Below are 72,089 nucleotides of genomic sequence, written 5' to 3'. Positions count from 1 at the left end.
AAGCCTTCCCAGAACAGTGGAGGCTGTTATAGCTGCACAGGGGGGACCAACTCCATATGATGCCTATTCATTTAGAATGGGATGTCATGAAAGTTGTAATGTGTAGGTGGCCCAATACTGTTGTCCTTATAGTGTACTTTGCTAACAGATTCACAGTATTTAGTGATCTTACAAATGCTGTTTGTTATATTGTGTGCCTTCTTCAAAACCTCTACTGTTGTAATGTGGCAAGAAATGACAAATATACAGGATAAAGGGAACTTGTTTAATATTGGTTGGGAAAAAACATGGGCAGGTTTGTTCTTCAGACTTTTGTCCTGTAACAGGCTGTCTTTTTCCGGGGTGGGGTTGTTAGACCCATGCCCAACCCCCAACCTGGAGGGCCAGTTGTTGCTTTTCGTCTGGCCTCTACCCTGAACCTGCCCGGCATGGTTGAACCTGCTGGGGGGTGACCCCCCACCAATATAGCCTTCATGGTCATGGAGGCACACAAGCCTTCCCACCACGACAAGGTAGCAACACGTAGGAAGGATGAGTGGTGTGGTGAGTGTATGTAGTGTGTGTGCGCAGTGTACTGTAGTGGGTGGGCAGTGTGTGGTAAGTGTATGTAGTGTGTGTGGTGAGTGTGTGCAGTGTGTGTGGTAAGTGTATGTAGTGTGTGTGGTGAGTTTGTGCAGTGTCTCAGGCATCTGCATCATCTGCAAGGGAGGAAAATTCAATTAGCGACATTGAATGGAATGCATGCAGTGTGGGAATAGACAGAGTATATAAAATACACACTTAGCCTACCTGGAGTTGGCAGAATGATGGGCACTGATATGGAGGGCCACACAAACTGTGCCTCCGCTAGGGCCTGCTGCCTGTTCTGCAGGTCCAGCCTCTCACGCTGCACACCCAGCCACTGCCTTCCCACCTCCAGGAGCTCCTCGCTGCAGTCGCACCTCGCATCCGTGGTGTTCAGCTGCCTCTGTGTGGGGGGTGGGGGGAGAGCGTGTCGACAGGGTGGAGCAGTCTGACTGCGCTGGGGTCTCCTCTCCAGAGGACTGGGAGGCTTGGGGTGACTCAGCTGAGGGCTGGGAGGCTTGGGGTGATTCAGCTGAGGGCTGGGAGGCTTGGGGTGATTCAGCTGAGGACTGGGAGGCTTGGGGTGATTCAGCTGAGGGCTGGGAGGCTTGGGGTGATTCAGCTGAGGGCTGGGAGGCTTGGGGTGATTCAGCTGAGGGCTGGATGTTGGAGGGGCCCTCTCCAGACTCCAAATCAAGGCCACCAGTGATGCCTTGGGAGGCTGTGAGGCCGATGATCGATAGGGCCTTCTCCTCCTCTGGGGTGAGGGAAGGCACGGTGCTCTGCCTCTCGGCGCACTGCCGCCCCCCGGCTTTTGGCCTGACTGGCGAAGTCCTGCCATTTCTTGCGGACGACTGTCCACTCCCTGGGTGGCCCAGGAGTGGAAGCAGCCATCCGCACTGCAATGCTCGCCCATGCAGCCTTCTTCAATGGGCTATATGCACAACTCCAGTAGGCTACTTCCTGACATTAGACATGCTTCTTTATTTCCTGTCTTACACTATTGGATGAAATGATTATTCAGGTGTGCCTGATCATTGTGCTGCAGTCAGGCACACCTGAATAATCATTTCATCCAAAGTGTAGGACAGGAAATAGAGAAGCATGTCTAATTTCAGGAAGTAGCGTACTGGAGTTGTGCATACAGATGTGGGAAGTTAGAAATGTCACATGCTGCAGCATTTCACGTCGCGGTATTTGGCAGGGAAATCCCGTTGGAAATCTCGTGGGATTTCAGACGGTGTTATTTCGTTTTAGTGATGCACCACCGCCAGGTGGCGTCTTTGAGTAGATTTAGCAGGCTGGGCTCTGTTTTTCTCCTATAGTCTACGAATGAAGCATCATTAAGTTTCACATTCTTTAATTTAAATGCTCTGTTGTAAAGCACTTTGAGCTAAATTTATCTTTATGAAAGGTGCTATACAAATAATGTTTAATTGTTATTATTACCTTGTTCTCAAACATGTTTTCTCCATCTGGATGTAATTTAATTATTCCGAACACCTATATCTAGGCCTACAGTAGCCTATCTATCTCGGTAACTGACGTCGGGTCAAGACGTGGTGGCTGTTAGGTCAAATGCGCAAAATAACAGTATTGTAAATATATTTGTAAGTAAAGATATGGTGAACGTGGGGGTTTTGCGTTTTGTTTCTGGAACGCATTCAACTGGTAGGCTACTCGTAAACCCCGGAAGTAAATTTGAAGACGGGGCACCAGCTAATGTAGCCAAGTCTGAGCGCAGTAGGCTATATGGCTTCAGCACGATACAAAGAAAAAATAAGATTGATCGACTTGTGGATCCATACAAAATTGACATAGTCGCCATGAGTAAAGATCACTCATTGCCAATCATATCTGGACATTAACTATCTTGTGCATAGATAGCGGCAGGTTTGACAGTGAGTGCCTTCACATACACAATATACACAATATTTTGTTATTTGAATGATCTTGAATATATATATATTCAAGATCATTCAAATAAGAAAATATCGTGTATGTTTTTATTTATTTATACCGGCCGCCAGTCGTTCCATGAACGGCTATAGGGAATGCGCAGTTTCGGGCTGGCTTCAGCCTATTATATGCACAGTTTCGCGCTACGTAGGCTATTATAAATAAGTATTATTCATTGGGGGAGCTTGGACTCGCTGGGGACTGGTGGAGAGACGCAGAGCCTCCCCAGACGCGACATCCTCCATTTGGCTGAAGAGCTGCGCGCTCTGGCGTCCAAACAGCAACCGGCTGTTTGTCTTCACCTGCATGGTGAAGACAAGCTGCAGCAAGAACAGAACTGTCTACCAATGCATGAAGTGCACCTAGCTGTCTGTGAGAGGCTATAGCAGAGGATATGTGCGAAGTGTATTTGAGCTGCCGCCTCAACCGTGCGTAAGAGCAGAGCGCATCAACTCGTGTATAGCTACAACTAGTAGCCCATAGCCATTAAAATGGCTTATTGTTTTATTCATATGTCAACTAGATAATTTGATAATAATGGTTGAGACATGAATGTAAAAATGATGTTTTATTGATGATAAGGGTAAAACTGAAAAACATGGAGAGTCATTGCATTGATCGATGCAGTCTGTTCAAATAGGCATCAAAAGATAAAGTAGGCCCATTTAAAATGACCAATTACATCTTCAAATCCCTTCTAATCTTGGCCTTTGATAGGGTTTTTTCCCGCCCTACTGCCAATTATATCCGAACATTAACTATCTTGTGCATACAGAGCACAATGAAACAATGAAACGAAAAGATTTCCTGTCTGTCTGTGGCATTCGCTACCAGCAAACACTGAAAATACAGGTCCTCAATTTATTTAGATTAGACTAGCCTATCCAACTGGACCACTCCAATGAATGTTGAACGTGGCCTACTTTTATTCTTTAGGTTTTACAGAATCGGCCTACAATGTCCACACATGCATGCGCCATCTGACTAGCTCGTCACTCGCCAGCGAACCTGGACTAGACTATTGTAACACCCCCCCCCAAATTATTTTATATTCAAATAAACTGGATGAACCGGTTTCCTAGCCCTGGATCGTGGGGAGTGGGGTAGCCTGCGTTAGCGGGTGCTTTGCCATGACCGGCCATTGAATTCGCTAGTTTGATTGATAGATGGATGGATTTAACGTCCAAAGTAGATTGTGCAAGTATTGTATAGGCCCATGTGTAAGAGATGAATGGTTGTAACCGTGAACTCAGCCAGAGGTAGGCCCTACTGTAGATTATCTGCATTATCACCAGTCTTAATTTATGTTTTCCTCTAGGCTACGTGTTGCCATTCATTTAAACCACCATCTCATCTAGACTACTTCTGTTGCTGCATTTTTACATTTATGCTTTCATGATTTTAGAGCGCAATCAACATTTTCCAGGATTCCAATAAGTCCATCCATTCATCCAACTTTGTGCTGAGCGCAGCGCAGGCTGGTAGCCTACTGTCAAGGCTCACGACTGATGCACTCCCTTAACACGTCTCGCAACTCCCCAGACCATCAAGAGAATTTCAATATGAAAGACCTTGGGATTCCAGGAGTCAAGGCCGTTTCAGACGGGGAGCGACATTCCGCCTGCGTTCTCGCTCGGATCAGCGGGGGACGCACGCGTCCTGCGCGCAGCGGGGAAAGCTGACTACAATTCAGCTCTTGTCGCGGGCGGGCGTGTGCAGCCTAGTTCCATATGAGAACACTCCTCGGTCCAATTCCGTATAGTAGATCCGCCTGTGTACTTTCAACGAATGTATTATTAGACATAATATCATAATAATATATAAAGCCTTCAACGACCTCCTGAGCTGCCTGCCTGATGGTCTCAGGGCTAAAGAGACCGCGCGTCGTTTTCCTCACCCTAACTATTGGCATGCTTTCAATGAAAGAAAATACATTGTAAATAAACATGGTTTTAGGCTATAGTTTTTATGTAGGCCTATAGGTTAAGCTATTTGTGTTCATAAGGTAACGTCATTGTAAACGAAAGTAGCCTATAGCCTATAATCCAATTGACTGGAACCAGGGGGTTTGACAAAAGTTAAGAGGCAAAATAATTTGTCTTGACTGCATTCAAGATGTATCTTTCACATTAAAACTACAAACAAAGCTGACCAATAGCATTAGAAAGAACTCTTCGAGAGCTTTCATTTCACCTGTTCATTCTGCCCAAATGTCACTCTTGCACCCCTGCAGCTATGTTATCATGTAGCCAGTAGATATGCTAAGAAAATTGCATATGTTTGCAAACTAAAACAAGTGAACACAATTTTACAATCGAAAAATGCTTATGAGACCATTATTTTACTTATATGGGGCAAAAGTGGTTTCTATTCCTGCTTCTGCCTAAGCCCTCCACAATACCACAACACAACGGTGTCATGTTTTACCGAAGGAGAAGTGAAGAAGACGGTAGCTAGCAGTATCTAAAGCAGTTAGCTAATGTTAAGATCATTCCTCTAGCTGCTTTGCTGCTAATGCGAGTTCGTCTCCATTCCTGCCCGAGAAACAGAAGTTGAACTAATAGCATCAAAATCAAAATAGCTACAGGAATCAACGTTGTAAAGTTAGCTATCTGTTTTTTAGCCACCGACAGCTACCGTTAATATTATGGAAGCTGCTGTCGTGAGCTAACTTGCTATCACGGTCTTATCGTGCATCTTCACAGCCTGCTATTAGCAGACAGCACTAAAGTTGACAAAATCACACTTGCACATCATTAGAATTCCAACCATTTATATGGGATTTATCATTCAACTAAACATGGAACCTGAATACTACCTGATATTTCAACCTGCTGCCATCAGTGATCGGCGCGTCTGCTTGTTTGAGTCATGAATATCTTACGCAGTTACATTCCATGTGTCCCAAAACTGTTAAATCATTCCCCATGTAGTTCACTATGAGTCACACTCAATACATCCATGGTAATAGGGAATAGGGAGTGAGTGAACCATTTCAAACACATCTCTGGTCATCTCCGTTAGCCATCTTACTCGTCCTGATGCCATGTTCCATATGAGAACACTCAGTCAGCCTAATGTATTAAACTTCTACTTGTCCCGACAGTTAACAGATGACCCGGCGACATTTACAGAGATAGAAACTATAAATAGATAGGCTTTGTTCGTAATAATTAAATTACAACCAGACAGAGAACAAGGAGTTTGAGAACGGAAGGCTCATCTAATGTGCGAGATGAGCTACAGCAATGGGTCAATGAGTGGTATTACTGCGCCCCTATGGGCAGTTGAGCGGTGGTGCGGAATGCCGTAAAGCGCCTGTTAGAATACCGCAGGTCAAGTTACATTCTTATGTTCCCACATCTGTAGCCTCTCTCACTCTGAAATGTAATTTAATGCAATGTTTTGCTTTATAAATGTTCTTAGCCGGTAGACAAACATACTCCTGGAGCTTGCTCGATCGCCTTGTTGAGGGGTCAGGGAAGAATTTTTACAGCTCACTTATCTGGCCCCCGGGTGATTACTGTTTTTTTGCTTCCCTCTGGAATATGTAGAGAGTGGGTCGTATGCCCACCTCCCTTGTTCTCTGTAAAGCGCATTGTGTTGCCTCTGGGTATGAAATGCGCTATACAAATAAAGCTTTGATTGATTGATTGATTGAGATCCACGTGCTTGATATTCCACACGAATGAAGAAGTCTATCACTTCACCGATGGGCTGTGCAGGTGACATGAGCAAATCTCTCATCAGCGCATCAACTCTCTTCTCAAACATGCGCATGCAGGTGACGGGGTTACTTCGCAGTATTTCACATTTTGTGGCCCAGTCTAACTCTGAAAAGTCTACCTGTTGACCCTGTTGTGCCTTTATTGCTGTTATCACTTCAGGCCATCTCATTTCTGCTGCGCTGAACGTAAGGAAAAAAGTTGGTGTTCCCAGTTGTCTGAGCATGGAAAACAAATCCCTTAGTGTTTTCTCCCAGTAGGCTGGAGTCCCTCTAAGTGGTGCCATAATTCTGGTTACATCTTTGTTCTCCACCAGCCTCTGAACCTCACGTTTGTCCTGCAGCAATCTAGTGCTTATTCTGCGTCCATCTCTGGTCGTGGGCTTGCCTTTTCTGAGCTGTATGGACATACTGGAGGTGGCAATATGCATTTCTGTGACAAACTGTGCAAAAAATATATAATTTGTGTCCATAGCAAAACGATTGTCGACACAGAACAGCCTCGCCTTGAAATATCCGCTTGCCGATAACTTCCTCATTCTGTTGACCTCATCTAAGGTGTTCTTTCCAGTGGAGAACTGAACGGGGAAAGCCATAGATTCCAATTTAGGAACTTTAAAAAAGCTGACTGGTCTGTTTCCCTCAGCAGGAGCGATACAATAAACACTGTCACTGTAGGTTAACATCTCATGTGCTATGTCAGCTGGCTGAAGGCACGTATCCAGGGCAACACCGGGTCTCTGCTCATCTACATCCTGTTCTGAGTCAGGTGTCTGATTATCTGCGGTCACATTTTCATCAGAGGGCAACATTTCAGTGCTGGGTTGATCTGACAGATTTGCCTCCACAATTACATGTTCCTCCCAGCTGTCCATTTCCATTAGATCACTTTGGTCAAAGTTGTCAACTGCATCACTAACGTCAGGCTGTGGCATATCACTGTTTTGCTGCTGCTCTACAACACTATCTTGCTCCTCTGTCACTTCACTGTCATCACAGTTATCAAAATCCATCAGTTCCTGTGCTATACTGTCAACAGTTTGGTCACTAGAGGAGGCTTCATCTCTGATAGATATGTCCTTATACTCAGAATGGATCTCTTTCAACTTTGATAAGGCTGTTAGCACTTTCCTCATATTTAGTGTCTGGAACTGGTAATGGCCTTTGTAGTTCATGCGTCTTTTCAACTTAACTTTCATGAGCTGAGATTCGCTATCGGGTCTCGGTAATGTATTCACAGTCGCTTCCACCTCTGAAGGTACACACACCACAGCTCCATGTATCGCTCTCTGTTGTCCTTTGGGAAGGGTGATGATTTTAGGAAACGGAATGTGTCTGGCTATGACGTGTCTCTCAAGTATGTTCAGGTCACAGAGTTCATCAGGAATCGGTGATAACTCCAGTTTATTTGCCACAGCTAAGGAGGGCATGCTTCCTGCTATGACAAATCCACTCTTTCTTTCTCTCACTGGGTACTTGACACTCTTGTGCACCTCTGCATTCATCATTACAAACATGAACATAACTTCCTGTCAGGCAAGCTGCAACCACATTAGGATTTTTTGTGTAATTTGACCTGATGCAGGATCGTACTTGATTTGGAAATTATGCTTTATGACAGACTGTGCAGACATATGTGGGTCCATATTTGATTTGTGTCTGAAAAACGGCTATAGCTTTTTCAATCAAAGAGTTGTCAATCTGAGGGGTTAATGTACAGGTCTGTTGCATATTCATCCTTTGATATTTTCTTTTTATTTTCATTGCAGATCGCATGTTATGAAGGATCCTAAATGCTGCTTCACTGTGATATCTTTTGTGAAGGTTAGAAGCACAGTGCTGCCTGTGATGCATTCTGAAATCTGTGTCATTTGTGTACCTGTATTTCATGCGTTGTTTCTGTTTACGACTGTGACGCATTCTGAAATATGTGTCATTTATGTACTTGTTTTGCATTTGCTGCTTCATAATTTGTTTCTGTTTCAGTCTGAATGCAGCCTCGTTTGCATAACGGTCTGTGATGTAAGACTTTTGTCTGAACTGGAAGTCAGAATCATCATCTTGACTGTAACGACTGGTTATATATGACTTTTTCTTCTGTCTATAGTCATCATCTTGACTGTAACGACTGGTTATATATGACTTTTGCTTCCGTCTATAGTCATCATCTTGACTGTAACGACTGGTTATGTATGACTTTTTTCTGTTCTCAGAGAGCTGTATTGTTTGCATACTTCTCTTTTTTTCATCTTTTTAACTTCACTTCGTCTGACTTTGTCTACCTTTCTGACATAGTGATCCTTTGCAGTTTCTTTTATTTTTTCCAAGCGCAATACCCTCTTCTTTAACTTTTTCTGTTGCTGAATAGTCAATTTTGACACATCTGGAATATGTTGCTTGCTTAGGTTTGGCATTTCTGGTATAGGACGTTCCGCCATAATGTTACAGGAGATTACCTGCATCATATTTTCATTTACAGAAGAGTCAGTGAGAGCAGAGAGCATGTGTGGGGTACTCAAGTTTGAGGTTGGTTTATTGTGAGTAGCATCATGTGTGAGGGAAGTTAATTTTGATGGACCTGACATGTCATGCTCAGCTTGTGTGACATTGGAGTTTATCTGAACCTCCTGCTCGCCTATAGGTGATATACCAGTAGCATCTGTGTGAATACTGTGATCCATGTTGGGCACGTCATCACTGTGAAATAGCATGGGAGTCAGTTCATATTGACATGTAGGGGGTGTTTCTAACATGTTACGGCATTGGACAAGCCTCCTAATCATATCACTCAAATGGGTGAAAGTTAGCATTAAGGCAGTGCCGGCACTTTGCATGCGGTGGGATAGTATGGGTAAACCACCAGGACTTCTTGAGTGTGGATCAAAGAAACCATACCTTCCTGCCTTGTCCCTAAATACAGCGATGCATGATCCACCCATTATCAGCAATGCGTTGTTCACATCTGATGTCAAACACTGAAGTCTTTCTTCCAGGTTCAGGTAGTCGTCTGCGCCTTCAGGTACAGGTGCTCTAAATTCGCCATACTTGGAAAGTAATTTCTCCACACTGTACTCTTGCCTACGTGCAGCAACTCTCTCTGGGAGCTCATCACTAGCCAAATGTATGTGAACATTGTTTGTCTCATTCCTAACACGTCTATACATAACATCACCCTTATCTAATACAAGGTCAAGGTCTGCACTTGTTAGTTCTAGATTCTCTTCAAGGAATGCAAGAAACATGAGTGAGTTGCAAGTACACTGCTTGTTCCGAGAGAACTCACCATACCTCAAGGACGCCTGGCTACGGGACGCTTGCACACATGTAACATCAGACTGACCTCCCTGTTGTACACAGCCAGCATAAGACAGCTCTGACAGATTTACCTCTCTGCTTCTCACTGGACCATGAGACTCAACCTTTTCTGCTGATGTTCCACAGTCGGATTGATACAGCTTCCTCCAGCGCTCTTTTGCAGCCTGAAATTTCTTACCCTTCTTCACCATGGTCACGAGGAAATCAGAAAATGAACACAACCTTGATGTAGACTATCTTTTAATTGTCAAAACAGCTTGAACAGATTAAATATGATGTTTTGATGATAATATACTGTATTATAGACAACTGATCGTTTGGAAGTGAAAAAGGGTGTACAGGTAGGTATAGCACAATCAAGGCTTTCTCAACAAGGCAGGTATACCACAATCAAGGCTTTCTCAACAAGGTAGGTATACACTATAGCACAATCAAGGCTTTCTCAACAAGGTGTATGGCACAATCAAGGCTTTCTCAACAAGGTGTATGGCACATTCAAGGCCTTTTCTCAACAAGGTAGTAGGTGGCACAACCAAGGCTTCTCAACAAGGGTCCGCACAATCAAGGCGTTATCAACAAGGGGATCGCACAATCAAGGCGGGGGATGGGACGTTCTTTAAAAGGGGGGTAGGGGAAGATGGGACATACTTTTCAATAGGGTGAAAAACAGGCAGAGTATTCAGAGAGAAAAGATAGAGGCCAAAATGTGGACAGCAGGGTTGAGGGGGTGGGATTTGAGAGAGTCTGGCTTTCCCAGCAGCAGTTTTACCTGAAAGAAGAAAAATAATAAGTCTCCTTGTGATAGCTCACATTCACTTAACATTTTATCATGTATTTGTCAAAATAAGGCTATGAACAATCGAGCGGGGGACAAAGGTGTAGATATATTTTTTATTTATTTTTATTTTTTATTTTTAGAAAATGTGTTAATTGGTCAAAACACTTCAGCACTTTGTGCACACAAATTACCGTTGAGGGTAGCTCGGATGGCCAGCAGTATGTCAGAGAGAGTGTCTGATAAGCCAGCAGGATGAATCAACAGGAATCACGGCAGTAGTATGCCAGGGAGGGAGGGGAGAGAGTTTGTATTAATATAGGGTTGGAGACAATAGGCTGATCAGAACACATTTGCTACATAGGTATAACTTTCATGGAAGGTGCAGTGTGTAGAATTTTGAAAGTATTTGGTGTAGCCTTGGCAGAAATTGAATATAACATTCCTAAGTATGTTTTAATTAGTGTATAATCCCCAATCTGCAACATAACTACTAGATGCAGTCAAAACACCAATTTAACATGATTGTGGCAAACTGGGACACAGCCATACAGCATGTCCTGTTGTGAGATAACCTTTACCATGAATAAGTGGATGATTTAAGTGTATTGAACTTACCGGAATCACTGTCAAATCTGTGAATAAAAGAGAAAGAGAGCAGGTAAGGACACATTCATTGAAATGCATCCATTATTGGGTATACATGTCAAGTTAGTTAATAAACTTTACTAGAATAACTTAGTTAATAAAACTATCATATGAAAGTATTCTGGTCACCGAGTCTCTATCTGCGTATTTGCGGGCGTACTGGCGCCTGACAGCCTCTTATCAAAGATCAGTTTATTCTTCGCTATGTACAGACACTAGACATTTGACTAGGGTAATGGCATACGCTGATAAAGACGACGGGACAGTGCAGACTGACAGTGCAAATGCAATACAAAGAATCCAGGGGTTGATTCCCTTATCACAAAATACCACAAAGCAGCGGTCCATAACACCGAGACAGCCATTGTTTCCCAAGCCAGCCAGCTAACTAACCTTACTAACAAACAGATGTACCATGCTTTACTGTCAGACATAGCATACTGGTAGCTAACGTTGGCTAACTAATAAAACGACCATACACTAGCTGTCAACATCACATAGAAAGTTAACCAGACAGATGCCGTTGCATATAGCCGTTTATGCCACCGGCTAAAGCAATTAACACTTGTTGCAAGCGATTTGACTTGTTGAATCCGATTGGCTGTGGGAAGTTCTGACCTCATCATGAGGGTCTTGTAGACGGACTCACTGAGCTGGAAGGCGTGGTTACTGACAGCCAGGTTGTGTTCCAGTTGGGTGGTAGGTGGGGCTTGCTGTCCTGCCCAGGGGACAGGTAGAGGGGCATGGAGCTGCCGGCATCATCCAGAGGAGAGCTGAGATACAATTAAATTCATGCCATCATACTGTATAAATAGGATATGAGATGAGGAGGGAGGAATTGTTCCAAATTGTATGAAATTACAAATAATTCTGAATAAAACAAATGTTCAGTTTGGTGCCATCAATTATCTTAATTTCTCAGATCTCAAATTGTTTTTTAAATGTTGCAAGAATTATTGTTACATCTGTGTCTAACTGCAATTTCAGAACAATCTGGGATGGTGGGTCTCAACTTCTAAGTGATCAAGCTTTATTAACACATATGTACTGTACGTTCAATATTGGTGTGTGTCTTAAAATATGAGTTGGGCCGTTCGTTTGAGGGCATGATATGGGCGTGTTGTATCAACGACCTTTTGTTGCAGCTTGTAGGCTACTCACCTATGATATGATCAACATCGTTACTGGACTGCTCTTTTGTTCATATGACACCCATGCGGAGAAAAAAGCTAATGTAACGTTATGTAGCTTGCTTTGTACGCTACATTAGTTATTACAGCTAGATTATCACCGCTTTGTACTCATACTGTAAACTAGCTACGTGCAGTAGGCCAACATCGTGGTTGGATAGTCAGCTCCACAGTTGGCTAGCTAGGCTATGCATGGTTTTAGTTAACTTAGATTAGCTTGGCTAACGATAGCTAGCGAACGATACTAAGCCTCATCCGTTCGGCTGTCAAGCTTTTGAAGACAACTTATAAAGTATAGCCCGCATAACGCATGACAATAAAACATCTCACCTTCAGTCACGAACGATCCATTATTTGTCCATGAATGTCGGCTAAAGCAATTAACACTTGTTGCAAGCGCTAGCTAACCTAAGCTAGCTAGCGGCTAACGTTGGCAAAACTTTACTTTGGCAGATTCAGTTTATAGTTAACTTTGTTTACGTTGGTTTAGCAACATTTACAATATGTAATTATAATATATGGAGATATATATTGGCATTTACTTGATACAATCGTTCTTTTAGCTACTGTACCACCTCACCTCGTCCGTTGCCAGGCAAGACTGATTACAGCTTGACAACAGGACGCACGCGCGACTCCCTGTAGGCCGTGAAGCTGGTCACATTACGTGTGCCACAGTAATCGCGTGTCAAAACAAGTCCTGTTCATCGATCAGACATATAGAACTGTGTTGCAGTACTTACTTGGATATTTTGTCTATATATGTCCTCCGTCTCCGTGGTGCACATTACATATTAATCACAGATCCTTGCCTTGTGATTCCATCAAAAAGTCACATGGCTTTATTCTATCCCTAAACGTTGTTGCTATTAACAAATCAGATACAACAAGTGCAGTCAAGTCTAAAACAAGAGTGTCAAAATCAACAACTGTACTACAGAGGACATAGTCAGTTATTACAAGTTACACTATCACAGCTGTGTACAGCAACATTTCACTGTAACTGTACAGTACATTACATAAGACAAAGAAATCTTGAATCTGAATAATGCCAAAGACACTTCAACTCAAACAGTCTCATAGGTTTGTAACTTTAATGTGCACACACACACACACCCCAGGGCCGCAATCATCTCCATGACGTTGGGCAGGAGCGATGACTGGGGCTGACAATACGGCAGCGCTTCAGGACCGACCTGTCTGCTTCCTCTTTATGTGCAGGCCCAGTTTGACCGGTACCGGCCTCCAGTCACACACTGGGTCTATGGAGATCTCCTCATAGTCCAGACTGGAGGGAGGGAGAGAGGTGTGAGATAAAAGCTTTTTTTAAATACACCACACAAACGCACACAGACAGACACACACTAACACAGACACTTCTGGATGTAGATGAGAATCCCCAGCATGTAGCATGTATTGGTCCACTTCCAGACCCTCTAATAACATTGTCTTACTGTGATGAAGAGAGAGGCACGGAGTCAGACATGCAGATCAGGGCCCTGTACTACGAAGCTAGATTATAGGGTTAGCGCGATAACTTCAGGTTCAAGCCTGGTTTATCCGTATCATGAAAGTTGATCACTTTCACCGTGCTATATCGCCATGGTCACTCATGCTGCCAAGCTAACCTGTTTCGGGGCAGGTTAGCTTCCAGATTATAGAATTAAGTACTGCCTGCTGACTGATAAATTCACTTGGAAAATGGCATTGGATGATAAGATCGCATATGGAACTTCAGCGTCAGAATTAAAAAAATAATCTCAGTGGACGAATAGTGATCACTCTTGAGAGGTTCTTATAATATAGATAAATAGATAGATAGCCTATATAAAAATATAGCCTAAATGTATACAGATCGCGGAATGGCTTTGTCAGCTGCTTGATTTTGCGTTTACAGTCCCGCTGACGGTAGGCTATGCACTTGCACTATGCATTTTATTGTTTCATGTAGGCTGTGGGGGACGCGTAGAACCAAGTAGACTATGCCTACATTTTTTATTCAATTTTCAAGTAGGCCTACGCTATTGTTGAATTATTAGACTAGCTTCCCGTTCTTAGGAACACTGAAATAATACTGAAATAAATAACTTATTTTCGTAGGCTAGCCTACTTCTCCACCTCGAGATTCACTCTTTCCGTCTTAATATTTCTTAATTCTTAATCTCATATATATATATATATATATATATAAACTATAGTGTGGCGGTGTTGGCCGTGACAGTCATCTGGATGGTGTTTCTCCCTGGTTGGCACACCTCAGGTACATGGGCTTATGGGACATCTTGCTGTCACCTCTTTCAATGGAGAGAGGCGTGGTGTTCACCCTCACCTGAGAAGGGGGAGAGAAAACAGAGGAACTGGTCAGACAAGGAAGGAGAGGTGCATCATAGCTAACAGTAATCTTCATCTGTCTGTCCTCATCATGCTGATACTCATGGGTTCAGTTATGAGAACAGATTGGAAAAGACAGACGACATTGTAAGACCAGTGTCTCCGATTGGCTGTGGGAAGTTCTGACCTCATCATGAGGGTCTTGTAGACGGACTCACTGAGCTGGAAGGCGTGGTTACTGACAGCCAGGTTGTGTTCCAGTTGGGTGGTAGGTGGGGCTTGCTGTCCTGCCCAGGGGACAGGTAGAGGGGCATGGAGCTGCCGGCATCATCCAGAGGAGAGTTGAGATACAATTAAATTCATGCCATCATACTGTATAAATAGGATATGAGATGAGGAGGGAGGAATTGTTCCAAATTGTATGAAATTACAAATATTTCTGAATAAAACAAATGTTCAGTTTGGTGCCATCAATTATCTTAATTTCTCAGATCTCAAATTGTTTTTTAAATGTTGCAAGAATTATTGTTACATCTGTGTCTAACTGCAATTTCAGAACAATCTGGGATGGTGGGTCTCAACTTCTAAGTGATCAAGCTTTATTAACACATATGTACTGTACGTTCAATATTGGTGTGTGTCTTAAAATATGAGTTGGGCCGTTCGTTTGAGGGCATGATATGGGCGTGTTGTATCAACGACCTTTTGTTGCAGCTTGTAGGCTACTCACCTATGATACGATCAACATCGTTACTGGACTGCTCTTTTGTTCATATGACACCCATGCGGAGAAAAAAGCTAATGTAACGTTATGTAGCTTGCTTTGTACGCTACATTAGTTATTACAGCTAGATTATCACCGCTTTGTACTCATACTGTAAACTAGCTACGTGCAGTAGGCCAACATCGTGGTTGGATAGTCAGCTCCACAGTTGGCTAGCTAGGCTATGCATGGTTTTAGTTAACTTAGATTAGCTTGGCTAACGATAGCTAGCGAACGATACTAAGCCTCATCCGTTCGGCTGTCAAGCTTTTGAAGACAACTTATAAAGTAAAGCCCGCATAACGCATGACAATAAAACATCTCACCTTCAGTCACGAACGATCCATTATTTGTCCATGAATGTCTCGAAAGTAAATGGCCAGGCTCAATTGATGTTTCAGCTACCTCATATGCTTCAGAGATCGTGTCTAGATGAGATACAGCTAGCTACCAGCTACAGTCGGTGTAGAATATGGATGTATGGTGTAGAAGGACGTTGAAGGCTAGTTCCCATAAACTCAGAGGCTGGGTCTCTGCATTTATGGGAACTAGCTTTCTACACAATGCATAGAAGTGACAAGATTTCCGCTGGACTTTTTCCCCCATTAGACTCCATCTGGTTTATTAATCAAAACAAACCAATGTAAACTACATATACATGTTGATAATAATAATTTCATAAATATTTCACAAATTCCTTTACCTTAGTGCCCGTTAACTATACTGTAGCATTACTGTAGACTACATGGTATAGCGCATATTAATGCGCGCGACACCAGGCTATATATATGACTTCTCAGCAAGACATCTGGCATCACTCCAACTGATCTTCGAGAAGAGGTGGGTAACTCACTAATTAAGTTTTGAATTATTATTTGATTATTTTTAACAAACCACTGTTAGACTACTTATTGTATAGAATTAACAAGTTACTTTACCTATGGAAAGTGGTATTAGTGGTATTGGCAAGTTAAAAGACTGTTAATAAATGTCAGTTTGACTAACTACACTGACATGAGGTAAAGTTTAATTTTGGCTTGTTAAATTAGCAAAACTAGAATTAATATGTTATGTTTAGTGTAGTGGGTTTTCCTCTGCGGCACAGGCCGTGACTCCAAAGGTCAGGACCTATTTTGGTGTTAGCATCCGCGTTAGGCTAGGATGTGGCAAGGGGGGGTTGAGTAATATTCATTGCACCAGAGCATTGCACCATTATAATTAATGTTCCTAGACCTGTCTCTCCCAAGATGGGAACAACCTAGAATGGCCAATTAGAAGTTGTACTGATAAGGCTGACCAATGAGAACTGCAGGCCTGTTGGCCAAACCTAGTTTGGACAGGAAGAATGTGTATCCCATGCTTATAAGACATAACACAAATGTGATAAGCTTTAGCTTTGTGTGGACTGTAACCTCGCAGTATCACCTTGCATGAAAGCAATAAACCTGTGTGGTTTCTTTTCTTCTTGACTTTTGGGCAAAAAATGAAAGGACTTCAGGAGCAAAATGCAGTTAAAACAAATTTATTGAGCACGCCACACAGGTCAAAATTTCGGCGATACTAAAGTTCTTTTCACGAGGTGGCGAGTTTATATATTGGCTGCAGGCCAAGTATCACATGACAAACAAATTTGCATACAAGAGATGTATATTTAACACAGATCTGGTCAACTAGTCTTGTAATTGGTCAACAGGTCACTAAGCTCTGCCCCCCCTCCGGACATGGGGGCAATCTTGGGTTCTTCCTGTCCTGCTTAGATCACGTTTCAACTGTAGACGAGGTGTTATCTTTATTGACCCAGAGGACAAAGGAATGTTCACTCAGGACAGGGCATCTGTTGTCACTATCCTGTTATATTAACACAGTTCTACCTATAGTGAAGTTTATTCATTATTCTTAGTAAATGGATTACTACATGAGAGTAATACAAATGTATTGATGTAATACAGTATAAAAATATACTACATATCCCCCCTTCGAGGCGTCCTAACGCCTCGACACAAAACAACATTAAACATAACAAACAATCCCCAAAACACATACAAATAACCAAAACCTCACACAGCAGCAAAGCAAATCGGGGGCCAGAGGTTACTAGCACATAGCCCCATCGAAAGAGAACAGCCCTCAGCGCTGTCTCATCTCCTCGTCCCATGCTGGAGCAATCTTCAGACATCAAACCCCCAGGTGTCGCAATCCTCTCTGACACCCAGAGAACAATGTCCGTAGCAAGATGATAAGCTCACCCCGTCTGAAACAGGGAGAACACTCCAGGAATGTCCAAGAATGACCCTCAAGTCATTCGTGACTCCACACAGTTCATAGCGTCATGCTGGCGAGGGGCAACCACTCCTTGGTAGCCCACTAAATGCACTCCAGGAAAATCTGAAAACATCAACACAGAACTACACAAAACACAGAACATCCTATAGAAATAGACTAAACCTAAATTACTACAAAACAGAACAATCTAACCAAGGAGACGTGTACACACACCTGAATCAAAAACACAGGTGAAATGTAGGCGACATCCTCAAGCTTGATTGAACAGAAACCCTAAACAGTAATGACATATAATGCTAAACATCAAGTAACCTCATGTTCCAACACATATCAGAAAGAGATAGACAAGACAAACAATAGTCAACAGACAAACAACAGGTTTCAGGCAGTCCCCAGGAAGGCACGATCCAGGCTCCTCAAAGACCTGCCGCCCAGGGTCCATAGCACCTGAAAGATAACACTCAACACAGACTGGGGTCAATAGCAGAGGGCAAGGCCTAAAGCCAACTCCTCACAAACACATCATCATTATGTGAATGAAATTCATACAGTAGAATGCATAAACGAACAGCTTATGTCCATTCATTGACTATTGAAACACAAACTCCTAAATCAAAGTGAAAAACATAACTCATTTGAATTGACTAAACAACCTTGTAAACCAATTATCTAAACTGATGTTATATGAAACCATAACTGAATACTCCTACTATCATAAAATTCCTGTAATAAACTGAACTTAGCATCAAATCATCAATAACCATTCAACACACATGACTTTTGTTTTTGTTTTTCTGAACAAAAAGATGGTTCATACTCCAGAGTCTATATTCAACTAGTTTGCTTCTATAATAATCTTCTGGAGACAAGTGTTTCTCCAAAATGTCACAGATGTAATAAAAATATTCCTCATCACTTCAACTTCAATAATGAACTCAGGCTCAGAGGTGACAACGTAGGTTATCACCGCTATCATTCTTCAAAAAAATTGATTCTAAAAACGTAAGAAATACTTGTTGTATTGTAAATCGCTGATGACATCTATCCAATGACATGTTCAACTTCCTCTTCACCCCCCCCCTTTTTTTTTTTTTTTTGAATTCTTCAGAATTAATAATCTCCCCCTGTCTGAGGCTGTTGGAAAACAGGGAACGGGAGTGAAGATCGCATCATTGGTTGTTGTTGCGGTTGCAGTTGAACCTGTGACTGTTCAGTCTGCAAAACAACAGCTTGTTTCTCCTCCTCTTCTATCCATTTTCCATTCAATAACTGACTTTGAGTGAGTTTCCTCTTCAGCTCAGAATCTTGTTCCATCAACTACTTTCCAATTTCCTTCAACTACTTCCTAATCTCCTTCAACTACTTCCTAATTTCCTTCAATTCTTCTTCCACTGGTACATCCTTGGTCCATGTTGTATCATCTTCCTTCGAGTCAGACTCCTCACTCTCTTCTTCACTACTACTACTAGAGTCTGTTTCATTAGCAAACCTTCCTTTCTATTCAGCACCTGTCATAATCTTTCTAATACTTCCATCATGTCCTCCAATATCCACTCCTTCATCTACAGAAGAGTCACTGTCGCTTCCACACTTTCCCTTTTTGTTCATCTACTTCTTCTTCTTTTAAGCTGGTATCAGAGACTGAGCTAACTTCCTGGTTTTGCACTTCACATCAGGATGGGTAACGATGGTCATTCTGGCATTCCCCATCAATATAATGTCGTCATTATCATCTCTGATTACATATCTTCCCTCAGTATTTAGCACGGGTAGCTGTGGATAAGCCATATTAGATTCCCTCTTGATGTCATAAGAATGCGAAGTCAAAACTTAATTCATGTGGGAGAACAGAGCATCACTCACTCAACAGCTTGTCCGTTGTGCTGTTGACTTCCTTTACTTCGGTTGGAGCTATGATTACTGCTTCCAATGCTGTTTTCTGTATCCGTCCCACTTTACTGAACAGCGTCAAGACTATTTAAGATCCTCATAACTTGATAAACTGTTAACAATTCAAACTATCAATAAACCTATTAAGAATCTAACACCATAAAAATGAAGCTTTATCAATTATGTAATTAATAAAGAAATGAACACTCAATCACTCACGGACATAGGACACTTCTTGCTCTGACTAAACTTCCTAACCAGATATAATCTTGCTCAATCTCAACCCTAGTCTTCAGCATAGGGAGCGATCGGTCCCATTTAAGCACTTTTAATTTTTACAAATTAAAAACCACAAAGCCCGGTTTGACGCAAGCTTAGGGTATTGTGCACCAGAGGACAATCCCCTCATTAATCGCTGTATGCCAGAAAATAATAATTTAAAATAAAAAAGATTTTGACGTAGACATCGAAATGTCCACACCACTTTGCCTGTCAGCAAGTTGAGTCCTACTGTCCGTCCACTCACAGTCCTTTCACTCCACACACACAATATGCAAAGCGTAATATATGTATGTACGTCTATATCGCTCTACTAAAGCAACGCTTGAACTGATGTTTATTCTATCAAAAACCAAGACACCTCTAAACCAGATATCCAACAGACCACCAATCACTCTAGAACCAAAGCTCATCACCAAACCATCTACATCCATTTAACAATTAAACACCCTCAAAACCACTTATATCCAGTATCAAGTAGAATTATTATATATATAATACTTATAATAATAAAAAGTTGAATAACTATAAATAATTAATCAAGTAATCAATAAAATATTGAATAATTAATCAATTAATAAACTAACCATTTATCCCTAATATCAAATCAAGTAACCAAACCAATCAATCACCTTATCATAAAACACCAAGCCTCAAATGCAGGTCAACCACTCAAAACAATTAAATCAGGTGATAAGTCTAGTTCAATTAATGAGCATTAATCAGCAATTCAGGCTTACTTTTCAAGCAGGTGATGGATGGATGGATGGATGGATGGATGGATGGATGGTCTGGGATTGGTGACTGGTATGGACAAAAGCTTTTCCGGATATAACTGCAAACAGATTTACTCAAAAGGGAAAAACAATTAATCACCAAGCAATGATAATTAAAAAATATATTTGCTATTCACAACCCATTATTCTAAAAATCAAACTTTCCTAAAACACACGAATAATCAAAACAAATATAGAAAGCGGTCATATCTAATAACGGCCACACGATGGCAGCATTAAACCACCTAATACACTTGAACCAATACAATAGACCAGCGGGAACTGCAACCTATCAAACGACCACTAGATGGAGGCATAGGACAACAGAGGTGAGAAGGATGAAAGATTTCTTCATATCCCTAAAATATAGCTAACGCTACACCATTCTCAATTTATGAAGATTGAAGAAAGGTTTCACTAATAAAAGTTATAATTGACTAGTGGATTGCTGCTAGGGTTTGAGTGCTGAGTAACCGATATCTCGATCAGTGTCCACCTGGCCCAGATTCAGCATCCACTTATGCATTTATGAATTAATATTTAACCTTATCCAGTCGTCCCATACACCGCACGACCCACTGGATGAATTATCTGTCCCTAATTTCTAAAGACAGGAAAGAGAGAGAAATAAATGTGAAAGAAAGAGAGAGAGACAGATAGATAAGAGAGAGAGACACAATTGGGTGACTTCACGCTGTCCTACAAACCACAGCACAACCCCCCTGGCCAGTGAACGCGTTTCACTGACCCCCCCTCTTCACAGCTGTTTTATGAGGGCTAGGAATTTACAACTCAGGGTACGGGGAGCAACCTCACCCACAAAAGACAATTAAACAGAAAATATCTGCAAATATTATTTACATTAACTCAACTTTCAAACCTACAATGGATCCAACCAACAAACACACAACCTCAACTTTACTCAAAGCACAAACCCGCAACACACGCACACACGCTCTCCACACGCTCTCCACACGCTCTCCTCACGCTCTCCTCACGCTCTCCTCACGCTCTCCTCACGCTCTCCTCACGCTCTCCTCACGCTCTCCTCACGCTCTCCTCACGCTCTCCTCACGCTCTCCTTTCACACCGACACAGCCCCTGTCTCCTCACGAAAGATCAAAGGCTGCTGGAGGCAGGCACACACACACACATACAGTACACACACTCACGTGGAAGAGAGAACAAAAGACCTCCCTTCCCTCAACATTCATTCAGAAAGTAAGAATATCAACAAATAGTATCTACATTAAACCAATCTCAAATATACAATGGACAATAAACAATTACAAGAAACGAAAGACAGGACAATAGCAGACGGCTAGACACACCTTAAACGAGACACGCAGGACTCCGGTTTAGCCTGCTTCACACACGGGTACCTCACTTTTACACAAATATGCAATCTTCATGCATTTAATTTAACCGGCTTTCTTTATAGACATCGAACTTCACTATATAAGCTCAAGTCTTATCTGAACTCTGCGCCAACGTATGCGTCTTTTTAAGACCGGCCCATACCAAGTCAGCGCAACTATGCGTACACAATTTTACTCTATTCTCCTTATTTATTGGAAGTTCTTTATGGCGAAAGCATAAAATAATTTGCAAGACGGGTTACCTCGATCAAGACTCGCAGTCTCTTGAACTCTTGTCCTCCTCTGGCCGTTAGGTACACAAGAGTATCGTTGATCTTGCTATCTTTCGAGGGTCTTGTCAAACCGTAGCTAAAGTCGCCATCCCAATCCCCATCGTCAAAATGTGGTTTCTTTTCTTCTAGACTTTTGGGCAGAAAATGAAAGGACTTCAGGAGCAAAATGCAGTTAAAACAAATTTATTGAGCACGCCACACAGGTCAAAATTTCGGCGATACTAAAGTTCTTTTCACGAGGTGGCGAGTTTATATCTTGGCTGCAGGCCAAGTATCACATGACAAACAAATTTGCATACAAGGGATGTAAATTTAACACAGATCTGGTCAACTAGTCTTGTAATTGGTCAACAGGTCACTAAGCTCTGCCCCCCCTCCGGACATGGGGGCAATCTTGGGTTCTTCCTGTCCTGCTTAGATCACGTTTCAACTGTAGACGAGGTGTTATCTTTATTGACCCAGAGGACAAAGGAATGTTCACTCAGGACAGGGCATCTGTTGTCACTATCCTGTTATATTAACACAGTTCTACCTATAGTGAAGTTTATTCATTATTCTTAGTAAATGGATTACTACATGAGAGTAATACAAATGTATTGATGTAATACAGTATACAAATATACTACACCTGGATTAACGTTTTCTCGTCTGACATCCTCTTTATTTAAGGACCCTAAATTACAGTAAGATAAACCTTCTTTTGAATAATTATTGATCAGTAATATGTGTAAATTGAGTTCCTACATCATTAGCTATAGGCTAAGTTATATTATAATACTGTCAGTTAGATAAATAGGTATATTAGGCCTACTAAGGTTAGACCTAGACTATAGTAAGATGTAGTCTGTTAGTTAGCTGCCTAACTGACAGGAATGTTTGTTAGCTAGCCTACCATCCAATCTTATTTGGTATAGGCTACACGAAACATTCGTCCAATGTTGCCAGTAGTCTTTTTAAAAAATAAATGCAATTACGGACAATGTCAACCTTAAATTATAATTATTTGAGAGGAACAAATTCCGTTAATAGCTAGCAAAAATTATCAAGCTTGTCAGCCAAACTGCCATTCATTAACCAACACCATGTCTCGCGCTATGCCATCATAAGGTGTACTTTCTAGTTTAATTTAAAATTTCGCGGGCATGCCGTGAGACATGTCGCAAGGCCGGCGCTGTCCAATGTGCTGAACGAATAGACAGGTGTGCGCATGACACGATCTATAGGCAATCACAGTGGTCTGCCGCGATCTCTGTGTTCACACCGGCGCGATTTTTTCCAGCCGCGCGGCGAGTTTACATAGAAAGTCAATACAATTCGCGCGAACTGGGCGGCGGGCGGCGCGAAGCAGGCGAACCCAGCGGCGCGGCGGCCAGGATTCGCCGCGCGGCGATATTCACAAAAGTTAAATTTTTTTAACTTTCTGAAGCGGATTCATGCGGCAACCCATTGATCCCGCGGAGAGATTTGGGCAAACTGGGCTGCGCGAATTTTCTCGCCGCGCCCGGTGTGAACGTAGCAGGCGGTGCTGAACGAATAGGCAGGTGTGCACATGACATGATACAGTAGGCCTATCACAGTGGTCTGTGGCATAGTGAATAAATCAAATGTTCTTGGGAATCTGTTAACTGTAGGCTTACCTATGGAATGAGGTTTGAATAATGTCACACTTACTATCATTAATATAGGCTAATTTATGTTTTGGCTAGGCCTAGTAGCCTACTCTGTGTTCCACAATCTTAAAAGCACTCTTGCAACTTACAATAAATACACCTTGTCCAAATGAGTTTTCTATATTAAGATTTTTAATTTAATTTTAATATGTATTTTCAGAATGGCTTTACAGAAGCTTTTTTCTGGGACCGGTGGGACTGACAGGCGCCCGATTGTCCTCAAGGTCGTGGGGATGAGGGAAATGCCTCGGGTGACCAGCTGGGCAATCTCTGAGGACGATGCCACGCCTATCGCCCTCAACCGCAATGTGCTGGTGGCAGCCTCAGATGGGGAGAGCGCCACCTCATTTGTGGTGTTTGAGGAGGCAGCCCATAAAGTAAAGGTATTTTGGGGTTTCAATTTCTTATTCTATGTTGTTCTATTGCGGAAGTGGAGACCACCAATGACATCGCTAGGTGTATGGAGGACCGGGATAACTGAAGACAAAGATGCGAGGCCCGTCTGTGGACGACCCGACGATGATGATGATGAGGAGGATGATGAGGATGATTATTAAAAAAAGATCAGCTTGCTCTAAACTGTCTTCGATGTCTAAATAAAGGTCTCAATTCATTTCAAAGGCAGGTGGCACATATGTGATCAGGGGCTACCGCATGGCCAAGTTTGGGGCCAAACCGGGTATCCAGATCTGGAAGGAGACCGCCTTCTACAGCACCGCCCCGCTGGAGGTCTCCAAGGAACTGGAGGAGAACTGTATGGAGCTCCTAAAACCCAGGTCCCCAATAACACCACTTCGGGGCATCACCAACCCCCAAGGCCTGGTGTCCATTCAAGGAGCGATCAGCTCTGTAAATTCACACAGTAATTGAGCCATACACCAACATTAATTCATAAATTGTGAGGAACCTCACCCTCAGCCAGGTAGATAATTATTTGACCATACTCACTTTCATTAAATGTAGGCTAGTCTAGGCTTATACTTTTTTTTTACATGCCAAAGCTTAGTGATTGATTTAACTTTTAATATTTGGTTGAGGGAAATGACGGAAGGGTTTAAGGGTGTGCATTTCAATATGGTTCGGTTTATGTTTTTGATCACTCATTTGAAGGCTTTGTTTTTTGCAGGACGGGGCCCAGGTGAGGGTTGCCCTTTGGAGGGAGGCCAACCTCCCACTTGAAAGGGAGAAATACAGAGCAGTTCGGGCTGGTGCTGAGCTCCACGGAGTTCACCACAGTGGAGGTAACTAATTGGCTATAGTACATTATTTCACTTTTTCTTCCTCAGATAGGAACAGCCTCATAGCCTGGCCTCACCAGACCCGATTTGTAAGTGATCAGGCTGGCGAAGCCAAGTTAACATGTGATGAGAGGTATCATTACATTAGTCATTTAGCAGACGCTTTTGTCCATGAGAGGTATAAGTTATAATAATAATCATAATCATAATAAACTCCCTCATTGAGACAATGCAAAGTCCCAATAAAAAGGCCCAGTTACGTTGTCTAGCTAATTATTTGTTGTTTATTTATATGAGCCTGCTCTCCATTTAAAATGGCTGTCTATGCATTAAATGTGTGTGCAAAAATCCTGACTGAAAACAAAATGTTTGGACAGCATCAGCAGACTCTGCAGAGGGAGGTAGAGATTTGGGGAGTGATGCCCCTCAAAGGGGGAGAGAAGGAGGTCCTCCTGGTGGACGACTCCGTCCTCACCATTGCGGGACCTGTGTGGCAGCAGTGCTTCCTGGATGGACTGCCCAAAGTCCCTTGCCGGGTGCGGGTTGAGGAAAGTGGTGGGGTGGTTGATGGCCTCTTTGTGATTTTATTTATTTATTTTATTGTTTTTTTATATTTTTTGTGTGCCCCACCCCCACCCTACCCTTTGCCCGGACAGCGGTACGGACGCTGGGGGTCACAGCGCCTCGCCCTCCTGCCCCACCCCCACATTTGACCCTTACCCGGACGGCGGTACAGACGCTGGGGGTCACAGCACCTCGCGTGATAGTAATCTGTTCTGTAAAATTTGTAATCTATTCAGTTGTACATAGTTCTTTTACCTCATTCAGTTGTACATAGTTCATTTACCTTTACAGTTATTTAAACTGATCAGTTCTACCTTTACCATAGTACCTGTGGTTATACACTATAGTTCTACGCACAATCTGATATTGTCGCGTTGGACTCATTCCTGGAGCATCATAAAAATGTTGTTCCAGGACCATCACTGCAATGGACCAATCACATTGTTGTGATGTCATAGCTAGAAATTCCCCCCCCAAAAAAGCGGGAAGAGAAAGTTGGAGAAAATTCTTGCCAGTGGCAACTAACTCAAAGGTAATTATTAGTATTTTTTATTATTTTATTATAATGTGATTGTCTGAGATTGAGTACATTTGTGTCACAGAAAGGCCCAGTTGAATCTAGCTGGTGGAAATCTACAAAACAGCTAACCTTAGCAACTAAGCAAGAGTGCCCTTTAGCGCTGAAATGTTAACTGTTAGCTACAGATGTTTTAAATGTCTTCTTGTTACATATAAACAAAAACAAATGTTTGACCGTGGCTTTTGTGAGACATTTTTTATGTTTTTCCAAATCGGTTTTGTGTCGAAAAGATAGCTACAGTAGCTAGTTAATGTTAGCCTAGCTAGATGGCCAACTTGCAGATGTTTTCTGTAGCAAGCTACATAAGCACATTAGTGATGTATTTGCCATTAATTTAAATGCAGAATGTCTTGCTTTATGACATTATGGATTATATCAATTACATATACTGTAGACAAATGTACTTTCATGTCTATGTTTGTCCTGGATCAGCATATACAGTAGTAAGCAGATGGGCCAATTAATGGTTGCCCTGGGCCATCATAAAAATGTTTGTCCTGGGTTATCATGTAGATGTTTGCTCTGGGTTATCATGTAGATGTTTGTCCTGGGTCATCATGTAGATGTTTGCCCTGGGCCATCCTATAGATGTTTGCCCTGGGTTATCATATAGATGTTTGTCCTGGGTCATCATACATGTTTGCCCTGGGCCATCATACATGTTTGTCCTGGGTCATCATACATGTTTGTCCTGGGTCATCATACATGTTTATCCTGGGTCATCATATATGCTAGATGTTTGTTCTGGGACAGCGTATTTGTCCTGGGCTGATATAAATTCTGTATTGCAGCCCCTTATCAAAAAGAAGTGTAGGATACTACATTTTATGTGTTTGTATATTTTTTCCAGATGGCACCAGTTGCTTCCAAAATGTCCGGTAAATGTCCATTCACCCAGTGTTAGTTAGCCATTGCCTGTGGTTATAACTGCAATACTGACTGCTTACTGAGTACAGCATACTCTTCTTCACAGATGACCTTGTTGGAACAGTGGGGCCACACTCGATTAGCCTGTCGAGTTTGAAATCCCTTTTTGAGCAGGAATATATAACTGATGAGGTAGCCTTTACCTTCAACAGTGATGCATACCAAATCACATCAGTTGTGTGTGTGTGCTAACTATATTATTTTTTTAGGTAATCGATGCCATGATACATTTGAAGTGCCAGGTATGTTGAAATGGCCATTTCATTGCTTTTAATGTTATTTTTAATAATAACAACAACAACAATAATAATAATAATTTGTGTGTTCGTGTGGCTGTTCATATGACTTTTATAGACTTTTCCCACCGTATTCCCAATGTCCAGTCATGTGACAACAAAAATGTTGGAAGGGTCATCAAGAGCTCACAACACATACTTTCTGAAGGTGTGATGCACACATTGACATAATAACAATAACAATACCAACTAGTGCTGCGAGCAGCAGTGAGCGGGCCCTCGCACCCCACGCGTGTCGGGGTGCTGCGCCTTAAAAGGCTGTGCTATTTCGGTGTGCAGTACTGAGAGAAACTTCCTGTCACCAGTAGGTGGCGCTCTAGGCGTGACTCAATACCGAAGCATAGATGTGTTCAGGACGGTACCTTGATGAAGCGTGAGAAATGTTGAGTAAATCGGATAACGTATGTAGGAGTTATGAGGACTTCCTGTTTCACCAGTAGGTGGCGCTGTAAGTGTGACTCAATACCGACGCATAGATGTGTTCAGAAGGTGACCTTCACGAAGCGTCAGCAATTTGGTGCAAATCGGATGATGTATGCAGGAGTTATGAGGACTTCCTGTTTCACCAATAGGTGGCGCTATAAGTATGACACAATACGGACACATAGATCTGTTCAGGACCGAACCGTCATGAAGCGTGAGATATATCGGACAAATTGGATAATGTATGGAGGAGTTATGAGGACTTCCTGTTTCACCAATAGGTGGCGCTATAAGTATGACGCAATACTGACACATAGACGTGTTCAGGACAGAACCGTCATGAAGCGTGAGATATATCGGACAAATTGGATAATGTATGGAGGAGTTATGAGGACTTCGTGTTTTTTGGTGAAATGTCAAACTTTGGCGGGGCGCCACGGCAAGGGTGTGTGGTGAAAACTCATTTTTTTTTATAAGTTTTGATCACAAGGGTCTTAAGATGAAGCTGACCGAATATGAAGTTGATCGGATGAAATCTGTAGGAGGAGTTCGTTGAAGTACGAGGCATGGAAATGGTAAAAACAAGGGGAAAATGGCACATTAAAAGCAAAATGGCGGCCTTCCTGTTGCATGTTGGGTATAGCTCCAAGAGACATTTTAGTGTGTCCCGATGAAATACATATGCCCTCCGAATTTCGTTTTACATCAAACTGAAAGGTGGGGCTCGTCATTTTAAACTTTCCAGGGGCGCTCTTGAGCCGTTTTGCCACGCCCATTACCGTCACCCATGAATTATCAAATTTTTCACCGGGTCTGACGTATCTGCAAAGTTTCATCCGTTTTCATCTATGTTTAGGCCGGCAAAAAGGCATTTGTTTGGGGAGAAGAAGAAGAAGAAGGTAGGAGAATAATAATCCTTCGAGTTTCAATAGGGCCTCGCACCGCCAGTGCTCGGGCCCTAATAATATGTATAGTAATAATAATTGAATAAATACATGTGTTGTACTGTATACATAGTATATTACAAATTGGTTTAATAGTAGGATTAGAAGTAATCTCTGTTAAACCTTTTTAACTCTAGAAAGACATCTTCAAAAAGTATGACAAACTGCTGGGAGCATGTCTTGAAAACTCTAACCACTGGACTCTGTTTGTAAGTTGCTGACATGCACAGATCCATTTCACATTTCTCCACAGAAAATAGTATGTCCATCATTACGAATGACCAATATGCCTAATATATCCACACTCTCACCCAATAGTTCTGTGACATACCTCAGAGGACCCTGGTCTACCTGAACTCATTTGGAGAGTCTGAGTTCAGAGGGAGGAACGTTGTGAGAAATTGGAGGTGTCCAATACAGTATATAATTTGCTATCTGTGTTTAGTTAAAATGTGATATAGCATTTTCAACATTTAACTGGTTTACCCTAATAACATCCACCTCTCAGCTCATTTGCTGCAGCAAGGGGATGCCTTTGGGAGTGGAGATTGTGTCATGTGGACCATCCACGCCAGCAGGATGGGCACTCCTGTGGTGTACATGTCGTCATGGTATTGGTCGAAAACCTCTACTCTCACCTCAACCATTTTAAATGTTCTGGGTGTGCTTATTTTATTTTATAAAAAAAAAAATAGGGGGGGGGGGGGCAGTTCAGAAAAATCAAATCAAATACAACTGAGACCACATGCTATGAAATCTATTTATCAAACAATATATTTGTCTAACCTGCTTGTACCATGGAGGTATAATATAACTGGAGACGGCATTGAAAATGGCTGCCTATTCATTTCAATGAAAGTTGCTCACCGGCGCATGAAGCCATTTGACGTAGTGGCCAAAGCCCGGTATTGCAAGTCACGTGACGGCATGCGGCCCAAGACCCTTATTTCCCATGGTTTGTGGATTATGATAGATAGGGCTAGAAAAGGAAAACAATTTTTTTCTGGGTATCATTCAGCATCAGAGACCAATCTAATCAATATAAACTTTTAATTCAATGTGGTTTTGTTTGTTTTTGAAGCCACCAATACCTGTATCGAGCCATTTGAAACATGTGCTGTGCACGAGCCTCGGGGACGCTGGTCGCGCGTTCAAGAGTCCTGCGAACTCGGCGGAAAACACGTCACCATAGGAAGACCCGCCCTACTCTGCCTCTGATTGGATAGTTTTAGTTATATTATACCTCCATGGTTTTAAGGAAGTCATGCAATGACGTCGGCTAACATTTGCTATGCTTTTAGCAATGAAGCTGCTATGATCATGCTAATCATAGATATGATCGTATGTCTATGATGCAAATGATCATGACATGTGGTTACTTTAGGACATCGTTGGAAAAGATCTAGAGGGTAAGTGGGTCAATGTTGAATAACTTAGCTAACATTATCTAATGTTACATTTCTTTATATTAACATCAACTATATTGATAGGCTAGGGAGCTATGCTAACGGTAGCTAATGCTAACGGCTTAGGGTTAACTTTAGTTAACGTTAGTTAATGCTAACGTTACGTTCGGAGGTCTCAGATGTATTTCAATTTTAACAATGTTGAGCATGATCAATGTGACATTGTTCATACATTGATTACAGTCTGTAATCTTGTCTGGCATTATTTAGCTATAGTGGGCTGATGCTACTATAGCATTTGCCACATTATACATCAAATTAATCAAGCATAGTTAGTGTTATTACCTGAAGGCATTATTACCATTGCAAGTAAGCATGCCATGTATATGCCATGCCTGGAAATCAAATTAATAGTGTAATTCCTCCCCATCATAGCTCATTGTACACTGATATAATCATTCTCCTTGCCTTTGCTAATACTCATCTCTTTTATCAAACTTTGTGCTAGGAAAGAAATCTGGCTGTGATTCGTCGCTAGTGCTCATCCAGGCTGTTGTCATCTCCCGCCTGGACTCCTGCAACTCCCTACTTGCTGCCATCCTGCAGCGTTGGCCATCAGACTCCTGGAGAAAGCTGCTGCTGACCTGGTGTTCAACGGCCCCATGCTCTTCCACAAAACTTCCCTACTCCGTTCTCTGCACTGGCTCCCTGCGCTGTCCCATCCAGTTTAGGACTGTGGTGCAAGCCTACAGGGCAAATAAACAGCTCCCTCCGACCTCCAGGCTGTGGTCAAGCTCTGCTGCCTTGAGGTGATTGGTTCCCCAGTTGCTCCAAGCCCCCCTACGGCAGATTGGCATGGCCATGGCTTTTTTCTGTCCATGGCTTTTTTCTGTAAAGCCGTTAGCATTAGCTACCGTTAGCATAGCTCTCTAGCCTATCAATATAGTTGATGTTAATATAAGAAATGTAACATTAGATAATGTTAGCTAAGTTATTCAACATTGACCCACTTACCCTCTAGATCTTTTCCAACGATGTCCTAAAGTAACCACATGTCATGATCATTTGCATCATAGACATACGTTCATATCTATGATTAGCATGATCATAGCAGCTTCATTGCTAAAAGCATAGCAAATGTTAGCCGACGTCATTGCATGACTTCCTTAAAGCCATGGAGGTATAATATAACTAAAACTATCCAATCAGAGGCAGAGTAGGGCGGGTCTTCCTATGGTGACGTGTTTTCCGCCGAGTTCGCAGGACTCTTGAACGCGCGACCAGCGTCCCCGAGGCTCGTGCACAGCACATGTTTCAAATGGCTCGATACAGGTATTGGTGGCTTCAAAAACAAACAAAACCCCATTGAATTAAAAGTTTATATTGATTAGATTGGTCTCTGATGCTGAATGATACCCAGTAAAGTTTTCCTTTTCTAGCCCTATCTATCATAATCCACAAACCATAGGAAATAAGGGTCTTGGGCCGCATGCCGTCACGTGACTTGCAATACCGAGCTTGGCCTGAAAGCCCATGGTGGCTTCAATGCGCCAAGCTGATCCTGGGGGCTTGGCTTGTACTGGTATTCCAATGTTGCAGTTTGCCCAATCTCTTCTTGAAGGTAGAACTGCTGTGGAGAAATATGAGACCAGTATTCCAGATCTTAGGTTTCAGCTCTGCAAGGATTTGTTTTTCTCTTTGGGTAAATATTGAATTCTTTTTTATTGCTGTCTTTGGCACTGTCAAAATTAACATACATTAATCTTGTATCTTTATATCTTTTGAAAATATTTTGCAGATCGCACAAAGAAGTGTAGCCGGTGCTGGCGCATGATGGCCAGTAAAGAGAAGGTACATGCACTATGTGAGTTGCTATTCAATTATTTTATACCATTTATGAATCAAACCAATTATTTTCTTTCCATAGCAGGTGCAATGCCAGAACTGTGGCACATATAGGCACCCTCGTTGCTCGAAGACTATGTGTGGTATTTGTATCTTCTGTGATGGTAAGGGAGTTAGGTACATACATAATGTCTGGATTTGTGTGTGCACTGTGAATTTTGAAACATGATCACTAATCCATGTAGTGTATGTGCACAATCTCATATTGTCGTGAGTGCAGAAGACGGCAGGGATGGATTATGTAGCCTCGTACTTGGTCGTACAGAAAGGGTGGAAGCCAGGGACATTTCAGGAAGAACTGAGCAACGAGACATCCAGGGGGAAGAGACAGAAGACGAGAGAAGTCATGCAGATGACATAGGAGAAAGGCACATCATTCTGGTAGACAGTGAAACCCAGACAGAAGAAAGTCAGACCGAGGTTGACCTTGAACATTGCAACACCATTGCTGCTTCCTCTGCTGTGTCTCTCGCATCATCTGAACCAGTTTATGAGGTACCAGGCCGCCTCTCTGTGCCAGGCCGCAAAAGAAAACTTTACAAAATCACTCAGGAAGAAATTGAGAGAAGAATCAAGGCAGAGAACATGTCAGCCCATGTCTTCAGAGGGTTGATTGGGGTATGTTTACAATAGGGATAGTCAGTTTAAATCCATGTTACATATCTGAAGCAACATCCACCCCAATATCACCAGTCATGTCACATCAAATGTGTGGTCAAATTCATGATCCCTAGAGGAAGAACCCAGTAACACTTAATTTGATGGTGTATACATAAAGTCAAGCTGGAAAGTCTGGACACCCCTTTCACCTTCTCCATGTTTTATTACGCTACAGACTTATTCTACTATAGATTGATTATTTGTGCTAATTTATTAAAAATCCAAATGTACTAAAATCATATGTACACAAGTGGGCAAACCCTTTGATATGACACTTGAAATTCTGCTCAGGTGCCTCCCATTTCTCTTGATAATTGCTGAGATGAGTGCTGTGATGTTTCTACACCTTGATTGAAGTCCACCTGTGGCAAATTAAATTGATTGGACATGACTTGGAAAGCCACACACCTCTCTATAAAAGGCCTCACAGGTAACAATGCATATCAATTGAAAAAGCCAAGCCATGAGGCCAACCCAGCAAAACAGAGCAATGGGGGGCGAAGAGCCTTAGTAAGAGAGGTGACCAAGAACCCGATGGTATTCCTGACTGAGCTTGGGACAAAGTTCTAGAGGGACAACCTTCACTGCAGCCGTCCACCACTGTGGGCTTTATGGCAGAGGGGCTGCAGGTCCTTCTCCAGACACTCCAGACCTCCATCTCCAGACACTTAATGACAACAGCCAAAACTATTCTTAAATGTTCTTTCATGTTCATAGGTGTCATTGTCATAGTGATGGTGTCATGTCAGTCTAATGTATACTGTCATGGAATTTTACACCTAGTCTCAAGACTATTCAGATTCATATCTTTTCTTTCAATACCTATTCATCCAGTCCCCTGCCTTTTGCTATTGTAAACACCTTAACCTTTTGTTTCTCTCTCTCTTTTGTAATTGTAAACACCTCCTCTACCTCGCTCTTCCTCATCTCTTTGTTTAAGTCAGAAGGGCCACACCTTCGTCCTTCCCGTCCTGGCTCAGACCTTTTGTTTTCTTTGTTTATATTCAAAGTGCGTTTCATCCCTCGACCACTATTTGATATCCGTCACCTTACGATGACGTATAGACGACTCAGCCAATCAAATGTCGGCTGCACCCCATCCTTGTTTTGAACACATATAAGGAGGAGATCTGGCGAGCTCACTTTACTTCTGTTGGTGAACCACTCTGTGTTTTATCTTGAGGTCCGTTTGCAATCGTATTGTTTTTTTAATAAATCTGACAACCTATTTTTGAGCGAACCTGGGCTTTGGCAAATACTTCATTTTTGGAAATCTCAATTACAATTGGCGACTCGGGACGGGATCGACTGCCGTGAGATTCGCCTGGAGTGGAAGCAAAGGAAGCAGACGTGCGGAGCAGTAGCGGCTCTGGAAATCTTCTCTCTTTGCGCTATTGCATTGGTTCGGAGAAGTCCGCCGTTGGTTCCACTCGGCTAAACTCACGGTACGTCGAAAAACGAATCCTTTTATGCGTGGTATTTGCCTTGGTTTCGTTTCAGATTGTGTTGGTCTAGATTATTGAAAACAGAAACCCCGGCGTGGTTTTTTTTTTTAAGTAACTATCTAAGGAAGTTGTGAACAACAGTAGATATATTTATATTATATTGTTCTTTGACTTCGTCCTTGTTTCGTTACTAGGGTATATGCCTTTCAGAAGAAGTGTGAGTTTGGTCTAGTTAATACGCCAAAGTTGGCACAGAACGGGTTTCCCTTTGACCGGTCGTAGCAGTTGTACCGTTGTATTTTTTCTCAGCGAAGGTTGTACCGTTGTATTTTTTTTCTCAGCGAAGGTAGCTACGGGAGTGGTTTGGTAGTAGTCCGACCCGCGTTTCTGGTGTGTGTTTGTCCCTTTGATCCCGGGTGGTTTGGTAAACCTAAACGAGTTTTAGCTTTGACCAAGTGGCTGGTGCAGCCGGGCATGCTTGTCGTAAACGTGGGCCTGTGTGTTCGTCGTGTGTTCGTCCTGTGTTCGTCCTGTGTTCGTCCTCTTTGTTCGTTCTTTGTGTTGCGTCCCTGCACGGGGTTGTTAGTCTGCTGTTTTACTGTTGGAGTTTCGGCTCTGTCTTGTATGTGTTGTTAAGCGCGCCTATATTTTTTTCCAGGTAAAAGTACTGTTTATTTTTTTCCGACACTGTTTTTGAGGGCCGTAAATCGTAACTGCTAGTGAGTAGTCTGAGAGACGTTCATCTCCGTGTTACGAAGGAGTGTGGGAGAGTGTCCTTTGTTTTGGTTTTTCGTAAGCGATTTTGGTGCAAAATGGGTGCCGCTACTAGCTCACCACTTGATATTCTCAAATTGTCTGGTCCAGCTAAAATTGTTGCGCTAAAATATTCTGCTAGTGCCTGTTGGCAGATTCAGCTATGGAATAAGAATAGCAGTTTTCCGTCTCCATCTGGTACTCTTAGCGTTAAAGCTTTGGCCAACGTTAGGGCTCAACTAGAAGCGTTTGAGAAGACTAAGTTGGGTAAGAAAAGTGGTAATGCCATCGATTGGGCAGCGTTTAAAATTTGGGAGTCAGTAGCGCGGGAAGGTTTTTTGAAGTCAGAGAAAAGATACAATGAAGCTATACAGCCAACGGCGTCTCCGCCGCTTCCCCCATCGAATCACTCTGACCTAGATTTTTCCCCCTCGACTCGTTGCTCCGTGATCACACCCCCTAACAATGCCCCCGCCATTATTAGCCACGTCCCTTCTCTCTCTGCCGTATCCCCTCACAGTATTGCCTCTGCGCCACCCGATCTGTTTTCCTCGGACATGCAGGCGCCTCCGCAATACGATTTAAAAGCGCCCCTTTCCCCCGACCGAGGTGTACCTCCAGGACCACCCTCTTCTCCCGTCCATTCTATAGCATCTTCGACTAGATGTTACACTAAGCAAGAACAGGAAAGGAAGAAAGAGTTGGCTAGAGCCATATCTGAGGCTAAGTTAAATTTGGAACAACTACAACTAGCTAGTAATAGTCTGGAGGAACCGCAACTCCTAGCCCCAATGGTACGATGCCCGAATCCTAATCCCCGACCGTCTCAGCTAGATGATGCAGATGGCCACGCGGCTTGGACCCCTGAGATCAGAGTGTACAGACCATGGCGTTCGGATGAACTGCGTGATGTAGCTAGAACCTTGCCCGATCCAACCAAAGACATTGACGAGTTTGAAAATCTTTTTAACAGTTTAGTTCGAATGTATGAGCCTCACGCAGAGGAAATCGCCATGATCATGAGACAATGCCTTGGGTTAAAATGGGTCGATGTGAAAGATCCGTTTGACATTACGTTGCCTTTTTCTCATGCCGATTTTGCCGACCAAAACACTGCGCTGTTGAACAGAATCAAAACTCGATTCCCAAAGAAAATGGATTGGGACCGTATCACATATTGTAAACAGCAATTCCGATGAGCAGTTCGAGAAATTTTGGGAAAGACTGGAATCAGTCTTCGCGTCACACAGTGGCATGGACAAAGCGAATGCCGGTTATAAGAAAATTCTAAAACAACAGTTGATGAATAACTCTCTCTCCTCTTTGTCTGACCAAGTAAGGATGTGTTGCCACACCTGGGAGTCAACTTTGCTCGAGGAAGTTGTTGACCATTTCCGGTATGCGGAGCGGCTTCGCGTTCACATTGAACAAAGGGAGGCGAAAGAAATTAAGTTAGGTACAGCCAAGTTACAAGCCGCTCAACTGGAACAGATAGAAAACCAGTCCAAGGGACCAGAGAGAGAACAACGACCACAGGGTCGTCACATGAACAAGAATCGTAGGGATAGAAACAGAATGAACTACAGGATGAAACCGAGGGAGGGAAACGAAAACGGAGACAGAACTGACGCATGTTTTCATTGTGGTGAACCGGATCACTGGATTAGAGAATGTCACAGCTACCGCAGGCAAATTGAAAGGGAGAATCCTGCAACCTGGGATTCGGCGCAACCTGGGATTCGGCGCCACCTGCTGGAGTGAACAACCCACAACAGTCATGACTAGGCCAGGAGGGACCGTCAGATAGAACAGCTGTGCAAGAGGAACAGAAGGTTCATATTTGTCAGTGTCTTAATCTGCATGCAGCATCTCCTAACCCAATTATATATTTTTAATGTTTATGTTAAATATATCATGTTTATAGTTTGAGGCACATTCATCGGGTCTGAGTGTTTTTTCTGAGTGTTTTTACAGACAACTGTCGTTCCGGGAGTGATGGGTGAATGCCGAACCAGGAGACGGTGGTTCGTGGGATGCAGGGCCAACGCCATGTCACCGACTCACCGTGAGCGACGGATAAGTATGACATAGGGAAGAGACCATTTTGTCCGAAGCAGGCCCAATACTAGTTTCTGAGTATCTCCAACAGACTGCTGATAACCGTTCCTGACCAAAGAGGGGAACAGGGAGACCAGACCAGAGGACTCAAAGAGGGGACCAGGGAAACCAGACCAGAGGACTCTCCTTTTGCTCTTCTGTTTTGTCTCTGTTGTCTCTCTCATCTGTGGATCCACAGACGTAGCACTTCATCAGCCTGTACTGGGGGAGCGGGAGCGCCGAGGTGGCCCTCCAGCAGCACGACCCGGGCCGGCCCTACGTGGAGCAGTACCGTGTGGACCGGGCTCAGTTCAAGAGCCTGTACGTGCTGCTGGCGTCCTGGCTGTGTGGGGTCCACACGGACACCGTGTCCCACCGCACCTTCACCCTGCTGGACCAGGACAGGGACTCCCTCCTCACCTTCCGAGAGCTCGCTGGCTGACCGCTCTATGTAGACCTGCCCAATGGGGAGACAAGAGACTACCAGGAGCAGATGAGCAGCCTGAGAACAGGCCAGAAAACATGGAAGAGAAGTAGATGTTGCGGGGTGAACCTACCCGTCAAAGATGGAACAATCAGCACCAGGGCATTCTGGCCTGTGTGGAATAGCTGTCAAAAGTAGCTGAGAGGACGGTCCATGCAGCCGAACCAGAGATCTCAAGGGCAAAGCGGTCACTGCCACACTGTCCTCTCCTCTGATGAGCAATCGGAGAGTGACCTTGACAGTCACCGCCACACTGTCCTCTCCTCTGATGAGCAATCGGAGACTGACCTTGCCGGTCACCTCCTTCTCGTGGTTGTGGTATGACAACGTGGACAATCTCAACAGAAATGACTGCACCTCTAACCGCACACACTGGAACCTACATTAAACATTCAGAGACGCAAACATGGAAGCTATGATCCATAGGACATTACATGCGATTATTCACAACAAGAGTGAATGAACTTTGAAATTATCTTGAAAAAATATCATATTTGTTTACAAGAGTTACAATGGTTGAAACATGAATTGATAAATAAGTTTGGGTTTTTCCTCTAAATTGACCAAGAGGTTTTTTGCCCTTCTTACACTGGTAACCATTTATCTTTTTGCCTTGTTCAAACTTTAAATCAAGGTTTTTTGGTGAATGGTTGTCCCTTTTAGATTAGTAGTCATGCCATCTTTTTTACCTTGTTTCCTGACAAATTTCTGAAACAAGGGAGTTTTGGTGCGTGATTTGCATGTGGAAAGAAAATAATCTATTTTTGTTAAATATTTCACAATGAAATTATTTTTATTCTTGCTCCACCTAGTGGAGAGATTACTTCCTTTCCACATGTATAGCATAGAGTTTTTAAAATTTTGTGTTTGTAATTGATTTTTTTTTTGATTATGCTTATTTTATATTTGATGTATATATTTGATGTGGCTGTTCAGCCACAGATGAGGGAGTTGTCATGGAATTTTACACCTAGTCTCAAGACTATTCAGATTCATATCTTTTCTTTCAATACCTATTCATCCAGTCCCCTGCCTTTTGCTATTGTAAACACCTTAACCTTTTGTTTCTCTCTCTCTTTTGTAATTGTAAACACCTCCTCTACCTCGCTCTTCCTCATCTCTTTGTTTAAGTCAGAAGGGCCACACCTTCGTCCTTCCCGTCCTGGCTCAGACCTTTTGTTTTCTTTGTTTATATTCAAAGTGCGTTTCATCCCTCGACCACTATTTGATATCCGTCACCTTACGATGACGTATAGACGACTCAGCCAATCAAATGTCGGCTGCACCCCATCCTTGTTTTGAACACATATAAGGAGGAGATCTGGCGAGCTCACTTTACTTCTGTTGGTGAACCACTCTGTGTTTTATCTTGAGGTCCGTTTGCAATCGTATTGTTTTCTTAATAAATCTGACTGAACCTATTTTTGAGCGAACCTGGGCTTTGGCAAATACTTCATTTTTCGAAATCTCAACTACAATACACCTTCAAATAAAGTGTTAATAAGAAGCCTATTGATTGATTTTGGTGACCCTATGACTTTTGATCTAACCCACCTTTCCTCTTATGGCTTAGTCCCCCATTTACGTGTGTGTGTGTGTGTGTTTAATTTATCTTTTCAGGGCCGAAAGTCAAATCTACCCACTGTTGTTGCGGGCCGCCCCAAAAATGTAAAAACTAAGGTGACCCTTTTCAGCATCCTTAGTGAAGAGGAGGCAGGGGAGCTGGCTGAGGCGTTTGCTGGGAGACTTGCTCATGATGTGGCAGGAGACATGGTCTGTGAAGGAATTGATCCTCAAAGTGCAGATGTTACTCAGTAAGTAAATCAATAGCGGAGAGACCTATGTCAACTCGTACAACCTTACGGTCTGGCTACATTTTCCAAGCAGTAGATTCATTAACAAAGAGATTAGACATGAAAATTATGGCACTCTACTGCATGTACTCATTTACTTTTTTACTGCCAACAAAAACAAATGCAAATACCTGTAAAAAGAAACCTGCTTGCCTAATGCCAAAAATTGTTTCCATTTATATTGTTGGTTGGATATTCATAATGTTAATGTATTTTCATTCCAGGAAGACCCTTCGCAAAATCCAGGCCAACTTGAAGAAAGAGTTGACCGAATCTTCAAACTTCAGTCTGATGACCCATACCTTTGGACCAGCCGCTATAGATTCGGTCAACACATTTGAATGAGCAAAGCTTGGCCAAAATGAAAACTGATATGCTCTAAATATATCAAAATTGTTCTTATTTTTATAAGAACATACTTCATCCCCGGAGGGGGGGGGGCTTATTTTGGAGCTTTTTCTGATAAGAGGACAAATAATACACACTAGAATGCATAGCCTATGTATATGTGTTGCTAAAGTTAAATAAATGTATTGGTTTAAAAAAAAAAAAACTGTTTATCTAAAATTTGCCTTTATCCTTTTTCTTTTTTTTTACTGGATATGCCAAGGGTATGTCAGTAGTTTCTCTAGCTGTGGGGGGTCTAGTGCTGCCTGAACGTTTCCTGTTTGGAAAGAGTGGTCGGACTTTGCGTCCATTATCTGTATTAACAACATTGGCTGATTCCACCGTTTTGTTTGTTTCTGAAACCAGCGTGTGCAGCTCATCTATCTTTTTACTTATGTCACTTGGAATGGATGTCCATTCTTAAACGGAGTCCATTATTTTCTTTATTTTCTTAACATCCTGGTTTTCGTTGAATTCAGTTCTGTTAACATTGTGTTGGTGGATCTGGGGTTGTGTTGATGATTCCAGGGTTTCTTGGCTTTCCTGAGGTTTCCCCTCGTCAGGTGAGGCCTCAAGTCTGACATTCTTCATACGGCCCGCATCTTGAAGGGTCTTCATGACTGAAAAGTAGTTTTCAGCTTTACCAAGAAGCACTTCAATCAAGTCATCCACTCGCCTATTCCTGGAGGCAGCTAAAACTGATACTTCAGGCGGTGGAAAAATCTGAAAACAGTTGAAATGACCATTAACTTTACAGCTGGAAACATGTTTAATGTTACGTTTAAAGACTGGTTTGCAAAAACACTAGGATACCTGTTGTTCACATAATCTGTAGCCTAATGTCCGACAGGCAAAAATGTCATGATAAATCACAAATAAATCTACTTTTATTTATTTTTTCTCTTATATTTATACTATGTAATAGATATATTAAATAATATAAATGTATTTCTATATTTATAATTCCATTTTGATATTCAGCAGACTACAACAGGATACATTGAATTAAGCACAGTGTTCCATTTCGAAGCATAGATCCCTGAAAACTTTGCCAACCAAATCTACCAAAAGAGGGTTGAAATAAGAATTATACCTTTCGATAACATTGTTTGTTTCAGACTTTGCATGATCGAAGCAGCGGCCGTAGTCACACCACATATAGCCAATATTTTCCCAGTGCTTTTGGAAATACTGGCACACTGAAGGGTATTGCTTAAATACTATTGCTTAAACACTCTGCTGATCTGGCTCTGTACTCCTCCTCCTAAGACAAATGTAAGCAATTAACGTTGGAGATGAAGTAAACATGGAGATGTTACAACGCCTGTTGCTCATAGCACTAGTGCTTATTCATGTCTCTTGTCCTCTTATTTCGGTTATTTCAGTTATAATATTTCAGTTATTCAGTCCCTCATCACCTTTGCGCTAGCTAGCTCGCACTCCACTGGAGAGTAAACAAACAGTGCGCCCCACAATGCACAGCGCATCTGACTACGGGTCTTTTTTTAGGTCAAACATGTTGCGTCCGTCCGAGAACGGGCGGTTTCACACAACTGGAGCGCCCTAGAAATCGGTTGTGACCGCTCCGAAAACACCTCTTCAGGAGGGTCTCGGAGTGGCTGTTTTAGTGCACACTTGTCTGCGATTGTTGTGTTCACACAGGCCCATACAGAGCGCTCTCGGGCCCAAAGCTCGTTGGTGCGCACAAACTGTGTTCGGAATCGCTCCCTATTCACTATATTGAACTATATAGGGCGTCAGCCATTTTGGGCTGAACGAGGGAGCGATTCCGAACACAGCTTGATCATTTTGTGTGCATAAACAGTGGCTAAGCATAAAACATAAACACACAGAGCTAGCTAACATACAGTGCTAACATAAACAGTGCTAGCTAACATAAGCAGTCGGCAACATTACAGTAACGTCAACATTACGGGTAAGAATGGGCTAATGTTAGCGAAGCTAGCCAAACTTACATCATCCACGAGATCCAAATTGTTGTCACGTCTCCAAATCCCCCAAGCTCCTCTTCTGATGAGCTGGACTCAAATACAGCCTCTAAAACCTCAGCACATCTCCTGTTTTTGTGTTTTTTGTCTTCTCCGGTAGCCTAAGTTCATTCAGTAACGTTAGCCCAGCCGGATTCAAAACATCCTCCCTAGTTGTTTGCCACCACATGGCCCAGGTTTATCCAATGGGGGGCTCTCTTGATAGAAAGTGGTGAATAATGTGGATGGTCATTGGTTTATTATGTCTGAGACTGATAGACAGCTGAATCCATGGGGAAAGCGCCAACCAATGGAGATTCAGAGAAGGCGGCGTAGGCCTTCAGGAACCAATCATAAACGCTGTAAATCTCAAGACACGAAACAGACCTTATACACAAAACAACGGTGTAAAATTATGTATATGATTTCTGTGCGTGTTGATATGGCTGAAAAATCAATAAAAACGTACGACGCCCGCGCCACCGCAGGCGCAGACTCCAGAGGGATAAAGCACAGTTCTTTTTACTCACACCAATGCTCCTATATAATTATAATTATATTATACTCCCAGTTTTGTTTTGTCCAGATTGCCAGTTGAACAAAAACGGTCCAAGTGCCAAGTGCAACATTGTAACATATTATTCCCTGAACCAATGCAAACGGTCTAGAGGGTTGAATAGCCTGCACCCCTAGTAATTTTGCATTCATTCAATAGCCTACATAAGCATTCACATCCATAAACATAAGGCTGTGTTTTCAAGACATTCACAGCATTTCAAAATTCAACATTTGCATCATAGACTATTGAGTGCTATTCGTTTGAAGACATTTGACCTGTGTTGAGCTGATAGCATACGTTTTGAGATTAAACATAGTTTTATCTAAATGAGCCATTGTGTGAGTGTAACCTTTTGCATTCATTGTTGAAATCACATATAGTCTACCACAAAAATATTATTGCTGTGCACATTCTTATATCCATATGTAAGGATGGATTATTCATTCAACCTTGATTCCTATAAAAAAAAAAAACATATTGATGAACCTAGGCGACATCTGCTGGGAGAAAGTAGCATTGCAGCCTTCAGGTCAGGTAAAAAAAGATGGCTGACCGGCTTTTAGCCAGAATACACTAAAAAAATGACCAAACTACCTTTTCCTGGTGGGATTTCGAAGTTTCAAAAACACTGACACGTAAAACGCACATATCTAGGAAAAGTCATGAAAGCAGGGCGCTGTAACTTGAACGGTTGCAGAGAATTATTTTTTAATGTAGTTGCATGGGTCACCTTGACCCACCCTCAGCTATTCTAGTGTTAAGCGATGGAATCCAAAATTCTTTCCCCACCCCCTGTCAATATAACAGACAAATATGTGCCTAAAAAGTTTCAATACACTTACTGTTGTACTAGCTTTCAGCTTACAAAAGAAAGAAATTATGTCAGTTCCCTTCTGGTTGTTACAAGGCCCATGGACACCAGACTCGGTTCGTGATAGCCATCTGTTAACAGCCTGTTAGTGCAAGAGAAAAAGGTTACCAACATGTAATTTAGAAGGAGGCAGTAGAGCACGAGTGAACTGAGAGCAGCATATTTGAAAAGTAATGATAAATATGTCCTTCAGATTTAGGTGAACTGGATCATCTTTAAAGACTTTCAAGTTTATATACTGTATTTGTACCATTAGAAATGCCACTTTGCCTTTCTCGCTCATCTTGAACATGGAAAAGATTACGTACTTTAAAATCATCACTCCCTGTCAATGTCAGTCTATGCTATTTTATTTATTACAATGATGCGATGACACATTAGTATTTTATCGACTCTGCATCTAAAGGAGGGATTTATGTGGATTTTTGTGTTTTCTGCTGTAAATGTGTGTGCTGCTTATGTTTGAACCTGAGGTCTATATTATGGATGGATAGATGGATGGATGGATAGATAAATAGATACAGTAGATAGATAGATGGATGGATGGACGGATGGATAGATAAATACAGTAGATAGATAGATAGATAGATAAATGGATAGATATATAGATGGATTGTGTACATATCTGGTTCAAGCCATGTATTGTCTTTGTTACAGCTCATCTAATAGCAGCCTACATTCCTGTATTCTCAATTTTACATATCGACAGACTTAACAGAATCTTAATTCATAAGGTGCAGTGTTACCTGCAAGACATGGTACCAGCACAGAAGGATGGCGGACTCTGGAAAAACATTCCTCAGTGCATTTATTTCTGCTTAATCCTTTTCAACCATGAACGACCTAAAAGAAAAATCAAATAAAGTGAAGATCATGAACAAAAATCATTTTGCTAAAAATAAATTGTACATAAATATGCTGGCTCTATTACGTTGTCCCATTTGTAAATTATACCTGTACATGAAGGCCTAAATTATACATTAGGCTCTAGGCCTAATGGGAAAAAAGTTCAAAGGTTTCTATAGCAATAGAAACAGTATGATTATTATAAATAAATTCAAGTATACTAGTCAAATATACAGTAATAATAATACTTATCAATATTTCATCTTTACCTTGGAGGAGTTGGAAAATGTTTTCGAAGTTCTCCAAGAACTTTTTCCGGAGTTTTGTGGCTGACAATAGCATAGGCCACGGGGACCCCACACCCATGGTCATCTCTTACAACAAGGGTGAACAAAGGGAAGGAATACTGATTCACACAGTAAGTAGTGTCAACAAAAACAATTTGCTTTCCATGTTTCTCCAAGTTGGACTTCATCAGGGGCGTCTGCAAACAATGATCAGCTCCTGGTCAGAAGTGTAAGGTTGGTAGAACAGGACATGCTGTTGGAGAGGTCCACTGAGTAGGGCATCTACACTCTGACTGTCATTACAGTGAAAGTGCTTCCTTCTACTCATGCTTGTTCGAATGTTATCAATATCACTGGGCGTGATAAAATATTCTCTGTCATGCACATTACTGTGTCCATTGTTTCTGGCCCACTTATGGTATTCTGTCAGTATAGTGCATGGTTTAGTTCCAAGTGAAAGCAATTCTTCCACCTTCAATCTTAGGTCCTGACATTTGTAGTAGGTATGTGGATCCTTTGGATCAGCGGGGTCATGGCCAATATGCTGACTATAGACACGCTGCACAACAACAGTGTAACCCTCCCAGTCATTGATAACTTTAAACAAAACGTAAGCCCCACACCCTACCCCTCTGTAGCTTTTCCCTTTACCCCCAGCCCTAATGCAGTTAAATCTGTAATAATTATTTTGCTTGTCTTTGCTGGACGCAACATTAAAAGGCTTGTAGTGGTCTTCCAGCATATGTAATTTGTCCTTGATGTAGCTGAATGGCTCTTCAAGTGGTTTTGCCACAAAAACTTCAACTGTGGTGTCTTTAGGTGTTCTCTTTTTTTCATCTTTCAGAACTGTTCTTATTATTATTTCTTCCATTTCTGAAATTAAACATACATTGAATAAGTGTTTATTTATTTACTCAATTCACTTATGTGTTTTTATCATATATAGAAAAAATGACACTTAACTCCTGGCCAAAACCACTGTCCAGGACAAACATGTATATGAGGCCCAGGACAAACATCTATATGATGACCCAGGACCAACATGTATGATGACCCAGGACAAACATCTACATGATAACCCAGGGCAAACATCTACATGATAACCCAGGAAAAACATTTTTATGATGGCCCAGGGCAACCATTAATTGGCCTATCTGCTTACTACTGTATATGCTGATCCAGGACAAACATATACATGAAAGCACATTTGTCTACAGTATATGTAATTGATATAATCCATAATGTCACAAAGCAAGACATTCTGCATTTAAATTAATGGCAAATACATCACTAATGTGCTTATGTAGCTTTCTACAGAAAACATCTGCAAGTTGGCCATCTAGCTAGGCTAACATTAACTAGCTACTGTAGCTATCTTTTCGACACAAAACCGATTTGGAAAAACATAAAAAATGTCTCACAAAAGCCACGGTCAAACATTTGTTTTTGTTTATATGTAACAAGAAGACATTTAAAACATCTGTAGCTAACAGTTAACATTTCAGCGCTGAAGGGCACTCTTGCTTAGTTGCTAAGGTTAGCTGTTTTGTAGATTTCCACCAGCTAGATTCCACTGGGCCTTTCTGTAACACAAATGTACTCAATCTCAGACAATCACATTATAATAGAATAAAAAATACTAATAATTACCTTTGAGTTAGTTGCCACTGGCAAGTGCTTTCTCCAACTTTCTCTTCCCGCTTTTTTGGGGGGGAATTTCTAGCTATGACATCACAACAACGTGATTGGTCCATTGCAGTGATGGTCCTGGAACAACATTTTTATAATGCTCCAGGAATGAGTCCAACACGACAATATCAGATTGTGTATAGTTCTACCTTCAGTGTTGTTAAACTAATAAGTTCTACCTTTACAGCGATTTAAACTGATCAGTTCTACCTTTACCATAGTACCTGTGTTAATACATTAGTAATCCACTCAATTGTACTTAGTCCTACCATCAGTGTTCTTAAGTTCTACCTTTACAGTGTTTTAAACTGCTCAGTTCTAGTACCATGGTAACAGTGTCATGGCAAGGTGGGGTTGTGAACAGGGCTCTTGGAGGACAAGATGGACAGGACATTTCAAGGTCCAGTAAGACATTTCAAATTAGCCTACTCCCTGCCTACCTCAACGGATACCAGCCCAAAGCACCCCAGCACCTCAGAGCAGGTTCAGCACATCACCTTAATACCCATTCATCAGTGACGTAGCAGCGCAGCTGACTTCAATCCAATCCCCACTGCTGCAAGAATCCTGGTCTTACCTTCATTCGTCACCAGATCTTCCCATACTCTACATGATTGTGGCAAGTCCTTAGCCAATTTAGCCTACTCATCAGAGTTCGCGTTTATAGTGCTAGCCTTACCTTGCTTGTTATGGTCGTACTGTAACACTTTTTCCTCTGTCCTTCCAGAACTGGTAGCTGTGCCGCCTGCCTGCTTCCTCTCCCAGGTGTCCTCACCAGCCTTGTTTATACCTGCCTGAGTATGTAACACCTGGCAAGGCATTAACCTTTCCCCCCAGACCTGTGAGCCTGCTTCCTCACCAACCCAGCCCCTTACAGCTACTTCCAAGAGCTGCCACAGTTCAGCTCTGGCCTGGCTACATGGACATCAGAGATACGTCATGGTGAAGGTAAGAGATATTTTGAAGATATGAAAAATGCACTTGCACAATGCCTTTTGGAATATAGCGTGGTTGAGAGACATTGTGTAAGTGCACACTTTGCCATCAACACTCTATCGAAATTGACATGCTATGCAACATTCCGTGGAGAGATCTGAGCATAAGTTTAAATGGTAATGGGGAGTGAACTCAATGATGTGGCACAAGCAATTTAAACTTGTATTTTGCATCATATTAACGCAAACGTTTCTGGTGGCCCTTATAGGTAACACTTTTTATTTGGCAGTATGATTGACTCTATAGGCTATAGTGCTTTATTTTACACCCCGGTCAAGTGTGCATCAATGAGAAACGCCGATGCCACTATTTCACCATTTATGTTTCAGCAGAATCCAGTGTGCTGCCTATCCCCCACGGATTTTCTCTGTTCCTCTCTCTTCTGTGCTGGAGTTCTTTTACGAACTTGATGGCGTCAGCATGATCTTTATATTAAAACTGTTATTATCATCAAATGTGTGTGCAAAAATCCTGACTGAAACCAAAATGTTTGCTTTCAACAGCATCAGCACAGAGTCGATAGGGAGGTGGAGATATTGGGGGTGATGGCGCTCCAAAGTGGGGAAAAGGAGGTGCTTCTGGTGGATGACTCCACCCTCACAATCAAGGGACCTCTCTGGGAACAAACATTTCCCAATGGACTGACCAATGTTCCCTGCCGGGTGGTCGTAACCGAAAGTGGCGGTGTAATTGATGGCCTCCTTGTAATTTAATTTGATTATTTTCGTGTAAATATGTTGTAGCCTATTGTGTAGTTCTTCTTAATCAGTTCAGTTAAGTATTTAAACAGTTCACTTGAGTATTTAAACCAATCAGTTCAGTTAACATAACACTTGAGTATCTAAACCAATCAGTTCAGTTAACCTAACACTTGAGTAGTTAAACCAATCAGTTCAGTTAACCTAACACTTGAGTATTAAATCAGTTCAGTTAACCACTACTGTGGTTTTGCACTTGAGTGTTTTCAAAACTAATCAGTTCTACCTTAACCACTACTATGGTTTTGCAGTTCAGTGTTTTCAAAACTAATTAGTCCCTCCTTTACCACTACTGTGGTTTTGCAGTTCAGTGTTTTCAAAACTAATCAGTTCTACCTTTACCACTACTGTGGTTTTTCACTTACAGTACAACTGCCTTTATCTAGTGTGCACACGCGTAACAACTATGTATGCATATCACTTGCACATACTGTATGAGACAAAGATCCCTGAAAATATGTTTGGTTGATAAATATTTTGTTATACTTTGAACCGTGGTGTGTCTCCTTTTTGTTGTGGCCATTTGAGCCAGGTCATGACAAGTTCTGTGATGCGCCCTAAAGTGTTATCTAATTTGTGTAAATGTCATTGTTTGTTTTTAGTTTTTTAGTGTTTGGTTTTAGTGTGTTAAATTCATAATTTGAGAAAGTGTCTGCATTTCCTTTTATCTTTTACAATTAAACCAGAGTAATAGCAGTTTTTCGACAGTAGGTAGTCCATTTCAGGGGCCTGGAGGCGTGCAGGTACTGTAGGGGTGGCATTCTACAGCCGATCACCCTCTCAGCTGAGCGGATGATGCGTTGCAGTCTAGCTTTATCTTTTGGGGCGGAGAACCAGATGGTGATGGAGGAGGGGAGGATGGACTTGATGATGGACGTATAGAAGAGTAGCATCATTGCCTTTGGCATGTTGAATTTCTTCAGCTACCTCAGGAAGTACATCCTCTGCTGTGCTTTTTTTGGTGAGAGAGCTGATGTATAGCTCCCACTTGAGGTCCTGGAAGATGGTGGAGCCCAGGAAGTGGAAGGAGTCAACAGTGGTGACTGGGGTGTCATTCAGTGTGTGTGTGTGTGTGTCTCTGTGCGCGCGTGTGTGTGTGTGTCCCAAGCTGGCTGCGTGCCTGCATGAGAAAACTATGAATGTTACAGCTTATATATTGACACCATAGGAATCCTGAGAACTTGCAGAACATTTCTATGTATAATATGTCTGTATAGCTTAAACACTGTATCTTCTGCCCTGTCCATGTGTAATAGTAGCCCACACAGCTGAGACAGAGCTAAACATACTCCAATTAACACCTGAGACGGCAGTGACAGTTTAGGTGCCTTTACTGAAGCCTTTTTGTGAAACTGCAACATAAGAATGAGACAACAAACAACCATATGAATATACATGAAAACGCATGAGACAATGCAACTGATAATTACATGACATGAATGCATCCTAATTACATATTCCATGTGACAAGATACACACCAAATGAACCACCAAACTACCAAGACACAACACTTAATATCAATAATAATCTCTACACAATACAGGTAGCTAACGGCAGGGCTAGGGTTAACAGCTAGCTAGTAACGTTGCATTGCTAGCATAAACAACAGCTAGAGTGGCTATAACATACTAAAACAAACAAAACTGACATCTTATCACAACAATCCAAGCAATAGACATAAATATCCTGTTGCTACTTACAGACTGTTCCAAATCAAGGGCGAAATCAAGAAGAGAAAGAACACATGAAATTCTCCAACTCTGTTTCTCTGTCAAAAACGGAGACTCCACTGACTGACCAGAAGTTCAGATAGATAATAACATCCACCAGTAGGTGGCGCCAAAACCATGCAATTTAGCCACAGGGACCAGAATACTGTAGGCATGGCGACAAGTTAGAAAAAGGGTTAACATGCAAAATGAGCAGCTCAAAAGTTAGTGCGGCACCATATGTCTCAATGGGGAGCGCAGTTGCCGAACAAATCGTCATACCTCAAAAATGGTAAGTCACACAGCTTAGATACTTACATTGTACAAATCAGCACAGTTATGGGAACGTTTCGATATATAATATGTGTATGAGCTGTTAAAACTGTAGGCATAGCGACAAGTTAGAAAAAGAGTAAAAATGCAAAATTAGCAGCTCAAAAGCTAGAGTGCGTTGCCATACGTTTAAATGGGGAGCGCAGTTGCCGAACAAATCGTCATACAGCAAAAACTACAAGTCACACAGCTTAGATACTTACATTGTACGAATCAGCAGTTGTGTGAAAGTTTTGATGTATAATACGTGTGTGAGCTTTCAAAACTGTAGAAGTACCAGGAGTTTACAAAATGTGTAAATATTTTCAAAGCAACAGCTGCCACCACTCTAAAAACATAATGATACTGAACATTCCACCAGCAGTTTCAATGGCACAAAAATTACGTTTAAAAGTTAAATTACTAAAAAACGTTAAAAAAATATCAAAAATCTGAATACATCCGTTAAAGAGCTAAACAGCATGAACATTTTAAAGTTTGAATGAAGTTTCTAGCACAAAGTATGAAGAAGTTATAAAGGAGACAAAAAACGGGGAGAATAAGAATAATAATAAAGAAAGAAATAGTGGGAATATCACAAGTTGGGCTAGCTTTTGCAAGCTAGCCCACCTAATAAGTACTGGTTTATTTACATGAATAGACAACATGAATGTAATGGTTAGAAATGTGCATCTGCCTCAGGGGGGCCCTCCATCCAGCCCTCCACCCCGGGGACCCCCACCAAGCCCCTGGTCACACCCCAGCAGGCCCCCACCTCCCAACACAGGCCCATCCATACCCGGCTGTCGCAGCCCCCGCCCCTGCAGGCCCACCATCCAGTGGCTGCAGACAAGACAGCAAGCCAGGTGAGCACTCTCTCTCTCTCCAGTGACATCAGAAACCTTGTTCAAGTTCAAGTTGATTTGTGTATAATGATGGAAATCCTAGGCAACTTGAAAAAGTGCATTTGACATTTGGACTTGTTTACTCAGATCCTATCCTCTCTGTTCTTTCCCCTTTTTCTTTCTCCTAACCTAGCCTCCAATGGACATCCTCAAGATCGCCATGATGGAGGCAGAGATCGACCCCAGCAATGAACCCATGGTGCTCGACTCCTCGAGCGACTGCAAAGAGGACCTAGATGTCATCGAAGAGTTGTAGAGTTATGAGTAATAGCTGACCTAGTTCTTCTCACTCAGCCATGTCCCTCAACATGTGGGGTCTGCTACACCATGTGTGCCAAGTCCACGGTCATGAGACAGTTGTGATTGATGGGTTTCTGCTAGTTTCTTTCACCAGGCAATTAGGCTACTGAACAAAGGACACTGGTGACCTGTAGCATACTGTTGCATAGACTGCACTAAGAACTGTATACTGATCACTTATAACACTTAACATTGAGATACGTATCGAGTAACAGGCTGAGCACTGTTATTATTGGGTAATGAGCCTAGCACAATCATTACTATGAGTACTGAGAACTTAAACATTGGACACTTGTATCTACGCTGCTATTACAATGCCACACATTGTATATTTGAGTACGATCAATGCTAGAGTACTGAGTACTGTGTTTTAAACATTGCATATCGTGGTGAGTGCTGCTACTACTATGTTGCACATGCGTGTATTAGTATTTGTGCAATCATTGCCATTGTAATTATTATTATTATTATTAACATTGAGTGTAATTATTGCCATTGCCGCTGCAAAGTCTCCATCAGGATAAAAAAAAAAAAAAAAAAGGATTTGATGAATATGTCAACAATAAAAACAGTAGGCTACATTCATTGCAGGTCAGATGACTATGGTTTGATACTTGCTGATAGAATTTGTTGTGTTTGTGTTGAGAGGGAACAATCAATGTGAGCAGCTGATACAGCAGGCCTGCTCATCTGAGCACAAGCCTGTCACTTCTGCAGGAGATATATCTTAAAACCCTACACCAATCACTAATTTTGAAATATCATCACAAACTCAGTTATTGGGAGTTGAGTATTGTTGGGATTGGTGTGAGGGGGAGGGGGACTTAGTGATAGGGAGGTTGCAAAAACAGTCTTTTTGTAAGCAGTCTGTTTCTCCTATGAAGTGATAGTAGACAGTCTTTTTCAGGACCACAGTTCTTATCAAAATTATTCTTGTTGAATGTAGCCAGTAAAGGCTTACCGAATGTTAAACAAAAAAAATGGGATACACTTGGAGTTCTATTTGGCTATCTAGCTAACGTAATGCAATTGTTAGCTAACGTTACGATCACAACCAACATCCGATTTCCTGTCAACTGCAGAGGTCACGTGATTTTCTGTCAATTGTGGAGTTGCCTCTTGCGCATGCTCACAAAAAACAACAGATTTCCTGTCAACTGCAGAGGTCACGTGATTTCCTGTCAACTGCGGAGGCGCCTCTTGCGGAGGTCGGACATTTTGTCTGCAGCCAGGTACTCTTGGGGAAAATATCTGACATGCCGGATATTTTGTCGGGAGGTCGTAGCCTCGTCATAGAACGTCGTAGCAATGAATCGCAGACCGTACACCTTCTCACACTGTGCGACTTGTGAGTCCCGATTTTGCATACGATAAGCCACGATTGTCTGAGACAACCCACGACCACCTTCCGACCTCAGAATCGTGGGTTTTATCGCACAGTGTACATGCGGCTTAAGTCGTGGCCACGATTTAGTATCTTGTGGCCACGAGATAAAAACTAATTCTCACCAATGTCACCAGAGGGACTCGGTAGGCTACAGTGTAGCAACGTTATTATTTCCTATGACTGCGACACTGACACTATACTACTACTGTGGACAGTGCTACTGCATAGCCTAAAATGGCAATAAATATCTTCTGATTTATACATGGATACCAACTGAGACTGTGTCTCTTTTACAGTGGTGTCCTAGTGAATGTGAACGTGACCTGAACATATTTCATTACTTAGCTTTAGGTTATTTTAACATTACTTCACATAACAATCTCTGAAATCATCTCCTTTTTAGGGTCACTTGACATGGCTGCTGAAAAAATAAGGGAGCTGGAGGCGGAGATGGGAAGACTTCGGCTGTCATCAGAGAGAAGGATAAGTGACCTAGAAGCTTTAGTTCAGAGGCTGACACAACGTCCTCTGACAATCAACCGGTTCTGTGCAACAGACGCATACTTCCGGTTCTAGGCAAGGCAAGGCAAGGCAAGGCAAGTTTATTTATATAGCACATTTCAGCCACAGGGCAATTCAAGGTGCTTTACATGAGAAATTAAAAGCATTAAAGGGTTCCACATATGCTAATTTAACCTACCTTCTATCTCTACCTTTGGTCCCGAAAATGTGTTCTATAATGTCCTTTGGTCTGAATAAACATGTATTTATTTATCAGGGCTATTTTAGTATCCCCCCCCCCCACCCCCAGGCTGAATTGACTTGATTCAGAGTATGCTAATTATTTATTTAAATTAGTTCCCGCCAGGTAATGTTACCGCCCACTTTGCTGTTTTGAAAAGATGGCAGCTAATTTGGTTCCTTACGATTTGGACCCGCCTAGCGATCCAGAAAACGACAACCACCAGCCGGATAATCCTCCAATATCAAATCGTTTGCAACAGGATGTTTCTGTGTAAATTATTGGTCTGGTGCAGGCTGGTAGCTAACCCCTTGCGATGCGATGCGTGTGCAATTTCGAAACAGGATGATCACGTTGCACAGAAAAAGATCTATACTGTAGCTTACCAGCAACTTGTTGGCTAATGTATACCCGAGCCTTTTTAGTTAAACCAGGAGGCTAAAATAGCAGTCACATAGGCCTAATGGTATTACCAAAATAGCAAATAGGCGAGCCAACTGTAAACAATCTAAGTGCCTGTTAGAATAATACTAACGTTAGCGCGCCGGCTACAACAGCCACCATCCACACACACAAAGCTCCACAACTCGTGGAGTTTGGTATTTTTGTACTTACAGTTTCAGCGTCTTCACGAACAGTTGGTATAGCATCGTTCCTTAGAAGCAGGAACTTTGCAAGTCCTTGTTCAAACTGGCCGAGATTTATGAACGATTCGCGAGTCAAGTGCGCAGCGCACACTAAGACTGATTTAGGAAGGGTTTTGGGAATATGAGAATTATAAATAAAATTCAACCACTTATCCTTTCTTTCATCGCGTGGGAGGGAGTGGAGAGGCTTGTTTGTTAGAGAACAGCCAAGGACATGGCACCGTTTACCAAATGTAATGTCCATCCTCGTAGGAGAGACTGGAGACGCGAGGCTAGGTAAATGATAAGGTGGCCTACGCAACAATCTAAATATGCTAATCAGGGGCGAAGTATGCAAATACTCAAAAAACGTGACGTCAGGGCCCCCACTTCCGGAAAATGAAGCAATTGATAGGAGGGGGGAGGGGGGGGGGAAGCGCTCACGGGCAATACAGAGAGAGCAGCGAGTGTTAGGAATTGGGACTGGGCATATCAGTAAGACTCTCAAAAACCGAAATGAGGGTGAAAAATACATTTTTGATTGAGTTTAGCATATGTGGAACCCTTTAAAACAAAAAGCAAGACATTATAGACATTTAAAACAAGAAGCAAGACAAACTAGGGCTGCGAGCAGCAGTGAGCGGGCCCTCGCACCCCACGCGGGTCGGGGTGTGGCGCCGTTAAAGGGTGTGCTATTTCGGTGTCCAGTACTGACAGAAACTTCCTGTCACCAGTAGGTGGCGCTCTAAGCGTGACTCAATACCGACGCATAGATGTGTTCAGGACGGTACCTTGATGAAGCGTGAGAAATGTTGTGTAAATCGGACAAAGTATGTAGGAGTTATGAGGACTTCCTGTAAGCAGTAGGTGGCGCTGTAGGTATGACGCAATACTGACCTACAGATGTGTTCAAGATGCGACCTTCATCAAGCATGAGCAATTTGGAGTAAATCGGATAATGTATGTAGGAGTTATGAGTATTTCCTGTTTCACCAGTAGGTGGCGCTGTAAGTGTAACTCAATACCGACGCATAGATGTGTTCAGAAGGTGACCTTCATGAAGCGTCAGCAATTTGGTGCAAATCGGATGATGTATGCAGGAGTTATGAGGACTTCCTGTTTCACCAATAGGTGGCGCTATAAGTATGACACAATACTGACACATAGATGGGTTCAGGACAGAACCGTCATGAAGCGTGAGATATATCGGACGAATTGGATAATGTATGGAGGAGTTATGAGGACTTCCTGTTTCACCAATAGGTGGCGCTATAAGTATGACGCAATACTGACACATAGATGTGTTCGGGACAGAACCGTCATGAAGCGTGAGATATATAGGACAAATTGGATAATGTATGGAGGAGTTATGAGGACATACTGTTTCACCAATAGGTGGCGCTATAAGTATGACGCAATACTGACACATAGATGTGTTCAGGACAGAACCTTCATGAAGCGTGAGATATATCGGACGAATTGGATAATGTATGGAGGAGTTATGAGGACTTCCTGTTTCACCAATAGGTGGCGCTATAAGTATGACGCAATACTGACACATAGATGTGTTCAGGACAGAACCGTCATGAAGCGTGAGATATATCGGACAAATTGGATAATGTATGGAGGAGTTATGAGGACTTCCTGTTTCACCAATAGGTGGCGCTATAAGTATGATGCAAAACTGACACATAGATGTGTTCAGGACAGAACCGTCATGAAGCGTGAGATATATCGGACAAATTGGATAATGTATGGAGGAGTTATGAGGACTTCCTGTTTCACCAATAGGTGGCGCTATAAGTATGACGCAATACTGAAACATAGATGTGTTCAGGACAGAACCGTCATGAAGCGTGAGATATATCGGACAAATTGGATAATGTATGGAGGAGTTATGAGGACTTTGTGTTTTATGGCGAAATGTCAAACTTTGGCGGGGCGCCACGGCAAGGGTGTTTGGTGAAAACTCAATTTTTTTGATAACTTTTGATCACAAAGGTCTTAAGATGAAGCTGACCCGATATGAAGTTGATCGGATGAAATCTGTAGGAGGAGTTCGTTAAAGTACGAGGCATGGAAATGTTAAAAACAAGGGGAAAATGGCACATTAAGAGCAAAATGGCGGACTTCCTGTTGCATGTTGGGTATAGCTCCAAGAGACATTTTAGTGTGTCTCGATGAAATACATATGCCCTCCGAATTTCGTTCGCATACATCAAACTGAAAGGTGGGGCTCGCCATTTTAAACTTTCCAGGGGGCGCTCTTGAGCCGTTTTGCCACGCCCATTTCCGTCACCCATGAATTATCAAATTTTTCACCGGGACTGACGTATCTGCAAAGTTTCATCCGTTTTCATCGATGTTTAGGCCGCCAAAAAGGCATTTGTTTGGGGAGAAGAAGAAGAAGGTAGGAGAATAATAATAACTAGTGCTGCGAGCAGCAGTGAGCGGGCCCTCGCACCCCACGCGGGTCGGGGTGTGGCGCCGTTAAAGGGTGTGCTATTTCGGTGTCCAGTACTGACAGAAACTTCCTGTCACCAGTAGGTGGCGCTTTAAGCGTGACTCAATACCGACGCATAGATGTGTTCAGGACGGTACCTTGATGAAGCGTGAGAAATGTTGTGTAAATCGGACAAAGTATGTAGGAGTTATGAGGACTTCCTGTAAGCAGTAGGTGGCGCTGTAGGTATGACGCAATACTGACCTACAGATGTGTTCAAGATGCGACCTTCATCAAGCATGAGCAATTTGGAGTAAATCGGATAATGTATGTAGGAGTTATGAGTACTTCCTGTTTCAACAGTAGGTGGCGCTGTAAGTGTAACTCAATACCGACGCATAGATGTGTTCAGAAGGTGACCTTCATGAAGCGTCAGCAATTTGGTGCAAATCGGATGATGTATGCAGGAGTTATGAGGACTTCCTGTTTCACCAATAGGTGGCGCTATAAGTATGACGCAATACTGACACATAGATGTGTTCAGGACAGAACCGTCATGAAGCGTGAGATAAATCGGACAAATCGGATAATGTATGGAGGAGTTATGAGGACTTCCTGTTTCACCAATAGGTGGCGCTATAAGTATGATGCAATACTGACACATAGATGTGTTCAGGACAGAACCGTCATGAAGCGTGAGATATATCGGACGAATTGGATAATGTATGGAGGAGTTATGAGGACTTCCTGTTTCACCAATAGGTGGCGCTATAAGTATGATGCAATACTGACACATAGATGTGTTCAGGACAGAACCGTCATGAAGCGTGAGATATATCGGACAAATTGGATAATGTATGGAGGAGTTATGAGGACTTCCTGTTTCACCAATAGGTGGCGCTATAAGTATGACGCAATACTGACACATAGATGTGTTCAGGACAGAACCGTCATGAAGCGTGAGATATATCTGACAAATTGGATAATGTATGGAGGAGTTATGAGGACTTCCTGTTTCACCAATAGGTGGCGCTATAAGTATGACGCAATACTGACACATAGATGTGTTCAGGACAGAACCGTCATGAAGCGTGAGATATATCGGACAAATTGGATAATGTATGGAGGAGTTATGAGGACTTCCTGTTTCACCAATAGGTGGCGCTATAAGTATGACGCAATACTGACACATAGATGTGTTCAGGACAGAACCGTCATGAAGCGTGAGATATATCGGACAAATTGGATAATGTATGGAGGAGTTATGAGGACTTCCTGTTTCACCAATAGGTGGCGCTATAAGTATGACGCAATACTGACACATAGATGTGTTCAGGACAGAACCGTCATGAAGCGTGAGATATATCGGACAAATTGGATAATGTATGTAGGAGTTATGAGGACTTCCTGTTTCACCAATAGGTGGCGCTATAAGTATGACGCAATACTGACACATAGATGTGTTCAGGACAGAACCGTCATGAAGCGTGAGATAAATCGGACAAATCGGATAATGTATGGAGGAGTTATGAGGACTTCCTGTTTCACCAATAGGTGGCGCTATAAGTATGATGCAATACTGACACATAGATGTGTTCAGGACAGAACCGTCATGAAGCGTGAGATATATCGGACAAATCCGATAATGTATGGAGGAGTTATGGGGACTTCCTGTTTCACCAATAGGTGGCGCTATACGTATGACGCAATACTGACACATAGATGTGTTCAGGACAGAACCGTCATGAAGCGTGAGCTATATCGGACAAATTGGATAATGTATGGAGGAGTTATGAGGACTTCCTGTTTCACCAATAGGTGGCGCTATAAGTATGACGCAATACTGACACATAGATGTGTTCAGGACAGAACCGTCATGAAGCGTGAGATATATCGGACAAATTGGATAATGTATGGAGGAGTTATGAGGACTTCGTGTTTTATGGCGAAATGTCAAACTTTGGCGGGGCGCCACGGCAAGGGTGTTTTGGTGAAAACTCAATTTTTTTGATAACTTTTGATCACAAAGGTCTTAAGATGAAGCTGACCCGATATGAAGTTGATCGGATGAAATCTGTAGGAGGAGTTCGTCGAAGTACGAGGCATGGAAATGGTCAAAACAAGGACAAAATGGCACATTAAGAGCAAAATGGCGGACTTCCTGTTGCATGTTGGGTATAGCTCCAAGAGACATTTAAGTGTGGCTCGATGAAATACATATGCCCTCCGAATTTCGTTCGCCTACATCAAACTGAAAGGTGGGGCTCGCCATTTGAAACTTTCCAGGGGGCGCTCTTGAGCCGTTTTGCCACGCCCATTTCCGTCACCCATGAATTATCAAATTTTTCACCGGGACTGACGTATCTGAAAAGTTTAATCCGTTTTCATCGATGTTTAGGCCGCCAAAAAGGCATTTGTTTGGGGAGAAGAACAAGAAGAAGAACAAGAAGGTAGAACTAGTGCTGCGAGCAGCAGTGAGCGGGCCCTCGCACCCCACGCGGGTCGGGGTGTGGCGCCGTTAAAGGGTGTGCTATTTAGGTGTCCAGTACTGACAGAAACTTCCTGTCACCAGTAGGTGGCGCTCTAAGCGTGACTCAATACCGACGCATAGATGTGTTCAGGACAGTACCTTGATGAAGCGTGAGAAATGTTGTGTAAATCGGACAAAGTATGTAGGAGTTATGAGGACTTCCTGTAAGCAGTAGGTGGCGCTGTAGGTATGACGCAATACTGACCTACAGATGTGTTCAAGATGCGACCTTCATCAAGCATGAGCAATTTGGAGTAAATCGGATAATGTATGTAGGAGTTATGAGTATTTCCTGTTTCACCAGTAGGTGGCGCTGTAAGTGTAACTCAATACCGACGCATAGATGTGTTCAGAAGGTGACCTTCATGAAGCGTCAGCAATTTGGTGCAAATCGGATGATGTATGCAGGAGTTATGAGGACTTCCTGTTTCACCAATAGGTGGCGCTATAAGTATGACACAATACTGACACATAGATGTGTTCAGGACAGAACCGTCATGAAGCGTGAGATATATCCAAGCCCCCAGGAATCGAAATCTAAAGTGAAGGCCTATTGAACCGCGCCATCTTGGCTAGATTTGTAGTCACTTGGCTATTTCCGGTTACTTTTGACTTGCGCAGTTGAGCTTCTCTGGCCGACGCGCGTCCACGCACGTTCCCGGCTCTCCCCGCTTTGATTTAGCAATGAAAACCGGCTTGCATATTAACCTGTTTTTGTCAAATATATCAATTGGAGAAATTATTTTTTGATCCTGGCATCTTAGTTTTAACAGGTTAAATATAATTGAACATGTTTTGTTTGCTAGTAGATGGTATTCATTCCGTTCGCGATAACGTTATTGCAGCCAGGCTAAATTCCTCCAGGGAGCCAGTGACAGGCGAGTTGAAGAGCTTCACTCCCCGCCAGCAGGAGCTCTGGCCGCGGCTACCGCATCTCGGAAAACCCGCTGAGTTCGTGGCTGCTATTTCACACTCGCCCTTGATCAATCCCAATACCGATCCATGGTAACAATGAATCAATCGTTCAGATCAGATCGGCAGTGCTGCATGCATGTTACAACATCATTGTTACCTTTATTAACATAACCATAGCCTACATTTATCTCTCTAACGTTAGGCTATCCATCACACCAGTCGGCCATTCGATAAATGGAAGCGGTGAACGCCAACGTTGACTGAAAACACCCAAACTCAGTGTATCGTTTCATCTTCATGCTACACATCAACTCCTTTACATTGTATGTGAATAAATTCCTGTTATTCTAAAAATATCCCATTTCTGTCCATTCTTGGAAAAGGCTAATAATTGCTGTCAAAAGATCACTCCAGTTTATCACCGTATCCCACTACCATTTCAACTATGCACAGGAGGTTGTCTTGTGGTCATTTTCATTAAAAAATGATTAGCCTGATCAGTTTGTTGTATGTATTAAGCCCTTTTTGAGCGTTTTGTGTGCGTGCATTGTTAAGTGTAAGCTTATGCAGCCTACTCCAAACTTTAATGGTTACAGCAGTCTGAAACTGTGAAAGTCTTCATGTAGGCCTAGTTGTTATTTCCAAGTCTCCAATAGTTTAAGAAAATTTGTTTGGAAACACTACAATATGTGCCTTTAGCAGCTGTAGTAATGTAATAGTTAAATACCTAGCCTACTGTAATTTGGGTGTTTTCAGTCAACGTTGGCGTTCACCGCTTCCATTTATCGAATGGCCGACTGGTGTAAGATGGATAGATCTGAACGATTGATTCATTATTACCATGGATCGGTATTGGGATTGATCAAGGGCGAGTGTGAAATAGCAGCCAGGAACTCAGCGGGTTATCCGAGATGCGGTAGCCGCGGCCAGAGCTCCTGCTGGCGGGGAGTGAAGCTCTTCAACTCGCCTGTCACTGGCTCCCTGGAGGAATTTAGCCTGGCTGCAATAACGTTATCGCGAACGGAATGAATACCATCTACTAGCAAACAAAACATGTTAAATTATATTTAACCTGTTAAAACTAAGATGCCAGGATCAAAAAATAATTTCTCCAATTGATATATTTGACAAAAACAGGTTAATATGCAAGCCGGTTTTCATTGCTAAATCAAAGCGGGGAGAGCCGGGAACGCGCGTCTACATTTCAGAGAAATGTGAACTTTTTCGTGGACGCGCGTCGGCCAGAGAAGCTCAACTGCGCAAGTCAAAAGTAACCGGAAGGCCAGAAAAGCACAACTGCGCAAGTCAAAAGTAACCGGAAATAGTCAAATGACTACAAATTTTGCCAAGATGGCGCGGTTCAATAGGGCTTCATTGTTGATAGCGGCCAGTGAATGGAGTGGCTGTATCCAGTTTATATAATACATCCATGGATATATCGGACGAATTGGATAATGTATGGAGGAGTTATGAGGACTTCCTGTTTCACCAATAGGTGGCGCTATAAGTATGACGCAATACTGACACATAGATGTGTTCGGGACAGAACCGTCATGAAGCGTGAGATATATAGGACAAATTGGATAATGTATGGAGGAGTTATGAGGACATACTGTTTCACCAATAGGTGGCGCTATAAGTATGACGCAATACTGACACATAGATGTGTTCAGGACAGAACCTTCATGAAGCGTGAGATATATCGGACAAATTGGATAATGTATGGAGGAGTTAAGAGGACTTCCTGTTTCACCAATAGGTGGCGCTATAAGTATGACGCAATACTGACACATAGATGTGTTCAGGACAGAACCGTCATGAAGCGTGAGAAATATCGGACAAATCGGATAATGTATGTAGGAGATATGAGGACTTCCTGTTTCACCAATAGGTGGCGCTGTAAGTATGACGCAATACTGACACATAGATGTGTTCAGGACAGAACCGTCATGAAGCATGAGAAATATCGGACAAATTGGATAATGTATGGAGGAGTTATGAGGACTTCCTGTTTCACCAATAGGTGGCGCTATAAGTATGACGCAATACTGACACATAGATGTGTTCAGGACAGAACCGTCATGAAGCGTGAGATATATCGGACAAATTGGATAATGTATGGAGGAGTTATGAGGACTTCCTGTTTCACCAATAGGTGGCGCTATAAGTATGACGCAATACTGACACATAGATGTGTTCAGGACAGAACCGTCATGAAGCGTGAGATATATCGGACAAATTGGATAATGTATGGAGGAGTTATGAGGACTTCCTGTTTCACCAATAGGTGGCGCTATAAGTATGACGCAATACTGACACATAGATGTGTTCAGGACAGAACCGTCATGAAGCGTGAGATATATCGGACAAATTGGATAATGTATGGAGGAGTTATGAGGACTTCGTGTTTTATGGCGAAATGTCAAACTTTGGCGGGGCGCCACGGCAAGGGTGTTTAGTGAAAACTCAATTTTTTTGATAACTTTTGATCACAAAGGTCTTAAGATGAAGCTGACCCGATATGAAGTTGATTGGATGAAATCTGTAGGAGGAGTTCGTTGAAGTACGAGGCATGGAAATGGTCAAAACAAGGACAAAATGGCACATTAAAAGCAAGATGGCGGACTTCCTGTTGCATGTTGGGTATAGCTCCAAGAGACATTTTAGTGTGTCTCGATGAACTACATATGCCCACCGAATTTCGTTAGCCTACATCAAACTGAAAGGTGGGGCTCGCCATTTTAAACTTTCCAGGGGGCGCTCTTGAGCCGTTTTGCCACGCCCATTTCCGTCACCCATGAATTATCAAATTTTTCACCGGGACTGACGTATCTGCAAAGTTTCATCCGTTTTCATCGATGTTCAGGCCGCCTAAAAGGCATTTGTTTGGAGTAAAGGAGAAGAAGAAGGAGAAGAAGGAGAAGAACTAGGGCTGCGAGCAGCAGTGAGCGGGCCCTCGCACCCCATGCGTGTCGGGGTGCTGCGCCGTTAAAGGCTGTGCTATTTCGGTGTGCAGTACTGAGAGAAACTTCCTGCCATTAGTAGTTGGCGCTCTAGGCGTGACTCAATACCGAAGCATAGATGTGTTCAGGACGGTACCTTGATGAAGCGTGAGAAATGTTGAGTAAATCGGATAACGTATGTAGGAGTTATGAGGACTTCCTGTTTCACCAGTAGGTGGCGCTGTAAGTGTGACTCAATACCGACACATAGATGGGTTCAGAAGGCCACCTTCATGAAGCGTCAGCAATTTGGTGCAAATCGGATGATGTATGCAGGAGTTATGAGGACTTCCTGTTTCACCAATAGGTGGCGCTATTCGTATGACGCAATACTGACACATAGATGTGTTCAGGACAGAACCGTCATGAAGCGTGAGCTATATCGGACAAATTGGATAATGTATGGAGGAGTTATGAGGACTTCCTGTTTCACAAATAGGTGGCGCTATAAGTATGACGCCATACTGAAACATAGATGTGTTCAGGACAGAACCGTCATGAAGCGTGAGATATATCGGACAAATCGGATAATGTATGGAGGAGTTATGAGGACTTCCTGTTTCACCAATAGGTGGCGCTATAAGTATGACGCAATAGTGACACATAGATGTGTTCAGGACAGAACCGTCATGAAGCGTGAGATATATCGGACAAATTGGATAATGTATGGAGGAGTTATGAGGACTTCCTGTTTCACCAATAGGTGGCGCTATAAGTATGACGCAATACTGACACATAGATGTGTTCAGGACAGAACCGTCATGAAGCGTGAGATATATCGGACAAATTGGATAATGTATGGAGGAGTTATGAGGACTTCCTGTTTCACCAATAGGTGGCGCTATAAGTAGGACGCAATACTGACACATAGATGTGTTCAGGACAGAACCGTCATGAAGCGTGAGATATATCGGACAAATCGGATAATGTATGGAGGAGTTATGAGGACATCGTGTTTTATGGCGAAATGTCAAACTTTGGCGGGGCGCCACGGCAAGGGTGTTTGGTAAAAACTCAATTTTTTTGATAACTTTTGATCACAAAGGTCTTAAGATGAAGCTGACCCGATATGAAGTTGATCGGATGAAATCTGTAGGAGGAGTTCATCGAAGTACGAGGCATGGAAATGGTCAAAACAAGGACAAAATGGCACATTAAGAGCAAAATGGCGGACTTCCTGTTGCATGTTGGGTATAGCTCCAAGAGACATTTTAGTGTGTCTCGATGAAATACATATGCCCTCCGAATTTCGTTCGCATACATCAAACTGAAAGGTGGGGCTCGCCATTTTAAACTTTCCAGGGGGCGCTCTTGAGCCGTTTTGCCACGCCCATTTCCGTCACCCATGAATTATCAAATTTTTCACCGGGACTGACGTATCTGCAAAGTTTCATCCGTTTTCATCGATGTTTAGGCCGCCAAAAAGGCATTTGTTTGGGGAGAAGAACAAGAATAATAATAATCCTTCGAAATACAATAGGGCCTCGCACCGCCAGTGCTCGGGCCCTAATAATAATCCTTCGAGTTTCAATAGGGCCTCGCACCGCCAGTGCTCGGGCCCTAAATATAGCTGCAAGCAGCGATGTGGGGGCCAAGCGGGACGCACGACCAGCGCATCAAAGACAACAAGCAAAACATGTCAAAAGCCAGACATGGTTGAACAGGATTCGATCTCTGTACCTGCTGCTTGCAAGGCCGACACGCTAACCACTGTGCTACGCAGGATGTTGCGAAAGTGAACCACCCTAGTCCACAAGGCATGTGAGCCTTCCCTAACCCCGTGAGTCTGAGTCCTGAGCACTTAATTAATATCACCTGGCAGGGTTGCTTCCTCTTGGTAGAGTGAGAGGGGGGGGTGTCGTTGTTTAAATTGGCACACAGCGAAAAGTATACATAGCATAGCTCAACTATTTACTTCTTCAGAATCCAGACAATCACGCGAACATTTCCATGTATAAAATGTCCTTCGGTCTTCAGAAGTGTAGGAGAGGTGAAGAGTTAGAAACAGTTAGAGATTCTAGAGCGAAGAGAGATTTTCTAGAGCGTGGCTCCATTGATTTCAATGGAGGGGGGGGAGTCATTATTCGAACTGTCCCAGAGTGAAAAATATACATCGAAAAGCTTAGCTTTTTTGATTTTATGAATCCCAAGAGTCGTGTGAACGTTTTGATATATAAAATGTGTATGAGCTGTGAGAATTAGAAGAGGGATGGCAGTTTAGAAAATGTGTGACTTTTTCCAAAAACCTCTGAAACTGGTGAAATTGTGCAGAGGACAAAAAGTGTTTCTTTCATTCTGCAATCAAACAAATGAAGTAATAATGAAACCATGGGGTGAATTGAACTCGGCATGAGCCAGGGAATCCATTGCTACCATCATTTTGAAGATTGGACATACAGTTCAAAAGTTACTAGCATAAACGCAACTCCAACTTTGACACGCTGGTGGCGCTAGAGTGCACGAGATGTCAACGTAAGGCTTGGTGACAGATGTCATGGGTGTGTCCCGGATGAGTGTGCCAAATGTGGTTTTGATAGATTTAAACATTACTGAGATATGACCCCAGTTCCTGTTTTGCAGCTTTTCGGCCAATTTTGATTGGCTGTCACGAGGGAACGCAATGGACAATCCAAAATCCCTGTAAGACTTTTGTGGACATCGGTCTATAGATTGTGCATACTGCGTGTGGTGCAGATTGGTGAAAAAACCTAGGAGGAGATACATTTTGAGTGTTTTACACTAAATCCAATATGGCTGGAAATCCAATATGGTGGAAAATGATGTCATAGGGTGCGTTGAACTTGGCTTGAGCGAAGGAATCCAACGCTGCCTCGTTTTTGAAAATCAGGCTTACAGGTCAAAAGTTGCATGCACAAATGCACCTCCAACTTTGACAGGTTGGTGGCGCTAGAGCGTTCAAGCTGTGGACATGGGTCTTGGTGAGAAGACTTTGGGGACTGTCATGAATGAGTGTGCCAATTTTCCCAACTTTTTACCATACGGTTCTATAGGCTGCCATAGACTCCAATGGCAGAAGAATAATAATAAATATAGCTGCAAGCAGCGATGTGGGGGCCAAGCGGGACGCACGACCAGCGCATCAAAGACAACAACCAAAACATGTCAAAAGCCAGACATGGTTGAACAGGATTCGATCTCTGTACCTGCTGCTTGCAAGGCCGACACGCTAACCACTGTGCTAAGCAGGATGTTGCGAAAGTGAACCACCCTAGTCCACAAGGCATGTGAGCCTTCCCTAACCCCGTGAGTCTGAGTCCTGAGCACTTAATTAATATCACCTGGCAGGGTTGCTTCCTCTCGGTAGAGTGAGAGGGGGGGGGTGTCGTTGTTTAAATTGTCACACAGCGAAAAGTATACATAGCATAGCTCAACTATTTACTTCTTCAGAATCCAGACAATCACGCGAACATTTCCATGTATAAAATGTCCTTCGGTCTTCAGAAGTGTAGGAGAGGTGAAGAGTTAGAAACAGTTAGAGATTCTAGAGCGAAGAGAGATTTTCTAGAGCGTGGCTCCATTGATTTCAATGGAGGGGGGGAGTCATTATTCGAACTGTCCCAGAGTGAAAAATATACATCGAAGAGCTTAGCTTTTTTGATTTTATGAATCCCAAGAGTCGTGTGAACGTTTTGATATATAAAATGTGTATGAGCTGTGAGAATTAGAAGAGGGATGGCAGTTTAGAAAATGTGTGACTTTTTCCAAAAACCTCTGAAACTGGTGAAATTGTGCAGAGGACAAAAAGTGTTTCTTTCATTCTGCAATCAAACAAATGAAGTAATAATGAAACCATGGGGTGTTTTGAACTCGGCATGAGCCAGGGAATCCATTGCTACCATCATTTTGAAGATTGGACATACAGTTCAAAAGTTACTGGCATAAACGCAACTCCAACTTTGACACGCTGGTGGCGCTAGAGTGCACGAGATGTCAACGTAAGGCTTGGGGACAGATGTCATGGGTGTGTCCCGGATGAGTGTGCCAAATGTGGTTTTGATAGATTAAAACATTACTGAGATATGACCCCAGTTCCTGTTTTGCAGCTTTTCGGCCAATTTTGATTGGCTGTCACGAGGGAACGCAATGGACAATCAAAAATCCCTGTAAGACTTTTGTGGACATCGGTCTATAGATTGTGCATACTGCGTTTGGTGCAGATTGGTGAAAAAACCTAGGAGGAGATACATTTTGAGTGTTTTACACTAAATCCAATATGGCGGGAAATCCAATATGGTGGAAAATGATGTCATAGGGTACGTTGAACTTGGCTTGAGCGAAGGAATCCAACGCTGCCTCGTTTTTGAAAATCAGGCTTACAGGTCAAAAGTTGCATGCACAAATGCACCTCCAACTTTGACACGTTGGTGGCGCTAGAGCGTTCAAGCTGTGGACATGGGTCTTGGTGAGAAGACTTTGAGGACTGTCATGAATGAGTGTGCCAATTTTCCCAACTTTTTACCATACGGTTCTATGGGCTGCCATAGACTCCAATGGCAGAAGAATAATAATAAATAAATAATAATAATAAGAAAAGGTACAAGAACAATGGGTGCCAGCGCTTAGCGCTTCGCTGCTTGGCCCCCAATTAAAGCTGCAAGCAGCGTTGTGGGGGCCAAGCTGACAACGCAAAAGAGGAAGCAAATACGACTGATGTTTTGAAGGCTTTAGAGATATGTTTGTCGGACTGCAACTACACTGCAGACTTGGTAAACACACCAAACGTTATAACCACTGTAAACTTCAACCACTGCAAACTATGAAAATCATTCAGCTCAATAAAACAAGAAAAGTAGGCTGGTCTAATACTCAACACTCGTGGGCAGCGGATGAGAGCTAAAGTCTTTCCCACACCCGTGTGGCCAGCCCGTTCGTGGAAATTCTGCCACACCTTCTCTTTCAAGGCTGTAGGGAGGACCAGCTGAAAGATGGAGTTTGCGGTGTTGGGGTCCCTCACACACTGATGCAAGACTCCCTCCCTCAGAGTCAGCCTCTATCTCTCCTTGAGGATCTGCCGAGTGTCACGTTGCAGGGCGATCCTTTCTGTAGCACTGGGCGGTTTCCCTGTCTGCAAGGATAACAGCATGTGGCGAATCATGTCATCTTTTTTGCTGGGCGTCCTTCCATTCTCCAGGGGGTTCGGCCCAGCTGCACTTCTTCTAGGTCAACTTGGACAGGAGAGTTAAGCATTTCTGGGCATGGGTTTTCCACCCCGGTGAGAAAAGTCTTCAGGGCCAGGATCTCCTCCTCTTCACCATCCTCTCCTCCATCCACAGGTACACGAGATAGGGCATCAGCATTAACATTGGTTTTGTCAGGCTGGAACTTGATGTTGAAGTGGTAGTTGTAGAGTCTGGCTGCCCACTGTTGCTCCAAGCTTCTCAGGTTCACCTCCTGTAAGTTTGCGAGAATGTTGTTGTCAGTGAACACTACAAAATGGGAGCCTAGAGTGGAATTTCTTGCTGCACCAGCGAAAGACGGCCTACCTTCTGATAGCAATGAAGGTAAACAGGAGTCTGGCCAGTGTTCTTCACTTCTTCACTTGCACCTTCCCATTCAGACAAACTAGACTCCATTGAATCTTCAAAACCTTCCCCTACTCCACAGAAGTCTACACCCACTCACTGCATTTCCTTTACCCACTTTGACTATTTGTACACGGCCATGAACATGGCAAACAATACGCAACCAAGTTCCGTCTGCTGCATTTTACACAAGAGGAGCGCATTACTGTACTATATGTGATTGTCTGTACTGTATGTGCTTGTGTCTATGTAATTGTGTCTATTGTATGTTATGTTCTCTGCTGTACTGTATGTCTGTGATTGTCTACTGTATGTGCTTCCGTCTGATTTTCTCTACTGTATGCAATTGTCTATGTGATTATCTTTACTGTATGAGCTTGTCTATGTGATTGTCTCTACTGTATGTGCTTGTCTGGATAATCGTCTCTACAACAAAACCCATGAATATGATGTACCGTACTGTAAGATGCCTCCCCCACATGGCAAACATTTGTAATACACACATATTACTTACTCTAAACAATAGGCACACGAGTCCCTGGTCTGTGAGCCAAATTTCACAACTTTTAACTGGCAGGAGCGACCTACAATGATTCTGTTGTCTGCCATTGACTTCCACAGCAGCATATTACAATAATTATAAGAATGCACTTTGGATGAACGGGAATCGAACCCTGAACTCGCTGCTTGCGAGACTGACGCGCTACCCGCTATGCCACAACGGATCTTACAAAGTGCGTCGCAGATTTGAGTGGATAATGTCAGCTTCTGCTTCCTCTTGGTAGAGTGAGTCCTGAGCCCTTAATTAATGTCACCTGGTAGGGTTGCTTCCTCTCGGTAGAGTGAGAGGGGGGGGTGTCTTTGTTTAAATTGGCACACAGCGAAAAGTATACATAGCATAGCTCAACTATTTACTTCTTCAGAATCCAGACAATCACGCGAACATTTCCATGTATAAAATGTCCTTCGGTCTTCAGAAGTGTAGGAGAGGTGAAGAGTTAGAAACAGTTAGAGATTCTAGAGCGAAGAGAGATTTTCTAGAGTGTGGCTCCATTGATTTCAATGGAGGGGGGGGGGTCATTATTCGAACTGTCACAGAGTGAAAAATATACATCGAAGAGCTTAGCCTTTTTGATTTTATGAATCCCAAGAGTCGTGTGAACGTTTTGATATATAAAATGTGTATGAGCTGTGAGAATTGGAAGAGGGATGGCAGTTTAGAAAATGTGTGACTTTTTCCAAAATGCGCCTTTCAGCACTCTGAAACTGGGGAAATTGTGCAGAAGACAAAAAGTGTTCCTTTCATTCTGCAATCAAACAAATGAAGTAATAATGACACCATGGGGTGTTTTGAACTCAGCATGAGCCAGGGAATCCATTGTTACCATAATTTTGAAGATTGGACATACAGTTCAAAAGTTACTGGCATAAACGCAACTCCAACTTTGACACGCTGGTGGCGCTAGAGTGCACGAGATGTCAACATGAGGCTTGGTGACAGATGTCATGGGTATGTCCCGAATGAGTGTGCCAAATGTGGTTTTGATAGATTAAAACATTACTGAGATATGACCCCAGTTCCTGTTTTGCAACTTTTCTGCCAATTTTGATTGGCTGTCACATGCGAACACAATGGATAATCAAAAATCCCTGTACATCCTTTGTAGACATTGGTGTATAGATGACATCCACCGATGTTCATGCAAATTGGTGAAAGTTCCTAGGAGGAGATACATTTTAAGGGTTTTGCACATCATTCAAAATGGCGGAGAAGCCAAGATGGCCACAATGACGTCATAGAGTGCGTTGAATCCGGCTTGAGCCAAGGAATTGAAGGACACCTGAAGTTTGAAAATTGGACTTGCTGAAGAAAAGCTGCATGCATAAATGCACCTCCAACTTTGACACGTTGGTGGCGCTAGAGAGGGTGAGGTGTGGACATGAGACTTGGTGAGGAGGGTCAGGGCACTGTCCCGAATGAGTGTGCCATTTTTCATAACTTTCTACCATAAGCTTCTATGGGCTGCCATAGACTACAATGGCAGAAGAATAAAGAGAAACGGTACAAACTTAATGGGTGCCTGCGCAGCTGTGCTGCTTGGCCCCCAAATATAGCTGCAAGCAGCGATGTGGGGGCCAAGCGGGACGCACGACCAGCGCATCAAAGACAACAAGCAAAAAATGTCAAAAGCCAGACATGGTTGAACAGGATTCGATCTCTGTACCTGCTGCTTGAAAGGCCGACACGCTAACCACTGTGCTACGCAGGATGTTGCGAAAGTGAGCCACCCTAGTCCACAAGGCATGTGAGCCTTCCCTAACCCCGTGAGTCTGAGTCCTGAGCACTTAATTAATATCACCTGGCAGGGTTGCTTCCTTTCGGTAGAGTGAGAGGGGGGGGTGTCGTTGTTTAAATTGGTACACAGCGAAAAGTATACATAGCATAGCTCAACTATTTACTTCTTCAGAATCCAGACAATCACGCGAACATTTCCATGTATAAAATGTCCTTCGGTCTTCAGAAGTGTAGGAGAGGTGAAGAGTTAGAAACAGTTAGAGATTCTAGAGCGAAGAGAGATTTTCTAGAGCGTGGCTCCATTGATTTCAATGGAGGGGGGGGAGTCATTATTCGAACTGTCCCAGAGTGAAAAATATACATCGAAGAGCTTAGCTTTTTTGATTTTATGAATCCCAAGAGTCGTGTGAACGTTTTGATATATAAAATGTGTATGAGCTGTGAGAATTAGAAGAGGGATGGCAGTTTAGAAAATGTGTGACTTTTTCCAAAAACCTCTGAAACTGGTGAAATTGTGCAGAGGACAAAAAGTGTTCCTTTCATTCTGCAATCAAACAAATGAAGTAATAATGAAACCATGGGGTGTTTTGAACTCGGCATGAGCCAGGGAATCCATTGCTACCATCATTTTGAAGATTGGACATACAGTTCAAAAGTTACTGGCATAAACGCAACTCCAACTTTGACACGCTGGTGGCGCTAGAGTGCACGAGATGTCAACGTAAGGCTTGGTGACAGATGTCATGGGTGTGTCCCGGATGAGTGTGCCAAATGTGGTTTTGATAGATTAAAACATTACAGAGATATGACCCCAGTTCCTGTTTTGCAGCTTTTCGGCCAAATTTGATTGGCTGTCACGAGGGAACGCAATGGACAATCAAAAATCCCTGTAAGACTTTTGTGGACATCGGTCTATAGATTGTGCATACTGCGTGTGGTGCAGATTGGTGAAAAAACCTAGGAGGAGATACATTTTGAGTGTTTTACACTAAATCCAATATGGCGGGAAATCCAATATGGTGGAAAATGATGTCATAGGGTGCGTTGAACTTGGCTTGAGCGAAGGAATCCAACGCTGCCTCGTTTTTGAAAATCAGGCTTACAGGTCAAAAGTTGCATGCACAAATGCACCTCCAACTTTGACAGGTTGGTGGCGCTAGAGCGTTCAAGCTGTGGACATGGGTCTTGGTGAGAAGACTTTGGGGACTGTCATGAATGAGTGTGCCAATTTTCCCAACTTTTTACCATACGGTTCTATGGGCTGCCATAGACTCCAATGGCAGAAGAATAAATAATAATAAATAATAAGAAAAGGTACAAGAACAATGGGTGCCAGCGCTTAGCGCTTCGCTGCTTGGCCCCCAATAAATAATAATAATAAGAAAAGGTACAAGAACAATGGGTGCCAGCGCTTAGCGCTTCGCTGCTTGGCCCCCAATAATCCTTCGAGTTTCAATAGGGCCTCGCACCGCCAGTGCTCGGGCCCTAACTAGTGCTGCGAGCAGCAGTGAGCGGGCCCTCGCACCCCACGCGTGTCGGGGTGCTGCGCCGTCAAAGGCTGTGCTATTTCGGTGTGCAGTACTGAGAGAAACTTCCTGTCACCA

This window comes from Borostomias antarcticus (assembly GCF_949987555.1).
Source record: "Borostomias antarcticus genome assembly, chromosome: 17".
Lineage (NCBI taxonomy): Eukaryota > Metazoa > Chordata > Actinopteri > Stomiiformes > Stomiidae > Borostomias > Borostomias antarcticus.
This window is presented reverse-complemented; position numbering follows the sequence as displayed.